Here is a 67,157-nt window from a genome sequence, read left to right on the forward strand (position 1 = left end):
CCTAAACACAGTTGGCCTTAAAGTTTTTGTAGGAGTAGAGAACCCACCCAAAGAATGTGGTCTAAAGGACATCTTGGCTGCTTCTGAGCCTTGCCACTTATGAATGTAGTTCCTATGAACATCAATTTGCTAGTATTTGTATGAATGCCAGTATTCAACCCAATACCACATAGATTTTTGGGAATGGTATGACAAACCATCTTCTAAAATGGCTATATCAAACTTCAGTCTCATTAGTAGTGAGAATTTCAGATGCTCTTCATGGATACCAACATGCCCAGACTCTGATTTCAATGCTCACAACCAAAAAAAAAAAAAAAAAAAAAGCATCGAATGGGCTTTCCTGCCTGGACTGGCTTTGAACTGCAATCCTCAGATCTCAGCCTCCTAAATAGCTATAATTATAGGATTACAGACATGAGCCAAGTGCCCAGCTTAGATATGAGTTCTTAGTTGTACATGTGCTTTGCAATATTTTTTCATAGTCTGCAGTTCCCTTTTTTTTCATTCTCAGTTTGGGGGAAGTGCTTGTAAGGACCATGTGCTTGCTAAGCAGACGTTCTATCCCCACTCTACCACCTAAACCACATTCCTAACCCAAAGTTCTCGCTATGCTTCCACGACTAGACTTGAACTCCTGGGCTCAAGTAACTATCCTGACTCAAGCAGCTTTGGGCTATGAGTGTATACCCATAGTCTATACTTAGCTACAGTATATTTTTCTGGGGGTTTAAGCTTAACCCCTTCCTCTTGCTAGACAACTAGCAACCTCCAACTTGCTTTACACTGACTGTATTTTTAGGATAGGTCTCACTTCCCACCTGGGATTATAAGCCTTATTCTGCCTACTTTAACACTTTCTATAATTGCTAGGATTGCAGGTGAGAACTACTGTGTCTAGCTTCCTTCCAGTGAGACAGTTTCATTGACTTTTCAGCCTCAGTTGGCATGGAATTGTGAACCTCTCATTCTCAGCCTCCCATACAGCTTAGGATGGTGGGCACAAGCTACTGTGTCCAGCTGTGGGTGAAGAAAGGGTCTCATAAATACTTTCTGCTTAGACTGACCAGGATCCATGACTTCTTGTTTGAAGCTTCACAGGGAGCTAGGATTTATAGACATGACCCACCAGTTCCTTGCTTACAATATAATTTGTAAACTATCAGTTCAGTTGAAACCAATCCATTGGTGCCTACTATTCTCTACCTGCTGAAATAAGACATTCCCTAAACTGCTTTGGATTTCACAGCTTATACTAACTAACATCCAAGTTCAAGTCCCATTTCCCTCATTAATTGCATTTAGAAACTCCTCACTGAGTTTCTCATCTGATTAGCCTGCAATTTGTGCTCAGAAATCTGAAATTCAGATGGCTTGATCTCATCTACTGGTACTCGTGATGTGCCAGTAGCATGAAACGTGGGTACCTGCTACATTGAAGGTGACTGGTAAAAGGTGATCTCTTACCAAGCCATACTCTTTCCTCTGGTGCAACCTGAAGAAGGAAAACAGAATAACTATGAGGCAAGGGTGACATTTAGGAAGCAATGAAAATATGGCTGTGGCTTGGCCTCTCTCTGACCCTCAAGTGGGGTTCAGGTTCAACACTTATGGCCATATTTCTATGGTATTATCACTACCAGTCAGACTCTGACAGGTCCATCAGATCCATCCTTGATGACTATGTTATGTGATCTTAACACTGAAGTTGTGAAATATGATTTTTGCCCTCTCATGGGACTACAAATCCATAACAGATTTCAACTAATCAGCATTGTTCCCACAGGAACATTGTTCCCTTTACCTCCTGAGCCTGGTCCCAGTTAATATAATTGGGATCTTTGTTTTTATTTATTTATTTTTGTTGGTTGTGGGGTTTGAACTCTGGGCCTGGGTAATGTCCCTCAGCTCTTCAGCTCAAGGTGACCACTCTACCATTTGAGCCACAGTGCCACTTCTGGTTTTCTGAGTGGTGATAAGAATCTCAGTGTTTCCTGCCTGTGCTGGCTTTCAACCGTGATCTTCAGATCTCAGCCTCCTAAGTAGCCAGGACTACCAGTGAGCCCCCGGCTATTTGAGATCTTATATCGTAGGATCTGGAGAAGATTTTCCCCTCCCCACCATCCTAACCTATTCTTACCTAATTGAATACTCAGCACAGTTTACTGGTCTGCTTTAAGAGTGAGAATTCTGGCTCATGTCAATGTGTGTAATTCAGGAGCAATTTGAGAAGACCACAGTGAAAGTGATGATATAAGGATTGTAGAACTAAAATGTACTGGAAAAAGGTGGGAAATGAGATTCTAAAAGGAAGGTAGCAGTTGGGATAATGAGATAAGTCCCTGACCTGTTTTCTTACTACACTGCATAAGAGGATACATTATGGCTTACAAAGGACTCTGGGAAGCAAGACAATTTCAGCTGCTATGATGAAACCTTGGTCTATACAGTGTTAGTGCTTCTGCATCTGGTTCTTGGGTCACTGATAATTTACAGGCTGACACCTGGGAGGGAAAAAATGAAATTGCAATGGAGAAGAATGTGGAGACTTTGAAACCTGTTTCCATCTCTGCTTTGTCTCTTGCTACATTTAACCACATTGTCCTATAGAGACTAATATCTCTTTTTCACTCTATCCTTGAACTTGACAAAGAAGTAGTAATGTCTTTGAATACCTAAATGGCATTTGTTTGGCCTTAGAAGAAAGCCATGTGCTCAAATGGTTAAGAATATGTAGGTAAGCTGGACACTGGTGGCCTCACGCCTAGCTATTCAGGAGTCTAGGATCTGAGGATTATGGTTCAAAGCCAGCCCAGGCAGGGAGTTCAGGAGACTCTTATTTCCAGTTAACCATCAAAAAGCTGGAAATGGTAGGGTGCCGGTGGCTCACGCCTATAATCCTAGCTACTCAGAAGACTAAGAACTGAGGATCATGGTTCAAAGCCAGCCTGGGAGACTCTTATCTCTAATAAACCACTCAGAAAACTGGAAGTGTCGCTGTGGCTCAAGTGGTAGAGTGCTCACCTTGAGCTGAAGAGCTAAGAGACAGCACCCAGAGTTCAAGCGCAACAACAGACCAAAAAAAAAAAAAAAAAAGCTGGAAGTGGAACTGTGGGTTAAGTGCTACCCTTGAGCATAAAAGCTCAGGGGCAATGTCTAGAGCTAGTGTTCAAGTCCCTGGATTGGGGGAGGAGGGAAGGAGAGAGAGAAAGAGAGGTCCCCAAAGGTGCATATATTAAAAGCTTAGTTCTTAGTCTATGGTGCTACTGAAGGTGGTGAAACTTTAAGAGGTGAGCGTTGTGAGAGGCCTTTAGGTCATTGGGGCATAACTTCAAAGGGGATTATGAGACCTTGTCTTTTCCTCACTGACTCAACATGAAGTTACCAGTGTTACTGCTCCACATGCTCCCACCATGATGTGCTGCTTTAATATGGACTTAGAAATCACATCATTAATCAATCACAGACGGAAACTTTTGAGACTATAAGCCAAAATAGACCTGTCTTATCAATACATTTATTATGCGTCATAGTAACAAAAAGCTGACAAACACATCTATTGTTCTTTTGGAAATTTTGGTATTTTTAGGTCGCTGCCACTTGTTATTTATTCTAAGACACATTTGAGACTTGAAATACATCATATGTTGGGTAAGGATAGTCAGACGAGATCAATCTAGTCAAGTCTTATAGAAGACAGATTTGAAAAGCTAGATAGACTTGAAAAATAGCACAGAGATATATGGCTCCCCTTGAAGTCACTGAAAGAGGATCAGACACATCCATCCCAGGGGACCACGCAGAGGCAGGCAGGCACAGGAGAAAGATTACTATAAAGTTTATTAGAAGAGCCATATTTCCCCCAAGAGGGAGCACATGGCCTCCATCACTATCCAGGTAGCAGGAGGGTCTGAGAGGAAAGGAAGTGAGGTAGATGGGAGTTCAGGTGGGTCTGGGCAGAGAGAGGGAGGGGTCAGCTGTGTGGCGAGAACTCCAGGAATGAGAGGGGGCCCAGGTGTGGGTGGAGCTGAGGACCAAAGGTGAGCATAACACTAACAGTCACTGTTATTGATTCTTTTCATAAAAGAGTGAAATGAAATGGAGAGATGTGTTTAAAAAATAGATAGATAGATAGACAGACAGATAGATGGGCAGATAGACAGATGATTCTACCCATCCCCTTAGAATAGACCTTTACCTGCTGTTCGCTTTATATGAGTCATTTGGGGATTCCAGAGTAGTACCAAATGGAGGTAGGCAACTAAGACAGTTAAGGAATAAAGTAAATCCTAGCCTAAGACGTGATTTTCCTGGAATGCCCTCTGTTTGTCTCTCTTTCTCCTTTCTTCTCTCTTGAAATTTGTATTATTCTTTTTAAAAAATTAAATACTGAACAGATTAGGCAAATAATTGCAAAGTACGTGAAGTTTTAAAGAAAACTAATATGACTGATACTTGGTTTAGAACTAGCATATTACCTTTGCCTCTAAAGTCCTCCGGCACTCCATTCTGACAACACCCAGGGGTGATCAACCCTTTTAATTTTGTGTTTATTTATTCCTTAGACTGCTGTTGTTATTGTTCCAGTACTGGGCCTTGAATTCCAGGCTTTAAGCTCTCGGCTCAGCTTTCTTCTTCATGTCTAGCATGGCTGTACTGTTTGAGCCTCCACTTCTGGCTTTTTGCTGGTTAACTGAAGATAAGAATCTCAAGGATTTTTCTTCTCAGGCTCACTTTGAACCTAAATCTTCAGATCTCAGCCTCCTGAGTAGCCTGTTTAGGCATGAACCACTGGCCCCTATCTTTAGACTTTTTTATTTATAGTTTTATCGTGTTTGTATCTATACACAATATTTTTGGTTTTTCAACTTGCATTTTGAATAAATGAAAACATTCCTTTGTTTTTCCGGTGGTGGGGCTTGAACTCTGGGCTTTGGCGCTGTCCCTCAGCGCTTCAGCTCCAGGCTCTACCGCTTGAGCCACAAAACGCCACTTCCGGTTTTCTTGTGGTTTATTGGAGATAAGAGTTTCATGGACTTTCCTGCCTGGGCTGGCTTTGAACCATAATCCTCAGATCTCAGGCTCCTCAGTAGCTAGGATTATAGGCGTGAGCCACTGGCACCCGGCTTTCCTTTTTTGTTTTTTACTTGATCAAAGTTTTTATTTAGCTGGTTTCAAACCTATAAGTGTATCTAATTTTTTAAAATAACATTTAGGGTTGGGTGTGGTGATACATGTGTATAAACCCAGCACTCAGGAGGCTGAGGCAGGAGGATCTTGAGTTTGAGTCCATCTGAGGCCATATAGCAAAGATCTAAAAGCATACATAAATACAATATACATTTTTTGTCTTTGGTGTTGTTGGTTATGGGGCTTGAACTCTGGGCCTGGGTGCTGTCCCTCAGCTCTTCAGCTCAAGGTGAGCACTCTACCTCTTGAGCCACAGTGCCACTTCCAGTTTTCTAGTGGTCAACTGGAGATGAGAGTCTCACAGGCTTTCCTGACTGGATTGTCTGGGCTGGCTTTGAACCACGATCCTCAGATCTCAGCCTCCCTGAGTAGCTTGGATTATAGGTGTGAGCCACCAGTGCCCGGCTCGATGTACATATTTTTAAATAATTCATACCACATAATTCACTTAAATGAATTCATTTCCATGTTTTTTAGCATATTCCCAAAGCTGTACATTATTATTTAATTCTGCTACATTTCCATCACCCCGGAAAATTGCTATGCTCATTAGCAGTCCACTTGCCGTTCCTCTCCAATTCTCTCTCTGTGTAGCCCTTGGCAATTATTCACTTGCTTAATTTTTTTTCATGTTTAACTTTTATTTTGATTAAAATATTTATTGGCATGATAAGTACACTGGGGGGGATCATTGTGACACTTGCACACGTGTTTATAAGGTTTTACAATCAATTTCAGCCCCCTTTTCTTCCCAGAGCATGTGTCTTGCTCCTTTGACTTGCCATGTTTCCAAGGGCAATCCATGTTACATGATAACATCTATGTATGAGTACTTTGTTCCCTCTTTATTGTCAAGTAATGTTCAACTTTTAACTATTCATTGGTGGCTGTCCACTTCTTGGCTACTATGAATAATGTTACTATGGATGTCTGCATATGAGTTTTTTTTGGTAGTCTTATGTTCTCATTTCTCCCAGACTCATACCTAGGACTGGAATATTTAGGTCATATGCCAAGGGTAAGTTTAACGTTTGAGGAGAAGGTCAGACTTCTCATCACTATTTTATAAGGGTTGTGATTTCACCTTTGAGCTGTAAGAGTTCTTTATTATGGTATCTTGAAGTTGTCTACACAGAAATTCTCTGAACTGCTTTGTCTCAGGGAAGATCGTAATACCCTGTTTGAGGAGGTATTTTGGAGAAAACAAGACTATATAGAGATGACTGAAAAAAATCTGAATAGACAGGCCTTCTGGGTTTTCAACCTCAGTTTACTAACGTTAAATTATAGTTGTCCATACTTCACCATATATACAATGAAAAAAACAACAGCATGTGGAAGTGTGGCTCAAATAATAGAGCTTTAACAAGAGTTCAGGCCCAGTATGGGTACCAGAAACAAAACAAGCAGCAGCAACAAGAAAAAAACCAAAGGGATAGGGTTTGGAGAGCTTCCACCTGACTGAACATGTAGAGGTTCCGGAAGGGTAGCCCTCTTGGAGAACTACGGAAGACTAGCGGCCCTACCCGTTCTCTCTTCATCTGTGTCTTTCATAATGAACCTGTGTTTTCTTGACTTGTATGGGCTACTCTAGAAAATTAATTGAACTCAAGAAGGGGGTTGTAGGAAACTCAGTTTATACTACATTATGCCAGGTAAAACCACTGGGGCTTGCAATTGGACCTAACTGGTGGGGAGAGGTAGGCCATCTTGGGATATGGGTCATTAGCCTGTGGGATCAGACACTGACTGTCAGAACTGAGGTGAATCATTGCTGAAGAACTAATTGTTTGCTTAGTATGTGGGAACCCCCTGCACATCCAGGTGTTGGAGTAATTTTGTGTGAGAGCATAGTAGAAGCTGAGTTTTCCTCTGTATTCTCTCTGTATAGAAGGAACATTCTAGGCTGGGAATATAGCTTGTTGGTAGAACACTTGCACTAGGTTCTATCCCAAGCATTACTAAACAAAACAAAACAAAATAAGAGAAAGGCATATCTTGCCAGGTATAGTGATGCATACCTGCAATACAACTCTGGGGAGGGAGGGGCTGGGAAGGTGGCTCAGTGGTAGAGTGCTTGCCTTGCATGCATGAGACCCTAGGTTCGATTCCTTAGCACCACATAAGCAGAAAAGGCTGGAAGTGGCGCTGTGGCTCAAGTGGTTGGGCACTCGCCTTGAGCTGAAGAGCTCAGGGACAGTGCCCAGGCCCAGAGTTCAGGCCCACAACCAACCAAAAAAAAAAAAAAAAAACACTGAGGAGGGAGACTAAGGCAAGAGGATCATGATTTTGAGGTCAGCCTGGGCTATGCAGCAAGACCCTGTCTTAAAAAAAAGTTGAGGTATTGGAGAGGGGAGACAGGAAGGATGTATTTATGGAATATAACTAGGTGCCAGAGGCTCGTGCCTTTAACACTAGCTAGTCAGGAGACTGAGATTTATAGTTTTATGGCTTGAATCCAGTTGGGGAAGAAAAGTCCACAAGAATTTATAACCAGGAAAATGCAGGGCTGGAGGTATGGCTTAAATGGGAGAGTGTCATCTAGGTAAGTGAAAAGCCCTGAGTTCAAACCCCAGTACCACCAATTAAACATAAAAATAAATGAATGAATGAATAAATAAATAAATAAAAATAAGGGAGGGGAAGACAGGAATACTGAGAAGAATCTGACTATGCCTTGCTATATTCCCTCTAGTTGATCACCTTTATTTACATCATACATCCTTTGTCCAAAGAGATTTCTCCACAATTATACACTTCCTCAACATGAGCTTAAAATAACTAGGTCTCCCTATTCCTTTGGGACTTCACTTCTGTAAACTTCTATGTCGTGCAAAACTTACATTAAATCAATTTCTATGATTTTTCTCCTGCTAAACTGTTTTTGTTATAAGGGCTTCATCTATGAATGCAGAGATGAGTGAGATATAAGAGGAAATCCTTTCTCCCCTATAGCTTTAATACTAGTCACCTACCCTGGCAGATTACTTGAGCCTTAAGATGCTATGAAGGGGCCGGGCACCGGTGGCTCACGCCTGTAATCCTAGCTACTGAGGAGAATGAGATGTGAGGATCACGGTTCAAAGCCAGCCAGGGCAAGAAAGCCCATGAGACTCTTATCTCCAACAAACCACTCAAAAACCCAGAGGTAGCGTTGTGGCTCAAGTGGTAGAGTGCTAGCCTTGAGCTGAAGAACTGAGGGACTGTGCCTAGGCCCAGAGTTCAAGTCCCATGACCTACAAAAAAAAAAAAAAGATGCTATGAAGGCCTTGGCTTGCGCTCATTCCTTTACTTGCATAGAAGGGTTGTGTGGCACAGCAGGTGCATGCTGGAAGCACTGTTTTCTTCCCTTGATGCTTGGTTCTTTCGTAGAAGGAAATGGTTTGGCAGTCACAGGTGCTATGGTGGCACAGGGCTTGTATCAGGTAAAAGATGATCTCCCCCCAGTACTTGATTATTTTATGAAAACAAGATTGCCATCAAATTGGGCTGGGAAGGTGGCTCAGTGGTAGAGCGCTTGCCTAACATGCATGAGGCTCTGGGTTTGATTCCTCAATACCACATAAGCAGAAAGAGGGTGGAAATGGCACTGTGGCTCAAATGGTAGAGCACTAGCCTTGAGCTGAAGAGCTGAGGGACAGCGCCCAGGCCCAGAGTTCAGGCCCCAACAACCAACAACAACAACAAAAAGACTGCCATCAAATGACATTTACAGAATAAAAAGCTTCTCTTTTATTGTTACATGCATGTACCTTTAAACATAACATCTGAAAAGATACAGATCAACGTTACCCACCAAAAGGCCAATAAACATTAGAGGACACAACAGCTTTGTGTGTATTGGTCCAAGTTTTAAATAAACATTCATTCGGGACATCATTTTTTGGATAGGCACTTTTTGTTTGTGATTGTATGAGACAAGGTCTCAAACAAACCATACAGGTCAAGTTGGCTTTGAACATATGATCCTTCTGTCTCAGCCTCACAAGTGGTAGGATTATGTGTACCACTACACTTGGTTAGGCACTTATGTTAAAGAGGAAAAAAAACACCTTAAAAGACTTGAAATAGCTTGGCATGGGTGGCTGTCCTCCTGGCTCCTCAAGAGGCTGAGATCTGGATCTGTGGCCCAAGTGGTAGAGTGCTAACTTTGAGCAAAAAATCCCAAAAGCTCAGGGACAGCACCCAGGCTGAGTTCAAGCCTCAGGACCAGCACAAAAATACCAAAACAAAACAATAAAAAAAATAAAATTTCAACTGGAGTAATTTTAACTGATGTTCTTAGAATATATTTTTATCTTTTTCCCTGTGTTCATTAGAGTGCCTCCTAACTTCAGCCCAAGTGTTTGTGGAAGAAAGTCTGGAGTTGCTTCCATGCATCCACTTGGGCCACTGCATGAGCCTTGGGTTCTCCTCCAAACAAGATATTAGCCCCAACCAAGAGGTGCATGGCTGCCCTGCACAAGGGGAAGTAAGGGGGCTCAATATAGTGCCCTGCCTCAGGGTAAAGGATGATCTGGGGCTTTGCCTTCCCATGGGCCTCTAGGCGCTTAGAGGCCTCATTTGCATAGAACTCACTCTTCCAGTTGTGGTCATCCTGACCCACAAGGAACAGGAAGGCAGTGTCAGACCTTTCCACAGGAATGAAGCTCTTCTCTTCTACCAAAGGGCTTTGCAGGCCTTCTATCACATCCATGATGCCATCTTTTGTGAACTTGACTCGATTCCTGAGCAAACTCACAGGGGGCACAGACTCATCCTTGTAGTGTATGGTTCCCCCAACAGCAGCCACAGAGCCATTGATTATGACAGCAGCCGTGACACCCTTCAGGAAAGAGGTGACAGCAAGGCCGAGTTCGCCTCCTTTGGAATTCCCAAGGAGCCCAATTCCTGGACCCTTTACCTGAGAAAGAGACACAAAACAGAGAGAGAATGAGTCCTCAAACAGGGCAGTGGAGTGAGAGGTGCCCAGCTGGCTCAGGTGGACCTGGGCCCCCCTCTGGGCTCTATCTGTTCTCTAGGTATACCAATTCTTCCCATTTTCCTTCCTCTCCACAATTTCTCCATCACCATTCTTGGTGACTTCAATGGCATCATGATCTATTAGATGGACTTCCTAGTCCTCCACACTTGTAATCTTTTATCTACCCCATTTGAACTCCCATTGCTACAACTTTAACTTGTTATGATCAATGAGTACATCACTGAAAAGCCACAGCTTAAACATTCCATTTTCAGGACACTATCTTTAATACCTCCAGCTCAGCCCTTCTGGTTTATTCCTTCCATGTCCAAATCCCTGAGACTCAGCTGCCACCTCTTTACTTCATTGCTATTATCTCTCATGTTCTAATTTCCCACCTCTTCTAGTTTAGATTTCATGCTTCATCAGTGTAATTGTAGCTTGCAAACACTCTCAACTCCCTTAACTCTTCGGCTTTGCTTATATTGGCCACAACAGGCCATGTCTACTGAAATCTCCCTGTTCACTACGTCAGGCCAGTGTTGGGATTGGGGAAAAATATACAAGGGTGCTGATCATCTTACTTTCATCCCAATGAACATTCAGAGTGTCACATATCACTGGTATTTTGCTTTCCACATTTCCAGAGTCATTCACAACTTCTACCTCCTCCAGCCACTTCAGCCCTTACATTCCCCTCAGCCTTCCATTATTCCCTGGAAACTGAAGCAAACTGATGGGGGATTCTCAATTTCCCACTGCCTAATCTACCTACTTTCACATGAACTCAAGTTCTTGAGTGTCCCCCCTGACCTTCTCAAAGGCCACCATTGCCTTGTGCTTGCTTGGGAAACCACAACTCCATTCTCTAGGACTGCCTCCTGGGATTCTTCCCGCCTCCTTTCCACCTTTATTGTGTTTTCTTTACTGGCTCTTTCCCTTCAAGTACTTTCTGCTCTATTAGTGACCATTTGTGACCTCAGCCAAAATAGCTACTGCCCTGACATTTTTTTGTTGATGTTGTTGGCTGTCAGGCTTGAACTCAGGACCTGGGCTGTCCCTTAGCTTTTTCACTCAAGGCTAGAGCTCTACCACTTTAAGCCACAGTGCCATTTAAAGTTTTCTTGTGGTTAACTGGAGATAAGAGTCTCAAGGCCTTGCCTCCCTTGCTTCAAAGAGCAGTCCTTAGATCTCAGCCTCCTGTGTAGCTAGGATTACAGGCGTGAGCCACCAGCGCCTGGCCACTGCCCTGATTTTCTGTTCCTGTTCATTACAAAATCGGTGGGAAAGTTTATCTAAGTTTGCTTCTTTTTCCTCAATACCCCACTCAATGCTATCAACAGTAGTTTGGTGGATTTTGAATGTCCTACAAGAATAACTCCTGTCCTTGTATCCCAGTGTTCTATGTCATAAATAAATGACCTTTTGATTCATATATCACAGCACTGGTAATTAAGGACATTTTAATACCCTAGGAGTTCCAACAAGAAAAGAGGTATTTGAAAAAAAAAAAAAAAGAGGTATAAAAGACATGAAAATAGAAACAAACTGACAGAGTCATCCAGGTGCTGCTGACTCACACTTACACATCTAGCTATTCAGGAGGCTGAGATTTGAGAATCACACTTTGAAGACAGACAATTCCTTAAAACTCTCATGTTTGGCCAGGTACTGGTTGCTCATACCTATAATCCTAGCTATCCAGGAGGCTGAGATCTGAGGATTGTGGTTCAAAGCCAGCTGGGGGCAAGAAAGTCCATGAGACTTTTATCTCCAATTAAACACCAGAAAGCAGGAAGTGGTGCTGTGGCTGAAAATGGTAGAGCACCAGCCTTGAGCAAAAGAGCTCAGGGTCAGCACCCAGGCCCTGAGTTCAAGCCCCACAAATGGCCCTGAGTTCAAGCCCCACAAATGGCCCTGAGTTCAAGCCCCACAAATGGCCCTGAGTTCAAGCCCCACAAATAACAAAAACAAAAAACAAAAACAAAACTCTCATGTTCAATTAAGCCAAAAGCCAAAAGTGGAGGTATGGGTCAAGTTGTAGAGGGCCAGCCATGAGGCATAGAGAGCACAAGGCTCTAATATTAGAAACGACAAAGCTCTAAATTCAAACCCCAATACCAACACACACACACACACACACACACACACACACACACACACTCACACTCACACACACACACACACACACACACTCACACACACACACACACACACACACACACACACACACACACACAGAGAGGCAGTAAAGACGATGCTAGCCAGAGACAGATCATGAATGAATGTTCTCTAGTCCAGGAAACTCAGAGATCTAACCTCAGGGTGATTGCGCAGGAAGTTCAGAGCTTCTTCAAAGTACTCAACACGCATGGTATCCATGCCCTTGGGGAGGTCGTCATAGTTGTAATAAGCCAGCGCCATCACAGCAAAACCCTTCCCAGCCAGCAGGCTTGCTCGATACTCCAGGAGGCCTCCTCCAACTCCAAACAAGTCCACAATCCCTGGATAGGGCCCAGGTTCTTGGGAAGAAACAAGACAAAGCAGAATAGTAAACAATTCCTGAAACTCTTGGCAGTGGTATCAAAAGCCATTTGCTGACTACATGAGGATGATCAGGTTTTCCACTGTTAAAAATGTTGAAAGAAGCCAGGTGTTAGTGGCTCATGCCTGTAATCCTAGCTACTCAGGAGGCTGAGATCTGAGGATTGCAGTTCAAAGCCAGCCTGGGCAGGAAATTCCAGGAGACTCTTATCTCCAATAAATCACTCAGAAAACCAGAAGTAGCACTGTGGCTCAAGTGGTAGAGCGTTAACCTTGAGCTGAAGAGCTGAGGGACAGCGCCCAGGCTGACTTCAAGCCCCAAGACCAACAAAATAAATACATAAATATATAAATAAATAATAAAAAAATAAAATGTTGAAAGACTAAAGTGGCTAAAACTAAATCCACATCCCCTGCACACTCAGAATCTCAAAACCCCACAGAGTTTTAAAAAGAGCATGGAGTGCCGGGCGCTGGTGGCTCACGCCTGTAATCCTAGCTACTCAGGAGGCTGAGATCTGAGGATCTCGGTTCAAAGCCAGCCCGGGCAGGAGAGACCGTGAGACTCCTGTCTCCAATAAACCACCAGAAAACCGGAAGTGGCGCTGTAGCTCAAGTGGTAGAGCGCTATCCTTGAGCTGAAGAGCTGAGGGACAGCACCCAGGCCCAGAGTTCAAGTCCCACGACCGACAAAAAAAAAAAAAAAAAGAGCATGGAGTGCTTTTTGATATTAACATTTCATAGGCCATTGATACAGCTCACTGAGAAGAGCATTTGCCTAGTATACGTGCCTGATACTAGAAAAAAAATCAATGAATTTCACATGCAGCCTGCTAAGTGAATGGACACAGACTCCAAAGGCTACATTCATCCTGCATAAGTCTGGGTATGGGATATTTTCACATTAGAGAAAGTGTGTCTTTAACATTCCCAAGAACTCAGCAAGCACCTGAGAGGCATCACTGCATCTGGGCCCCTTTCTCCCTTCTCATCATCCTGGATTCTGTGTACTTCTCTTGGTTTTCTTTACAATATCACCCTTCTCATTTGGCTTTTTGTGAACCTTATCTCAGTGAAGGAACTGTGCATGTGCTGTCTGGGGGGGGGGGGGGTTGACTGCTTGACACTCCTCTGTGTTGGTTCTTGCAGCTGTGGTCCAATCCCACTTTGACAGCTGCAAATCTGCCTCCATTCCCTCATCAGGTCTGTTGGTGGTGGACATTTGGGCTGTTTGTAAAGCATTTGCCTCCTGATATACCATAGGTTGTGAATAGGTAGAATGACATATCATCTATCTAACGGAAAACTAACTGAATACCATAGCTGAAAACTTCCACTCCTAGCTGTATGGAGGAGTTTCTTTTCCTCCAGGTACTTGTCAACAATTGTGAGGACAGACTGATAATGCATTGTCACCCTGGAGGCTGTGTAATGAATGTGCTCTGTAGTTTTATTTGTCCTTTCCTTGATTACTAAAGAGTCATTGGCAGTTAAGTGTTGATCCAAGAATCTCAGCACGTTGCCAGTTGATAGAAAAGGCACCCTCTTATTGTAACTGCTACTTCCCACCAACCTAAACCTAACAGTGGGCGTGGTAGAAAAGGTGTGACACTGAGAAGCAAGCAAGAATTTAGGAAAGGAAAGCTGCAACTACTTATGGAGGGTTTCATTCTCCTCTTCCCTCCTCATGGCCTTAAGTCCCATTCATTCAATTCCTTCTCCCCATTCCTGTCTTCTTACCACCCCTCGAGTGTCCAGTGTCGTTGCAAGTAACCTCTTTGCTTTGTAAATGCAGAGGACCCAGGGCACTAACACGTGAGCAGCAGGAGGGCACAGGCACTCACCTGGCGGCAGGAAGAGGGTGGCCCGCACCCGGCCCTCGCGCACCGGCACCCGCCGCACCCCGGCCGCCATGAAGTGCCGCTCGTGCACCGCCCGCGCCAGCACGCGCCCGCCCTCGGGCTCGCCGGGCCCGGCGGGCTCGCGGCCGTCCAGCACCTCCAGCTCCAGCAGCAAGGGCGTCTGCACGTCCCGCTTGAGCAAGCGCCAGAAGGGCCTGTCGGGCTGCAGGGCCCAGACGAGCCCCATGGGCTCGAGCCCCGCGAAGCTGCCGCCCAGCGCGGGCGCGCGCTGCAGGTCCAGCTGGCCGCGGGCGTCGGCGCGGTAGCGCGCGTGGGCCCGGAAGAGCGCGCCCTTCTCGTCGCGCAGGGACGCGCGCAGCGCCACGGGCTGCTCGGGGGCCAGGCCGTGCACGGCGATGCGCACCGGCTCGTCCCAGCACACGCGGCCCGCGGGCTCCACCACCACCGTGGCCGCAGTCCGGGCAGGGGTCCGAGTGATGTGGCCTCCCATCCGGAGCTTTGCGGGCCCTGACAGCCTCGCCCAGCGCCTCAGGCCCCCCTGGCAAAGCCCGCTCGCTCTCACGAAAGCCAGAGAGGAGGCAACCATTTTGCGTCTGGATGTTAGACCTCGGAACTGAAACTTGGTGCAGGAAGAAAGTCGCCGAGACCCTCTAGCGGCGGGCTCCCGCCGGCAGTCGCTGCCCGCCCGGCGCGTCAGCCAGGGTCAGCTCTTGTAAGCCGAGAAGGACAGAGTTCCACCAATCAGCGGACGCGAAGATAATTGCTGGAAATGACCTGGAGTCCGGGAGGCACTTTCTTGTGCTGATTCTCAGGGAGCTCCCCAGGCCCTCAGGGGCGGGCCGACCGTAAAAAGGGCTGGCTTTGAAGGATCTGGGCACTTACAAACTGTTCATTGGCCAAACAACTCAAGGCTAAAAGAACTGCAGGTCTGGAGTGTAGTTTTCAGTACTGTGTGGAGTAATTCACATTGCTTTCTAACTCTCAAGCCTTTTCTTTCAAAATATGAACAGTGTGCCGGGCACCGGTGGCTCCTAGCTACTCTGGAGGCTGAGATCCGAGGATCGTGGTTCAAAGCCAACCCGGGCAGGAAAGGCCAGGAGAATCTTATCTCCAATTAACCACCAGAAAACAGGAAGTGGCACTGTGGCTTCAGTGGTAGAGCGCTAGCTTTGAGCTGAATAGCTGAGGGACAGAGCCCAGGCCCAGAGTTCAAGACCCACGACCAACAAAATAAATAAATAAATAAATAAATATATATTTGTATATGTATATATATACGCATATATAATACCAAATACCACTGTTCATATATATACATATATACAATGTATGTTGTATATATATTTGGTATATAGATAGATATAGATATACCAAATAGAATGGTATTTCGTGACGTATAGTCCACATCGGTCCCACATGCAAAGATACTGGTATTTTACTAGCTTTATGACCCCAGCTGTATTCCATACAAGGGTAAAAATAGCCAAATGACATTGCAATTATTTATTTTCTTACATTGGGTTTTCATGTTGTTCTTCTAGGCAAACATGGTCTCTTACTCATTCTGAGCATCTCAAATTTTCCCATGTTTTCATAAGATATTGGTTCCAACCAGAGGATTTTTCATCAGAGGTATGCATTAGGCCCCATCCAACTCCTTGTACCTTAATAAGGATAACTTATATCTACACAGTTTTAGAAAAACCTGGAACTGTATAAATTGTGTTCACTTCTGATCCAAAAAAAGCTAACTCTTAATCCTTACATGATAAAATTAAGAACAGCCTAACTGACTAAAGATTACACAATCAAAAAATGGAGGTACTGAGACTGCAAACTGATTTTCTAACCTATGCTCTGAATCACTGTGATTTACTTGCCTCTCAAAAAATGCCTATGTCAACAAAAGGAAAAATATACTCAAATACTGGTGTCTGTATAAACTGATCTGTTCTTTTTAGAGCAATCTGTCTGAAATACTTGAAAGACCATCCTCTTCACACTAGAACCTAAAAGAAAATGGTGGGGGAGGAAGGAAAAGAAAGACAGGCGAAAGATGAGGTTGGAAGGAGCAAGAACACTGATGACCCAAATAGCCATGAATTTTGTCACACAGTATTATAGTCACAAAAGCAGAATATTGGCTTAACTTTCTGATGCATAAAAGTTAACAAGTAAAGATAAATTGTAGACAGTGGTTTTCCTAAATACATGTCACAACCTAGTTAAAGTTGTTGGTTCAAAGCACACCATCTAACACAGGGTATACAGAATGAGGAAGAGAGAAGGTGAGCAATACCCAGAGTTAGCCCCTGGCCAGCTGCAGAACCCTATCTGCAGTGTTAGCAGCTCCCAACACATTTCAGTCACAATTCCACATCTAGAAATACCTTATAAGGAAATATTCATGAATGTGTAAAAATTTGGGTACAAGAAGATTATTACCTTCTTTTTTTTTTTTCTTTTTTAGTGTTAAAGATTAAACCCAAGGCCTTGCACATGCTAGTCACTGAGCTAAATCTCCAGTCAGTCCAGGTTTGGGTTTAATTGATTGATTGAACTCAGGGCAAAGGCACTTTTTGTTTGTATATTGTTCTTCAGATAGGGTGTTGCTAACTTTGCCTGTGCTAGCCACCACCCAGGCGCTGGGATGAAAGACATGGCACCACTTGGCCCAGTTTAGTCATATGGTTTTAATAAAGAAAAGTTAAAAATGGGCTGGGAATGTGGCTCAGTGGTAGAGTGCTTGCCTTGCATGCATGAGGCCTTGGGTTCTATTCCTCAGCACCATAAATACAGAAAAGGCCAGAGGCTGGGACGGTAGGTCACAGGTAGAGTGCATGCACGAGGCCCAGGGTTCCATTCCTCTTCAGCACGTAAGCAGAAAAAGCCGGAAATGGCATTGTGGCTCAAGTAGTAGAGTGCTAGTTTTAAGCTGAAGAGTTGAGGGACAGCACCAAGGCCCAGAGTTCAGGCCCATGACCAGCAAAAAAGAAAAGAAAAGAAAAAAGTTAAAAATGAACTAGAGCTGGGTGCTGGTGGCTCACACCTATAATTCTAGCTACTCAGGAGGCTGAGATCTGAGGATTGAGGTTCAAAGCCAGCCCGGGCAGAAAAGTCCATGAGACTCTTATCTCCAATAAACCACTCAAAAACCGGAAGTGGCTCTGTGGCTCAAGTGGTAGAGTGTTAGCCTTGAGTTGAAGAGCTGGAGAGCGCAGGGACAGCGCCCAAGCCGAGTTCAAGCCCCACGACTGACCAAACAAAAAAAAAAGAACTAGAAATAAACTATTATTAGCACTTTGAAATGCTTTTTATTTTTGTCTTTTTTTTTTTTTTTTTTTTTTTGCCAGTCATGGCGCTTGAACTCTGGGCCAGGTTACTGTCCCTGAGCTCCTTTTGCTCACAGCTTGAACCACAGTACCACAGTACCATTTCCTGCTTTTTCTGTGATGAATTGGAAATTAGAGTCTCACAGACTTTCCTGCCTAAACTGGCTTTGAACCATGATCTTCAGATCTCAGCCTTCTGAATAGCTAGGATTATAGGCATGAGCCATCGGTACCTGGCTTTTTTTGTCCAAAATTTCTATCAGAAAATGTAAATGACCCATAATTAAACAGAGTTTGGATTTTATTTGTGCTAAAATATGTGAACTTAAGTTCTCTGAAGAAGTTACATCTGTATTGATTCTGCAGACTGCTTGACCTCGGCTGAATAGAACATTGTGACTGTGGAGATGGAATGCCATAGGTCATGCGCCAAAATTATCTTGGGCTATTTTAGGCCCTTTAATAGCCACTTAACTTTTGTATCACATCTAACATTCTCCAAGCTAATAAATTTTTGTTGTTGTTGTTTTGGTCTGTCATGGGGCTTGAACTCTGGGCCTAGGCACTGTCCCTCAGCTCTTCAGTGTAAGGTGAGCACTCTACCATTTGACCCACAGTGCCACTTCCAGTTTTCTGAGTGGTTTTTTGGAGATGAGTCTCACAGAGTTTCTTGCCCAGGCTGGCTTTGAACCGCAATCTTCAGATCTCAGTCTCCTGAGTAGCTAGGATTACAGGCGTGAGCCACTGGTGCCCTGCTAAACTTCTTAATATATTATTAAGCTTATATGACAACCTCTGTTGTGTCAGTGTGCTAATCTAACTGGTAAATGTGCTGAATAATGATTTTATTTTGTTCTGTACTACAAAACCTCATGCAATCTCCTCCACAGTGGAACATGTCATTCAGAGTAGTTTGAATCCATGTTCCTAGGTCAGGATTATTCATATTTGGCTCAGAATTCTTTATATCAGAATGTATTATATCCTTTAAAACAGGGGTATTAGTGTTTTATCATGTTTAAGTGTAAATTCAATGGCATTAAATTTATTCACATTGCTATGTAGGCCTCACCATCATTCATATCTACAAGTTTTGTGCTTTGTTTTTCTGTGCTAGTGCTGAGGTTTGAACTTAGGGCCTCATGCTCTCACTTGCCTTTTCACTTAAGGCTTACACTCTACCACCTGAGCCACTTCCAGCTTTTTGCTTGTTGACTTAATGGAGAAAAGAGGCTCAGGGACTTTTCTGCCCAGGCTGGCTTCAAACCTCAATTCTATCTCAGCCTCCTGAGTAGATAGGATTACAGGCATTAACCAACAATGCCTAGCTCAATAAAGTTGGTTTTTTTTTTTTTTTTTATCATTTCTGAAGTTACTCAACACCCCATTCCTCCTGTTCCCCAGCACATGGCCACCACTATTCCAGTTTCTGTTTGTATGAATTAATCTAAGGTCTTAATATAAGTAGAATCATATATATTTGCCCTTTTCTGTCTCTTGCTATCACTTAGAATGATCTTTTTATTAGGTTTCAGAGAACTATAGCCCACCTGTGTGCAGGTGGCTCACCCCTGTAATCCTAGCTACTCACTTAGGCTGAGATCTGAAGATACAGTTCAAAGCCAGCCTGGGCAAGAAAGTCTGTGAGATTCCTATCTCCAGTTAACTACCAGAAAACTGGAAGTGGTGCTGTGGCTCCCAGTGGTAGAATGTTAGCCTTGAGCAAAACAGCTCAGGGACAGAACCCAGGCCCTGAGTTCAAGTCCATGACTGACACACACAAAAAACTATATCCCAAAGTGATGTTTTATTATGAAGAACAACTTAAAGGAGACTGGAAGGCTTAGAAGCAAGGACTCTGTAATCTTTCCTGCTTTCCCCTTAGCATTCTGTCTAGATCCCAAATTCAATCCCCAGACCTGGGGACAGGTGGGGGGAACTGAGGAAGTTGGAGACAAGGGGTTGTTTGCATTTGTTGGCTTAAATCCTCTTCCTAGGGGTTCATCAAAAACCAGGAAAGATTAAACATCAAGGAAGAAACTAAAAGCAATTACGTTCAGAGTTTTTGTCTATTGTGTGGCTAGCTCCAAAGGATTACCATTCCTCACCTTCTTATAACTTTTAGGTACCTTCCTCAGAGTCGAGAGGCACTTGATCTCAGGCAATGGTCTCATTTTGAGGCACACATTTATTTAAAAAATTATTTATTGTACTACAGATATTGCCACACCTACTCCGGTGGAGTCTGCTTAGCATGGGAAACCTGCTTTCAGACCTGAGAATGGGGCTTCACAGAAGCCTATCTCTGAGAATGGGACTTCACCGAAGTCTACCTCAGAGAATGGGGCTTCAAAGAGGCCTACCTCCTGGAAAGGCTGGCAAGCCCCTGGGAAAGATGTGTTTCTGTTCCTGTTTTTGTTTTCTTCACTGTATAGGAGTACCTATTAATCTTTTACTGTTCCTGCTGCTTATTGTACTTACTCATGCTCAAAGTTCTCTTATTCAAGGCTCTTTCTTAAAAGTTTTGACGACTCCAACATCTGATGAGTGTCCTGAGAATATGACTAACTCACCAGAGTTAAGTGCTACCCTGAAAGCCCCTCTTGTGGAGGCTAGTAGACAAGTCATAAGTAAATATAAAAGTATTGGGGATTTCATGACGTCACTTCAGCAAAAGGAATTGTTTGAAAGAGATTTACAAGAAGCTGTAGGCATGGCTAGAACAAAAAGAGTGTATGGCTACTGGAGACTTTCCTTTAATTCTAAAGCATATACAATAGATTCATATAGATATCCTGTAGATAAGAAAGATGTAGAGGGATATTTAGACCAAAAGCTAAATAAGATTCCTAAAAAGTTGGTAGATGGAAGGTGGCAATGGCTTATCAGAGGAAAATGGTGGGATCCTCCATTATCTAGAGGACCCCAAAGCCTTCCCCCAGATCCATAGCCTTTAACAGGTGTGTATGATAAGGATGGCAACCGTTGGGAAAACTACTTAGGAGAAAGAACTTCCTGTTACTCTCTTTCATTTACTGAGAGACTTGCTAGATCTAGTTCTCCTTGGTGCTTACTATCAAAGAAGGAACAAGAAAGATCTTATGAGACAGTTAAGGCCTCTATGGAGAAGAGTAAACGACTATGTGAAAGGGTTACAGAAAAGACACTATGAGCTTAAATTTGATATATGGCCAGATTTAACTAAGTATACTAAATATCATGATTTTTGGCCACAAATTGGGGACCCTCTAAAGAATGGCAAAGAAGCACAATTGCTTAGAAAAGATTTGAAACGTATAAAGTACAAAACTAAACAAAAGTAACTATGAAGTACTAGAGTTCATGCCTTTCTGTTCAGCACCTTGCCCATATGCTCTGGTTAATGGTTAATAGGTGATAAGCATCGAAACTCATTGTATTTCTTAAAAATAGAGGTAAAGCCGAAAACAAGTGCCTGTCGTCATAGCTTGTCATCCAAAAAACAAGATCAGGCGACCAGCTAGTGACCACCCAAAAACTAAGCCTTGCAGCAAGATTGTGTAACCTTTTGCCCTTTCTCATGGAGACTTTTGCTATAAAAGCTTGTTATCCTCTGCATTAAATCGCACTCAGCATCCACTCCTCTTGTGTGTGAGTTGTCTGTTTGCCATCTCCCCACCTATTCCAGTTCTTCCACTAGGTGTCCTCCGTTGTCCCGACAGAGCCGGTCCGAGGCAAGATATGTCATATTTTCTATGCCCATCTTTGAGACTCTTATCTCCAATTAAACACCAAAAAGCCAGAAGTGGAGCTGTGGCTCAAGTGGTAGAGCCCTAGCCTTGAGCAAACAAACTCAGGGATAATGCCCATGCCCTGAGTTCAAGCCCCAGGATCATCACAAAAAAAAAAAGTCTATTCAAGTCCCTACTTTCAATTCTTTGGGTCTACATTTCAGGAATGCTACTGTTAGGCTGGGAAGGTGGCTCAGTGGTAGAGCGCTTGCCTTGCATGCATGAGGCCCTGGGTTCGATTCCCCAACACCACATAAGCAAAAAGAAAAAAAAAGCCAGAAGTGGTGCTGTGGCTCAAGTGGTAAAGTGCTAGTCCTTGAGCTGAAGAGCTGAGGGACAGAGCCCAGACCCAGAGTTCAGGCCCCATGACTGGACCAACCCCCCCCCCCCAAAAAAGGAATGCTACTGTTGGATCACACAGTAATTATATATTTAATGTTTTGAGGAATTTCCAGTAAGTTTGTCCAGATATAATGTCTCATTGTATAGCCCAAGGTGTCCTCAAATTCTTTATATATACTGGGCTGCCCTCCTGCCTCAATCTCCCGAGAGTGCCAGGCTCACAACAAGTATCCACCACCATGCCCAACTTCAGCAGGAACTTACTATTTAATCTTTCAGGTCATCTCCTTTTCATCCATCTTGGACATATCTTGTCATCGTTTTAAGGGAGTCATGGATCTAATTATAGCTTGAGCCCAGGCACTAAAGTCAGTACTTATGTTAGTCAAGAATACCATCCTATCCTGAAAACAAAAGTTGGTAACTACCTGAGCATGACTTTGGTCAATTAGACAGAACCTTGGGCCCAAAATATTTCTTGTTATCAGAAAAAAAATAAATAAAAAGTTCCTTTCACAAGCAGATTCCAGAAGACCAGTGTTTTTTTTTTTCTTTTCCTTTTTATGGTACTGGGGATGAACTTAGGACCTCATCTGAGCATGTCCCCAGTCCTTCTGTTCTTTATTTTTTAAAGTTTGCTTTTCAGATTGTAATAACCAGTGGGGCCCCCGTTAATCAGCGGGGCCCAATAGTCTGCCTGGCCTGCTGGAGGGGGCGGGGCATCAAGAGGCGAGGCTCACTGCTCTACAGACCAGGCCACAGGAAGAGCAGGGCTTTGAGAGGCTGACGTCACCGCCCCACAGGATGCCACCGCCGGAAGGGCTCGCCAAGCCACCGAAAGAGGGCGGGGCATGCCGCTGAAAGGGGAGTGGCATGCTACTGGAGGGGTGGAGTGTCGAGCTCCACATGGTGAGCTGCCGATTGGGATTGGAGAGGGGGCAGCTTGGGGGAGGAGCGTGAACGGCGGTTGGAAGCCGTTCGTGGGGGAGGGACGCAGCCTATCTGGGTCTGTATAGGCTGCTGCGTGCGCCGGGGCCAGTGAGGGGCGAGGAGCGGTTAGCGGGAGTTAGGCCGCGTAAGGGGGAAACCCAGGTCCTGAGAGGAGAGGTTAGGGGAAAACAGTCCTGAAGGAGGAGAGAGGAGGAGGCCGGGAGCGGTCCTGAGGAAACCAGTCTGAGGAGAGTAAGGGAAAAACCGTTACTGCGGGGGGACAGCAGTAGGCGCGGGGGGAGAGGGGCAGGAGGGGAGGCTCGCCGGGCAGGCAAGCCTCGGGGCCGGAGCTCACTGGGGCCTCCTCTGACGGTCATTCGGGGCCTCCTCTGAAGGTCATTGGGGCCTCCTCCACAGGTCATTCGGGGCCTCCTCCGGAGGTCATTGGGGCCTCCTCTGAAGGTCATTCGGGGCCTCCTCCGGGGGTCATTCGGGGCCTCCTCCGGGGGTCATTCGGGGCCTCCTCCGGAGGTCATTCGGGGCCTCCTCCGGGGGTCATTTGGGGCCTCCTCCGGGGGTCATTTGGGGCTCCTCCGGGGGTCATTCGGGGCCTCCTCCGAAGGTCATTCGGGGCCTCCTCCGGGGGTCATTTGGGGCCTCCTCCGGAGGTCATTGGGGCCTCCTCCGAAGGTCATTCGGGGCCTCCTCCGGGGGTCATTCGGGGCCTCCTCCGGGGGTCATTCGGGGCCTCCTCCGGAGGTCATTCGGGGCCTCCTCCGGGGGTCATTTGGGGCCTCCTCCGGGGGTCATTTGGGGCTCCTCCGGGGGTCATTCGGTCCTCCTGGGAGAGGCGCCTCCGAAGCAGGGCAGGGCAGGGCAGGCCTGGGGAGAGCGCAGAGGCCTGCAGAGGAGGAGGAAGGGAAGAAAGGGAAAACCTCCCCTTTGGAGCTTTGGAGGGCTGGGTTTGGAGGTTTGCAGACCGACTAATAAAGGTGGGGGAGTCAGGACTGCCAGTTGGAGGTTTGGTGGTTGAGGCTGCTCTTGGTTCTGGGTATCTAGTCCAGGACAAGGTAGTCTCAAGACCCTTTTCTGGTGTAAATAGTGTAAATAAACTAATTTGTCCACCTTTCACTGTCTGTCTCAATGGATTGTCTCGCCCTCCGGAGGTCATAAGTAGATAGGATCTGAACTTTGCCTAGACAGGCCTCAAATGGTGATCCTCCTATCTCTGCCTCCTGAGTAGATGGCATGCACCACTACAGTCAGTCAGACCAGTGTTGCTATAGTTTAAATGTATGTTCTTTGAAAGCTAGGATTTAAAGTGCCCCCATGTAAAAATAATGCTATTGGCTAATTGTCTAGATAGGACTTGGGAGTGGAATTGTCTATATGGAAAAAGATTAGGTAGCAATGAGGAGATAAAAGAATAGAAAGGCCTCAGCCAGGTTGCTATACTTTACCATTTATTCTATTTACTCAGAAATCTAAAAATATGCCAGACCTACTCATTCATTTATTCTCTGCTTCCCCCTCCCCGTTTTCAGCAGGAAAATATTAAACTGTGTAGAATTAGAGGTTAACTTTTCAAAGAATGACTAAAATATCTATTAGGCCAGCAATTCGTAAATATTATGCAATTTCCAAAAGCTCAGTTTATAAAGAAGGAATGTTAACAAATAGGTGAATAGGCCCTTAATTGAACCCCCAGTATCTGTGAGTAGACTTATGGAATTCTGAAGAGTTGGTTGCTTAGTGATCAATATTAACAGTTTTGGAACCTGAGAAACCAGGTCACATTTGACTTAACCTTCCTTAAGGATTGTGTTGTGAAAGGCAATTTTTAAAGGTAATTTCAAAACACTACACCATTACCAGGACATGAAAGGAGTTTGTTAGCATTAATAGAACCATTACAGGCAGACTGCCATGGTTGAAAACTTTGGATTAGGTATCAAAAGGGTCAGTATTCAGATAGCAATCAGGACTGTGACCATAACCAAGTCTCTTCTCTCTGGGTCCCAGTTTTGCATATCTCTTAAAATGAAAACAATGGAACAGATTTTTTTTTTAACTTATTATAGAGGTGACATACATAGGGGACCAGATCATCTTTATGGCAGCATTTTCATTGTAATTTCTGGAGTCAGCTGTACAGAGAAATGGAAATTAGAAAATAAGTGAATAAAGGGGGAGTGTTTGAGGCATGGCTCAGGTGGTAGAGTGACAGCCGATGATGAAAAGCAAACATCAGATACCAAGTTCAAGTCTGAGACAAAAAACAACAAAAGAAAGAAAAGGGGAAATGAGGGGAACTTTTGGAGGAGCAATTGAAGGGGGAAGGAAGCAGGAGGAGAGGGGTGGTGTTAAACCACTTTCAGGAGCTTCCATCACCGGTCTTCCTCATTAACCAAGCTTTGAGATCTTGATTGCTATCAACGTAAAGTAACTCCTTTAATTCATTTTCCTTCCTTCCTTCCTTCCACCCTTCCTTCCTTCTTCCCCCCGCCCCCCTCTGTCTCTGTCTGTTTCTGTCTCTCTTCTTTCTTTCTTGTTGTGGGGCTTGAACTCAGGGCCTAGGCGTCCCTGAGCTCTCTTTTGCTCAAGGCTCTATCACTTTGTTTGTTCTTGGCACTTGAACTCAGGACCTGGGCTCTGTCCCTGAACTTTTTCACTCAAAGCTAGCACCACTTTGAGCCACAGCTTCACTTCTGGTTTTCTGAGGGTTAATTGGAGATAAGACTCTCCCAGACTTTCCTACCCGGGCTTTGAACTTTGATTCTTAGATTTCAGCATCCTGAATATCTAGGATTACCACCAGAGCCCAGTTTAAAGGAAAAAAAATAAAAATATTTTACTCTGTACCACATGAGTGACCACAGCCTGGAAACATTGAAATTACCCTGAATGACACATATTCTATCAAACCCAGGGCCTCATGCATGCAAGGCAAGTGCTCTACCACTTTTTTTTTTGGGGGGGGGGGGGGTCTGGTTGTGGGCCTGAACTCTAGGCCTGGGCGGTCGTGGGCCTGAACTCTGGGCCTGGGCGCTGTCCCTCAGCTCTTCAGCTCAAGGCTAGCGCTCTACCACTTGAGCCACAGTGCCACTTGTGGCTTTTTTTCTGCTTATGTGGTGCTGAGGAATCGAATCCAGGTCCTCATGCATGCAAGGCAAGCGCTCTACCACTGAGCCACCTTCCCAGCCCCCCCACTATTCTATCATGAAGGATGATACATGAGGGTTTTACTTTTTTGTTCTTATTTTTGTTTTTACTTTGAGACAGGGTCTCCTTATATACTTCTGGTAAGCTTCAAACTTGTGATCATCCTTCTTCAGCATCAAGTGTTGGGATTACATATGTGTGCCATCATACCCAGTTTTTATAGTCCCAGAACAAGAGAAATCACAAATCAATACCCATTACATTGGTAGGAACATCAGGTAGACAGATTACAGCCAAGAGGGAAAATCTATAGCATTCAGAAGTTGTCTTATCATGTTCTCAGCTGGTGTTAAGAGAGGTGTCAAGGTTAATATTCCGAGATGTTTATCTTGGAACCAGAAGATTGTTAGGTTAGATACAGAGGTTGGTGGTAAATACAATGCTAAGAGAGCCCAAGATAAATTCAGCTCTTTACAACATTCCATCTCCCTATAATCATGTAGCCCAGCCAAAAGTAAGCAATCTGCAGGATCTTTAATACAGATACAGCTTCATCAGATCATATCACCTACTGATACCCTTTGGGCTGTGGATTCAATAAGTTTAACGTGCAAAAAGAAATGAATCCATTGCCTGACTTGTGAAATGGTAACCCCTCTATATACAACTTAGAATAAAAATAAGGGCTGGAAGGTGGCTCAGTGGTAGAGTGCTTATCTTGCATGCATGAGGCCCTGGGTTTGATTCCTCAGCACCATATAAGCAGAAAAAGAAGTGGCTCTATGGTTCAAGTGATAGAGAGCTAGCCTTGAGCTGAAGAGCTAGGAACAGCACCCTGACCCAGAGTTTAGGCCCCACAACTGACAATAATAACAATAATAATAATAAATTATATTAAATTTTTAATATGCATACTAATCCTTGAGAGCTATATTTTTTGGTTGGTCATGGGTCTTGAACTCAGGGCCTGGGTGCTGTTCCTGAGATCTTTTGATCCAGGCTAGCACTCACTCTACCACTTTGAGCCACAGTCCCACTTCTAGTTTCCTGGTGGTTAACTGGAGGTAAAAGTCTCATGGACTTCTTGCCTGGCTGGCTTTGAGCCACCATTCTCAGATTTCAGCCTCTTGAATATATGGGATTACAGACCTGAGCCACCAGTACCCAGCTTCCTTGAGAGTTTTTGTTTGTTTTAAAGGCAGATTTCTAGGCTCCTTTGTAGCCTTCTGAAGCAACATTTTGGGGATATCACATAGGAATTGCATTTTAACAAGATTTCCACCATGAAGGAGATCCCTTAGCAATAGCTAACAAATATGACTCCAGAGATTGACCACCCTCTCTTAAACACTGTCAACTTCAGATGAGAATGGGAGGACAACTGATGACAAGGCTTATGGCTTTTTAGTCTTTCCTTCCAAAACAACTCCTTCTGTCTTAATAGCTGAACAAATTATTCAAACAATCTCAACCATGTGTAAAATGAATGTAGCAAACCAGAATGAGATTAAAGGATGGGAAAGTAAATAGGAGATTAGAACTTAAATTAGTAAACTCTGGGCTATGTCTCATTTCTAATTGAGTTGTTATGGTCACATAATACCAGAGGCAGAAGGAGAGTTTGAATCATCTTTCAGATTTTACAGTATTACATTTAGGGGAATCTTCAAAATTCATCAGGTTTTTGTATTTTGTTTTTCCAGTAACCAGGGTCTGAACTCAGGGCCTGTGCTTGCTCAGCTCCGGGACTCTCTCACTTGAGCCACAGCTCTAGCCTGACAAGTGATTTCTTTTTTTGTTTTTGTTCTCTGTAGTGCTGGTGTTTGAGTTTGTGCTTGCTAGTCAGGTGCTCTACCACTGAGTCACGTCTCCAGCCTTCATCACGTTTTAACTGGTAGCATGCTCTACAACCTACTCCTGCACTTCTAGCCCAAGTTTACAAGTGCAGAGATAATATTTGTGGTTGCTACTTATTGGGATGGAAGGTCCCAGTCTGCAGTCGTACAGGAGACGTGCCATTCTTCTCTGTTTCTACAGGGGTTCTGGAGGGGCTGTCTGCTGGAAATGATAGCCCTGACATAATGCTGGTCCAGATAGCTTGTCAATTTGGACACTATGGAACCTCCAAACCTTGATGTAGCTCTAATAGCCTTCCTTCCTCTCTGAGCATCATCTTTGGAGGTGCTAGTGATCCAATACTGCTAAATTCTTCACCCAGTGCATCTAAGACCTGATTCCTAAGGACGTCTATTACAGTTTGTAAAGAGCTCTCTCTGGTTCCTCCCTACCACATTACAGGTATCCGGACACTGCAGACCTTACCTCTAGACTAGCAGTGTGGAAAACAGTATTTGCTGGGAAATATGCCCAGGACCAAAAAGAAAAAGACCCCTCTCTCCCCTCATGGCCCTCCAACATTCTCCTCTCGGTTGGGATGGGGCATAACTTTCTACTACCCCAGACTGAGAGACAAGGAGGCCTGTTCCCCGGTCTCCTGTGTGCCGCCTGTCTTCAACTTCAGCCCGAAGCACTGTGCGCACCTCAAGAACCAGTATCTGAAAAAGGCTGCCGCTAACCTGACCTTCTCTCTGGAGGTGGGGTTACAGCGGGGGTTGCCCAGCATGTCTTACAGCCAATACAACTTTAACCACGTCTACAACACCGATAACATCATCCAGCCTCGCCAGGTCAGGGTCAGGACAGTCCTACCTGAGAAGCCTGTCCAGTACAAGTTCCTGTATCCCGAGGGTGCCTTAGCAGAGGACATGTCCCAGTCTATAAAGACAGAAAGCCCCGCCAGTGCTAAAAAGAAACTCCAGCCATCGAAGCCAGTAAGTGTGCGCAGGGAAGCCTTGCACTCTCATGTCCGTCGTCCCCGCAGGATTTCAGATCCACTGGACCTGCCACGGTCTCCAGATGTGAATCTGCAAGAAAGGGAAGCCTGGCTTCTGCCTCGTGAGAGAGAGGTCAGAGCCTGGGAGGCCATTGTGCTGGGAAAGCTGAACAAGCGCACCGCGCGATGGATCCAGAGCAAGTTTCCTCCCAGACCCGCACCTGGCGCGGTGCCCAACAAGTGGCAAAGCTTCTTGCGCCAGCAGTATGACTGGAGCCACATCCGGGATGAACTCTCCTCTGCCAGCGACCTGGAGCTCCTGAAACAGCTGGAGGCCGAAGAGACTGCAGAATTGGAGGATGAAACTATCACCCTGCGCTCTGAGGAAACAAAGAAGCCCGATCTGCTGCTTCCTGTTTACTACAGGTAGGCTGGCCAGGGTCTCCCTGGCCTTATGTGAACCTTTGAGAACCCCCTGGCTCCCCTTCTTCAAAGTCTCCCACTCCTGATCTTACTTGTTGACTTACTGGGGATGGAACCCAGAAAGGGTTCACACAGATTAGCAAGCACACTACCACCTGAGCTGCATCCCAAACTCATATTGTATTCCCTTGTGCCCTTTCTCTTCAACCACGTTCTCCATTAGCAACCTGTTCTCCTGAGATCTCAAAATAAGGGTTGGGAATGCGCACCTATAAAACTAGCATTTGAGAGGCAGTGGCAGGAAGGTTATGAGCTTGACGAAATCTAGGGCTATATAATGAGTTGAAGGCTACCCTGGACCCTGTCACACACACACACACAAAAGGAATGAAGAGGAGGAGGAAGGGAAGGAGAGAGGCTTCACAGTCTATACCACTGGGTTAGATATTTTGTTATGAGGGGCTGTCCTGTGCCCTGTAGAATGGTAGCAGCACCCCTGGCTTCTCTATTCACTAGATGCCAGTAGCAATCCTCTCTGAGTAGTTACAACTAAAGATGCCTCAGTACTGCCAAATGCCCCTAAGGAGCAAAACTACCCCTAGTTGAAAGCCACTGCCTTAAAAAGTTTGGTTCTTGCAGGTCTCTGTAATCCTAGCTACTCAGGAGGTTGACATCTGAAGATCACAGTTCGAAACCAGCCAGGATAGGAAAGTCCATGACTCTTACCTCTAATAAACTACAAAAGAAAAATGGAAGTGGAGTTATGGCTCCAGTGTAGAGTGCTAGCCTTGACAAAAGGAGGTCAGGAACAGCACATAGGACCTTAGTTCAAGCCCCAAGACCAGCACCAAAACAAAACAAAAAAAAAAAAGATTTGGTTCTCAGCCTTTCCTAGAAGTCAGACTGTTGATCTAACTACCCTCAGAAATGCCTCCAGACTGAGAAATAAGACATATACCTCATGGCACTGAGGTTTATATCTTGCCATACTTTGAACAAGGAGGCAGCATGTTACTTCCCCAAATTCAGCCAACTGCAAGACTGGGAACTAAGCAACCTGAGAGAAGATGACTCCATATTTCTCAGATTTCTTGCTTCAATTCTTTCCTTTGTTTCCCCTCAGTCCTGGGGCTTGAACTCAGGGCATGAGCACTGTCCCTGAGCTGCTTCTTTTTTTTTTTTCCTGAGCGTCTTTTGCTCAAGGCCAACACTCTATTACTTAAGCCACAGCACCACTTCTGGCTTTTTCTATTTATATGATACTGAGGAATCAAATCCAGGGCTTCATGCATGCAAGCAGTCTACCACTAAGCCACATTCCCAGCCTCTTCCTTTAATTCTATTTCTTCCTTCTGGATCTATCATTTATACATACATACATATATATATGACTTCCCAAGGGAAATAAAGGGAATGGAATTCTATTTATTTGCTGATTTATTGAACAAATACAAGTTGTATTCTTGCTACTTTCAGGTAGTCTGTGAAGTGCTAGCAACAAATGAGTCCAGTCGTGGACAGACATTAAATAAGCACACACACATACTAGATAGTATAAGTAATGCAGGAGGTTGGATTCCTCTCTCCAAATCCATGCAACCTCTAAGGGAGCTAATGTTAAAAAAAAAAGAAAATAAAGAGAAAAAAAGATTGTGCTGGAAGCATGGCTCCCCTGTAAAATTGCCGAGTGGCTGTAAGGTGGCTCCATCAGTAAGGGCTGAGGTAGCAGAAGACAGGTCCCTCTGATGGCTCCACATTCAAATGCCACCATGGGAATAAGAATAATAATGAAACACAGGTGTTCTTCAGATGCTCATGTGCAGGAATTGAACTTAAGTGGGCTTTAGAGCTGTGGACCAAACAGAAAGAGGAACACTTTTCCCTTTTCTTTCCCTTCCCCTCTCTCTATCCCTGCCAAGATTACCAGGTTACTCTCCACAAGAAGAGACAACTGAAGCCATGCCTGACAATATGACAGCTAAGGTTCTCAAGGAAATTAAAAGACCCATAGAACCCGTAGAGGAGAGCTCCTTTCGACAAGTGAATCCTAAAGCTGGAGAGTTTGCTTACTCTACAGACAATGTCTTTGAGCAGGAGATTTACTTTGGTAATAGCACTGAGCGCTGTAGGGGGGCAGAGGTGAGCTTGGGACAGGGAGGTAAGGGCAGCTGGGGACAGGAACAGTCCCGGATGGGGATGACCCCAGGTGTTTGCCGTCTATTCCCTGGGGACTAACACAGGACTTTCCAGAGGGTGAAGGAAAGTGCTGGTGGAAAGCAAACCGTTCTCTCTTCTCCCTCCTGTGTGTACTTTACTAAGGAAGGAGTGGACGGACAATGGAGTTGCAATGTCACCAAGAGTTGTTTCTTTGTTCACAGATGAAGTCAAGATTGTTCACCAGATTGGTGGAGGGAAGGACCAGATTCTTCTGGAAAATGCCCATAAGTACAGCAAGCAGCTATCCAAGATCTTTCCTGAAACTCCAGAAAAATGGAGTTCCCAGCCTGTTCCTGAAGCACGTAAGCAGGAAGCTGGTAGTGGGGGGCTGGGTCATGATGGAAGTGTGGCGACTTCTTTAGTTTGTGGGCTGAGTCCCTAGTTTTTAGGCTGAGGCACCACCAGCAATGAAAAAATCACCTCATAAAGCTACACCGTATACTGTTTAGTAGGAAGAGCTTTGGTGGAACATATTTTCAGTTAGACAGATATAATTTTGGTGTAATCAAGTGCGTTAGTGTCAGTCATTGCAATAGTACAGATATCTTAACGCCTCAACATGAAGTACATCAAACTCCTCACCCCCCACTGTCCCCTATTCCCTTGGGCTGGCTCAATTTTCCTAATCCATTCCTAGGCCCACCCTTGCCTCAAATTTTAGTCTTCCCTTCTTATAAGTTTCAGTTTCATGAATATATCACCATAAGAAGATTGTGGTAAGAAGCAAGAACACACACATTAGGTATGTAACAAAATGCACCCATCCCTGAAGAAACCATCTCTCCATTTCCATTACTTTCTTCTTTGTAGCATCTCTGTTCAGAGGATTCCTATGGTGAATAGACACTAACTAGTAGTGACTGAGACATTCTTTTTTTGTTTGTTTGTTTGTTTTTGGTCCGGTCATGGGGCCTGAACTCTGGGCCTGGGCACTGTCCCTCAGCTCTTCAGCTCAAGGCTAGTGCTCTACCACTTGAGCCACAGCGCCACTTCCGGCTTTTTTCTTATGTGGTGCTGAGGAATCAAACCCAGGGCCTCAGGCATGCAAGGCAAGCGCTCTACCACTGAGCCAACTTCCCAGCCCGACTGAGACATTCTTTTTTCGGCAAGCTCAAACAATGGTCACTAGTGCTACGGGAACTGGCAATGGCCGCCGGGGTAGAGGAGGTGGTAGTAAGGGCAGCTATGGACAGCTTCCCCAACATACACATTCCTTTGTCAAGGGTCCACAGTGACAATGCATGGAGAAAGTACTCCCACAAATCTTCAGTTGCACCTTGGCAAGTTATTTGTGTTCCTGATGATTTATTCTACTTATAAAAAAGTTTATTTCTGCTGGGTGCTGGTGGCTCACCTGTAATCTTAGCTAATCAGGAGGCTGAGATCTGAGGATTGTGGTTCAAAGCCAGCCTGAGCAGGAAAGTCCGTGACACTCTTATCTCCAATAAACCACTAGAAAACCAGAAGTGGCACTGTGGCTCAAGTGGTAAAGTGCTAGCCTTGAGCTGAAGAGCTCAGGGACAGTGCCCAGGCTCAGAGTTCAAGCCCCACAACAGACCAAAAAAAAAAGTTTATTTCTTTATCAAAGCAAATTACTTGGTTGTTTTGCTTTGGTGTTATAAGAATAGGAATGAAGTGCGAGCTGGGACTACTATTGGCAGGGCCTAACACAATCAAGTGAGGCCTTATCCTGTCCCATTGTACAGCTTTTAGGCCTATGAGAGGAGCCCAGCGCTGGATTGCTTTGCCTACCCCAATCAAGGATCAGACAATGCAGTTAGGTGAGGAAGATACGTCCATCAAGACTAGGAGACTGAAGAAGCAAGTGACTCCACTGAAGGAAGAAGTGACTTGGGAACTGGTGGTCCTACGGAAGATGCTACAGGAGTGGAAGAAAGCCTGGGAGTTCAGTGAGTCAAAACAGGGCCAAGATAACCGGTGTGTATTTCTGAGGATAAACTGCAGGCAACTGGTATTAAGGACTTCAATGGTAAAACTGAGGTTATTATGTATCTGCTCTTCCTTCAAAGATAATTAAGGACCAAGTTGAGCCCTTGGCAAAGTAATGGCCTAGCTAACACTATTGGAAGCTACAATAGTTGACAACTCTAAGACTGTCAACTTTCAGAAAATAACAGACTAATTTAGTTAGTGCAGGATCCGACTAGGTAAACTGGGTCAGGAAACAAAAAGGTTGAAAACAGATGCTGAATACAAGCTAGAGTGGAAGCTGGGCACCAGTAGCTCATGCCTGTAATCCTAGCTACTCAGGTGGCTGAGCTCTGAGGATTGTGGTTCAAAGCCAGTCCGGGCAAGAATATCCATGAGACTCTTATTTCCAATTAACCACCAGAAAACCAGAAGTGGCACCGTGGCTCAAGTAGTAGAGCGTTAGCCTTGAGCTCAAGAGCTTAGGGACAGCAACCAGGCCTGGAGTTCAAGCCCGACGACCAACAACAACAAAAAAGCTAGAGTGGAGAGCACCTACACATAGTAAGAACACAGAATAAAAAGTATTCCTGCAAAGAAAGATGTTAGCCAAGAAGATGAACACATGTAAGAGCACTGAAATAAAATTATTCTTGCAAAGAGAGCTATTAGCAACTGAAATGAGGAAGATACTGAAAGCTGGATTGAATAACCCTTAAAGGCAAGAAAATCTAATAAATAAATGATTACTTTGTTGTACTAGGACTGGAGATCAGTGGTAGAGTGTTTGCCTAACAAGCACAAGGCTTTGGGTTCCATCCCTGTCAAAGGGTAATAACATTTGTTGACCTCTTTTCTTTTAGTTTTCAAAATAAGCTTATACAAACTTATTTGCTTATTTATTAAACCCAGGGCCTCAAACATTCTAGATAAGTTCTTTACTACTTGAGCCATACCCTCTGAACTTTCATTATCTTGCCTGCATTTTCCAGTCAACACATTTAACCTAAAAAGTAATCCAGTATAAATGAGATTATCAATTTTTTGCCCTAGCTGGTCTTCAACTCCTGGGTTCAAAGTCTATGAGACTCTTTATCTCCAAACAAGCCCCCAAAAGCTAGAAATGGAGCTGTGGCTCAAGTGATAGAGCACTAGCCTTGAGCAAATAAAGCTCAGGGAAAGTGCTCAGGCCCTGAGTTTAAGCCCCAGGATTGCCAAACAACAAAAATAAGCATACATTATTTAAGGGAAAAAAAACCAAAAACACAATATAGGATGAGTAGGGGCAATTATCTGAGAGGTAATTAAATAATCAAAGAATTAACTTTCCTAAAGAGATCCTCTGAATTCTTTATTCTTCTAATATTTTACTTGAGTTGTCTTTGAGAAAGGGGGCTTTTTGTCACCTTCTTTAGCACAGTTCTAACCCTAACTAGGTTCTCTTCTTGCCATCTTCATTGTGATATAGTTATTGAGTGGCACCATGAGACAGTGGAGAGCCTAAGGCAGAGCTTGGTAAACATGTATGATGACATTCGGATACAAGCCATCGTTACATGTGCCACAGCTGCTTTGGAAAGGCCACGAACTACTATCACACAAAGTGATTCAGGTGAGAGCAGCTTGAGAACATCTGCAGTTTCATAAAGCCACTGAACCTCTAAACTGATAGGGGCCTTGAAGCTTAGCTGAGATTAAACAAAGAGGTAACCCTTTCCTATTCTACTTCAGAATTTGGGCTTCAGGAAAATGCCTAGTTGCTCTTTTGGTAAGGGTATGTAAGGTAAATGCTGTAATTCTTCACAGGCATGTCCTTTGTGGATTAGAATTTTTTTTTGGGGGGGGGGGGGGTCGGTCATGGGGCTTGAACTCTGGGCCTGTGCACTGTCCCTGAGCTCTTCAGCTCAAGGCAGGTGCTCTACCACTTGAGCCACAGCACCACTTCTGGTCTCCTGGTGGTTAATTGGAGATTCTTCCCTGCTGGGGCTGGCTCTGAACCAAAACCCTCAGATTTCAGCCTCCTGAGTAGCTAGGATTACAGGTGTAAACCACCAGTGCCAAGCTTGTGGACTACAAATCTATCTATTGAGATGAGATACCAGACATTTTACTGCTTATGGAACACAAGTTTACACAGAGCAAACTTTATACTCCAGAACACTGTGAAATGCTACATAACCTCAAGAATTCTGACCAAAGAATGTGTGACACTGCTACCCTATTAATAGTGTTTCTGTCTTATGTGTGGACTATCATAGTTTTGTGAACCTCCCCAGTTAGTTCTGGAATGATATATACCTTGCCTAATTCAATCAGAGTTGAAAGGCAGAGTGCAACAATATAGAAGTGGCAAAGTATTGCTTAAGTGAGCTACAATTATTAACAATATAAAACCTCATAGGGCCACACGCTGGTGGATCATGCCTATAATCTTAGCTATTCAGGTTGATATCAGAGAGTCAGATTTCAAAGCCAGCTTAGGCAGAAAAGTCCTTAAGACTTTTTCCAATTAATCAGCAAAAACCCAGAGGTGGAGGTGTGACTCAACTGGTGCCAACCATGAGAGAAAAAAGCTCAGTGAGTGTGCAAGGTTCTGAGTTCAAGCCTTGGTACTAGCACAAAAAGTAAAACAAAACAAAACATCATGGGGTAAATAGGTGGGGTTAGGAGAGACCATTTTTTTTGGGGGGGGGGGGGGGTTCCGGTCATGGGGCCTGAACTCTGGGCTTGGGCGCTGTCCCTCAGCTCTTCAGCTCAAGGCTAGCACTCTGCCACTTGAGCCACAGCATCACTTCCGGATTTTTTCTTTTTGCTTATGTGGTGCTGAGGAATCGAACCCAGCGCCTCAGGCATGCAAGGCAAGCGCTCTACCACTGAGCCACCTTCCCAGCCCTGAGACCATTTGTTTTTTATCACTGAAAATAATGATGAAGGTCACCCTAACCTACCTAGAAACATTCATCTTTGACCTCAATACCAGAGGCCTGGTATTGAGCTGGAATACCAGCTTAGATACAAACTCTAATCCCCTGAGCAGAAGGAAGCAAAGCTGAACTGTGATTTTATTAATAAATATTATAAGCACCTGCAAGAAACAGAAGCCTTGGGAAGGAAGTGGTGTACATTAAAGAGAAAAGCAAAGAGCTGGTACTCTTACCTCACTCTCATTTAATCACAGGGTTTGAGAAAATCCCAGTTATTAAGGACTTGCCAGATGCTCTACAGCCTGCCCTGGAAGCTGCTCTTTATGACAAGAATTCCAATGTGAGGATGGCGGCAGCATTATGTCAGTATGCAATACAGACACATAATCCACGTGCCCAGGACATCATGCAGGATGTCCTTGTGCAGGGTGAGTAATGCCTTCTTACTCCAGATGTAGGGATGGGAAAACAAGAGGATATCTCACCATCACCCATTTTCCTAGTCTTTCTCTCTTCACAATCATGCTCTGTAAAGTTGGGTTTATGTTAGAATATTCAAAAGTTAGTTTTTCTTGGGTACTTTTACAAAGTTTCTCATATGTAGACTATGCTTTTTTTTTCTTTTTTTGTCGGTCCTGGGGCTTGAATTCTGGGCCTGGACACTGTCCCTCAGCTCTTCAGCTCAAGACAAGCGTTCTACCACTTGAGCCACAGTGCCACTTCCAGTTTTCTGGTGATTTACTGGAGATAAGAGTCTTCAGACTTGGGGCTGGGAAGGTGGCTCAGTGGTAGAGCACTTGTCTTGCATGCATGAGGCCCTGGGTTTGATTCCTCAGCACCACATAAGCAAAAAGAAAAAGCTGGAAGTGGCACTGTGGCTCAAGTGGTAGAGTGCTAGCCTTGAGCTGAAGAGCTGAGGGACAGCACCCAGGCCCAGAGTTCAGGCCCCATGACCGGACCCCCCCCCCCCCCAAAAAAAAAAAAAAAAAGAGTCTCCAGGACTTTCCTGCTCTGGCTGGCTTTGAACCTTATCCTCAGATCTCAGTCTCCTGAGTAGCTAGGATTACAAGTGTGAACCACTAGCACCCAGCTTAGACTAAGCTTTTCATAGATGCACTTGACTAGGTAGAAAGTATGCTCTAAAATGGATAAAACTAAGGAAACCACAGTAAGGGAAATAAGTCAGACCAGAAAGACAAGAACTTTATGTCCTGTCATATGTGGAAACTTAAAAAAAAAAAAAAAGAAGGTGGGTGCCACTGGCTCACACCTGTAATCCTAACTACTCAAGAGGCTGAGATCTGAGGATCAACGTTCAAAGCCAGTCCAGGTAGGAAAGTCCGTGAGACTTGTCTCCAATAAGTTAATCAGAAAAAGTGGAAGTGGCGCTGTGGCTCAAGTGGTAGAGCACTAACCTTCAGCACAAAGAGACTCAGGGACAAGTGCCCAGGCCCAGAGGTCAAGCCCCAGGTCTAGCAAAAAAAAAAAAAGGCTGGCCTGAATGTGAAATAGTGATTATGAGAAGTTGAGAAGCAGAGGATGAATAAAGGGAAGCTAGACTTCATCCGTGCATGGCATAAGCATGCATTAAAATATCACATGGAATCCCATTACAATTCATGTATTACATATAATTAATACATACTTCTCAAAAATTTTAGGGCTGAGCATATAGCTTAGTGGTAGAGAGATAATTTGGTATGTACAGGGCCCAGACTTTGATCTCTGATTTCCAGTGCAGCAAACTTAAAAAAAAAAAAAAAATTGGGTCCAGTTACTCAAGTCTGTAATGCTAGCTACATAGAAGCAGAAATGGGGAAGACAGGACACATACATAAATAGATCATGGTCTAAGCCAGCTAGGGTGTAAGCATGATCACAATTCTGTTTGAAAAACAAAAAAAGCAAAAAGCAAATGGTAACAAGTGGTAGAATGGTAGAATACCTGCCTAGCATATGCAAAGCCCCGAGTTCAAACCCCAGTACCACCATAAGAAGGAAGGAAGGAAGGAAGGAAGGAAGGAAGGAAAGAAAGAAGGAAAGGAAGAAGGAAAGGAAAGAAGGAAAGGAAGGAAGGAAGAAAGGGAGGGAGGGAGGGAAGAAAAGAGAGAAAGAAAGAAAGAAAGAAAGAAAGGGAAGAAAGAGAAAGAAAGAAAGAAGAAAGGAAGGAAGAAAGGAAGGAGGAAGGAAGGAAGGAAGAAAGGAAGGAAAGAAGGAAGGGAAAGGAAAGGAAAGGAAAAAAGAAACTAATCAACCAAGGGAGGCCTCTTATAGCTTATTTTATTGACAAGATGATATAACATTAAGTATATTATAAAATTAAAATATCACCACTTGAACACACTATGCTTCTAATTTCCACACATTGAATGTCTAAGGCATTTACTCACATGCACTGTTGGAGTTATTCAACCAAAAAAAGACTTTGTCAGGTGAAAAGCCCAAGGTGCCTAAGTGCTCCTAGCCCTCTCTGAGAGAACATTTCTTGCCAGTGGGTGGCAAGGCCTGGCTACCGGCGTTGACTTCCTGTCTAAAGATATTCATCTGTGGACAGCGCCCAGGCCCAGAGTTCAGGCCCCAGGACTGGACCAAAAATAAATAAATAAATAAAGATACTGAAATCTTAGAGTATACTAAAGATATTCATCTGCATATTGCTTATGTAAGGGAAGCCTCCCCCCCTAGCATTCCCAAGTCCAGTCCCAGGGGGAGGTAAACAATTCAGCTTAGCTAAGTGAGAAGTGCCTTTTAAGGTTGTTACTAAAGGACAGCTTTTAGGATTAATTTTTCAGATTCAGATTTTCAGTTTCTATTTAAAATCTTGATATGATCTACTTAAACATGGTGTAACGACTGGAAGTGTAGGTCAGCAATAGAACATTTACCTTGCAAGCATAAGGCTCTGAGTTCAAACTGCCAAAAAAAACTGTGTGTGTGTGTGTGTGTGTGTGTGTGTGTGTGTGTTTTGTGTGTGTGTGTGTGTGTGTGTGTGTGTGTGTGTGTGTGTGTGTTTTAAGTATATGGAATTGGATTTCCGGATTGAATGAGTCATAGGAAAGGGGGTTATCAAGTAGAGAACAATCCAAAGGCTGTTTTCTCTGGGGGAAAACTGATCACTATTCTAGGCTTTTTTTTTTCTTCGAATCCCACTGTGGCAGGTAATAGTGTGGATAGCTGGGCTGCAGCTCAGTGCTTGGCTCTGGAAGGTGTTGCAACTTGCCCAGTGATCAAGAGGATCCTCCAAGAGCTGTTTAACAAGCGGAATGAGGAAACCGAAAACCAGGCTTGTATTCTACTAAGCCATCTCAGTAGAAAAACGGTATGTGCCCATTTAAAGGGTGAGAGAAAAAAATTACCATTAGGAAATGAATGGGGGTTTTGCATTAAAGGAAACCAATAAAGCAGGTCGTTAGCTCAGACAATGTCAAGCACAAGTGAAAGTGCACCAAGAATGTGTAAACCTGGATATAGAATGTATACAGGGAGATGTGACAACAGATGGCTGGGAAAAGTAAGAAAAGAGTTGAAAGTAGTTTTTTTGGGTTTTGTTTTTTTGGTTTTTTGCTGGTCACGGGCCTGAACTCAGGGCCTGGGCACTGTCCCTCAGCTCTTCAGCTCAAGGCTAGCACTCTACCATTTGAGCCACAGCACCACTTACTGCTTTCTATTTATGTGGTGCTGAGGAATCGAACCCAGGGCCTCATGCATGCAAGGCAAGCACTCTATCACTGAGCTACTTTCCCAGCCCCAGTAGTTGGCTTTTTTTTTTTTTTGGCCAGTCCTGGCATTTGAGCCACAGCACCACTTCTGTTTATTGGTTTATTGGAGATAAGACTCTCATGGACTTTCCTGCCTGGGCTGAGCTTTGAACCGTGATCCTCAGATCTCAGCCTCTTGAATAACTAGGATTATAGGCGTGAGCCACCGGCTCCAGGCCTAATACATTTTCAATCAGCTTTTTACATTCACAGCTGGTGCTCTATCGCTTGACACGTGCCTCCACTTCTACCTTTTTGCTGGCTAACTGGAGATCAGAGTCTCTAGGTTTTGTCTTCCTGGGCTGATGTGATTGTTGGAACTGAGCCTCTTGAGTAGCTAGAATTGTAGGTATGATTCATTGGTGCTTGGTTCTTATGTAGTTTTCAATGGTTTCTCTCAAGAAACACATTCCAAATGTCACAACTCCTAAACTGTTAAAAAGTGTTTGTAGCTGAGCACTTGTGGCTCAAACCTGTAATCCTAGCTACTCAGGAGGCTGAGATCTAAGGATAGTGGTTCGAAGCCAGCCAGGGCAGGAAAGTCCATGAGACTCTCATTTCCAATCAACCACTCAAAAAACTGGAAATGGCACTGTGGCTCAAATGATAGAGTGCTATCCTTGAGCAGAAAGGAGCTGAGGTACAGCACCCAAGCCCAGAGTTCAAGCCCATGACCAACAAAAAGAAAAAAAAAAGAAAATGTATTAGGAAGAAAGGAAGGACGGAAGGAGGGAAGGAAGGAAAGATACCATATACCTACAATTATGCTACTTTTCAGTAGAAATGTCAAACTCACAAAGATTAAGGCATATACAACACATTTTATAGGCAAAAATAGTTAAAATCTTATTGATTGAAGCCCTCATTTCCTGTTCAGATTATTAAATCTCTGTTTTGGTCCCTAGAGTCAACTGGGTTAGCTGGAGGTATACCTCACCTCTTGTAAACCAGTTTTTCAATAGGGATGATTATCTTATGACCTTAGGACACTATGTTGGATACCATGTTAGGATATAACTTCTTCAAGATTGCAGTATCTCTAAAAGTGAGTAACTATCCATACAAATCTGTTTCCTCAGACCCTGATACACACCATGCTTGCGGTAGAGCTGAACAGCGGTCAATGGAAGGACCGAATCGTTGCCTGCAGAGCTTTTGCCAGGATCAGTGGCAACGTTTGCTTAGTGAGCCTCTTCCTTTGCTGCCAGGACAGAAAACTTCAGCAGAACTGGGCTAATTTGTCTTGCAACTTTTTGCTGCTACTTAATATCTCATTCTCAATAGACAGATCTCCAGTCTCACCTTGTTACCTCTTACTCATAATCCAAGATTATCTTCAAATATCACCATGTCCTGTGATTTAAGCCACTGCCATTTCAGTGTGATGGTAATCCATAAACTGTAAGGGAACCATAATAAAATAAGCACAAAAACTAAGACCAATATTAATAAATTTTTTTAGCAATTTGACAGTAATTTAATAGCAATGGCATTATAAAGCATCAGTCAGTGATATATTTCTACCCTATTTCATCCCTTAAACAAGTCCATCATCACTTTCTCAAGCACTGACATAAAAGAACCAACAACCCAACAAAATGGTTCTCTGAATGTTCAGTACACACATGTAAAATATAGTCCCTGCTTTTAAACAGCTGACATTGCAGTTTGAGCAACAATACTCACAAACACCTGTCTTTTTTTTTTTTTGGCCAGTCCTGGAGCTTGAACTCTGGGCGTGGATTCCTAAGCTTCTTTTGCTCACAGCTAGCACTCTACCACTTGAGTCACAACGCCACTTCCAGCTTTAAAAAGTATGTGGGACTAAGGAATCGACCCAGGGCTTCATGCATGCTAAGCAAGCACCCTACCACTAAGCTACATTCCCAGCCCAATACTCACAAACACAAAAGTTGTAAGAACAAGCATTAAATGAAAGGTGCTCTCTTAAAACTCTTCAGAGAGAAAGATTAGTGTGAACTAAACTTATCAATTAAAATTCTGTGGAGGGTGACTGGCTACAGTTGAAGAGGGAATACTAGGCAAGGAAAGCCCTAATCTCCTTTTTGCTATTACTTTCAAGCCCAAACGGAATCTTTCCCTTCTTTCTTTGTGTTACTTTATTTTTCCCCCCTTAAACAGATAATCTGGGTGTATCTGAAATGGCCCATAACATGACCATACCTACTAGAAGTACAACACCTTACCCTCTTTAACCCTCACATTCTACATATGGGGAAATACATAATCTGGCCATTCAATATCCCATGGAGAGGTGTGAGAGTTAATTCTGTCTCAAGTACTATATAGTATCCTGTAGCTAAAATCCTGGACCAGCAACAAAGCAACACCTGGGAACTTATTAGACTTGGAAAATAGGCCAACCTAATCATCATCTGCATTTTAACATCTGATTCACTTACATATTCACCTCTTTGGTACTTAATCACTCGGGATTTATTTCAAAGTAAATAGACATGAGTACTAGCCATGAATGGGGCAAAGATCCTGAGGACTTCATGACAGACGTTTGTATCTAGGCAGTATGTCTTGAGTTATTTTACTCATTCAATAAACAGTTTCTGGAGCCAGGCACCAGTGGTTCACACTTGTAATCCTAGCTACTCAGGAGATTGGTATCAGAGGATCAGGTTTCAAAGCCAGCACAGGCAGGAAAGTACATGAAGCTTCTATCTCCAAATAACCACCAAAAAGCCAGAAGTATAGCTGTGGCTCAAGTGAGAAAGCACTAGCCTTGAGCAGAAAAAGCTAAGGGACAGAACCTAGTCCCTAAGTTCAAGTCCTACTACTAGCATCAAAAAAAAATTATTTTTTGTCATTCATGGAGCCTGAACTCTGGACCTGGGTGCTGTCCCTCAGCTTTTCAGCTCAAGGTGAGCACTCTACTACTTGAGCCACAGTGCCACTTATGGCTTTTTCTGCTTATGTGGTGCTGAGGAATTGAACCCAGGGCCTCATGCATGCAAGGCAGGCACTTTACTACTGAGCCACCTTCCCAGTCCCCCCCAAAAATTTAATGAATAAAAAAAAGAAAGAAAAACAAAGCTTCTGACCATATCCTATACTGCTAAGCATTATGCTGGCACTAGTTGTGAAAAGATAATATATCTTACCTTGGTAAATGTTAAAAGCAGGTATAACAAAGCAGCTATAGAGCATTATGGTTTTCTATATTTATTGGAAGCAAAAGAGATTTCAATAAGGAGATGTATTATAGATAAATCTTAAAGAATAAATATCCGGTATCAGGTAATGGTAAAGGACGATATTTCAGGCAGGGAGAATAGCTTATTTACATTTTATATGATCATCAACTGTAATCTTAGTAAACTTCCTATAAGACAAGCACACTGATAATCAATTTTCCTGGTTTGTCTAGGGTATGAGACTTTAAGAACTAGAATCAGGAGAATCAAACTGGTCACCACCCCATTAAGTATCACTTTCAAATTTTAAGTTTCTTCCATGGATTATATTGGTCCTGATGCTAAAGAGCAGTTTAAATGATGAACTTGGAAAAAGCCAGGATTCAAGTCCTAGTTCTAACACTCACCAGGTTAACCTTAGGCAAGTTAATTATCTGTAAATAGTAGTAACATTTGCTATATTGGATGGTTTGATGGAGAAAGGGGTTACAGGACAGCATTTATAAAATTAACATTTGCAAATGATAACTAATTATTACATCTGTTTATAGGATATGAAACATAAATTGATCCAGCTGATGTGGAATGACTGGAGTAAGGAAGTGAGGCAAGCAGCTGCTCAAGCACTAGGACAAATGAGCCTTGGGAAAGAGGTGCATGACACAATCAGGTATGACCTAGGAGAAACTCTTCTAAGGAATGTTTAGTGGGAGCTGGGTGTGCTGAAGGCTCACATCTGTAATTCTAACTACCCAGTCAGTCCAGGCAGGAAAGTGCATGAGACTCTCATCTCTACTAAACTGCCAAAAAGTTGGTGCTGCGGCTCAGGTGGCAGAGTTCTAGCCTTGAGCAAAAAGAATCTCAGGGACAGTGCTCAGGGCCTGAGTTCAAGCCCCAGGAGTAGAAAGAAAAAAAAAAAGAAGTATGAGTCATTTCTGATGAACACAGGCAAGATGATACGCAAATGCCCAATTAAAAATATCAAATCAGCCAGGCTCACACCTATAATCCTACCTACTCAGGAGGCTCAGATCTATAGGACCAAGGTTTGAAGCCAGCTGGAGCAGGAAAGTCTACAAGAGTGTAGCTCCAAAATATATAACCAGGAAAAAGCCAGACTGAAAGAATGGATCAAGTGGTAGAGTAGTAGCTGAACAAAGGTGAGACCTAAAGTTCAAAGACCAGTACTACCTGCACCCCCTCAAAAAATTCAAATCAAGGGCTGGGATATAGCTCAATGTCAAAGCACTTGCCTAACAAGTACAATGTCCTGGATTTGATCCCCAGTACCAAAAAAGACAAAAAAGTTTAAAAATAAACAAAGAACCCTGGACCAGGTGCCCAGAGCTCATACTTGTAATCCTAGCTACTCAGGAGGCTGAGAACTGAAGATTGTAGTTTGAAGCCAGCCTGGGCAGTAAAGTCCATGAGACTTTTATCTCAAATTAATTACCAAAAAGCCAGAAGTGGAACTATGGCTCAATTGATAGAACACTAGTCTTGAGCAAAGCTCAGGGACAGCACCCAGGCCCTGAGTTCAAGCCCCCAGGACCAGAAAAAATAATTAAAGTAAAACTGTAACAAATACTCATATACTATAACTGCTATAGAAATACTGAGTAAAATGTGAGTTAGAGGAGTAAGACCAAGTCTCATAGAGACTGTAGTCACTCCAGGCTGTGTGAAAACTGCCAAAATAAGAATCACACAGTGGAGGCTGGGAAGGTGGCTCAGTGGTAGAGCACTTGCTTTGCATGTATGAGGCCCTGGGTTTGATTCCTCAGCACCACATAAGCAAAAAGAAAAAAGCCGGAAGTGGTGCTGTGGCTCAAGTGGTAGAGTGCTAGCCTTGAGCTGAAGAGTTGAGGGACAGCACTCAGGCCCAGAGTTCAGGCCCCAGGACCGGACCCCCCCCCCAAAAAAAAAAAAAAAAAAAAGAATCACACAGTGCTGGTGGCTGACACCTGTGATTCTAGTTACTAAGGAGGCTGAAATCTGAGAGTTGCAGTTCAAAGCAAGCCCAGGCAGGGAAGTTATCTTTAATTAGCCACCAGAAAACCAGAAGTGGTTCTGTGGCTCGAAGTGGTAGAGTGCTAGCCTTGAGCAAAAGAACTCAGGGACAGCACCCAGGCCCCTGAGTTCAAGCTCCACAACCAATATCCTTCCCTCCCCCCCACACCCCAAGAAAAAGAATCACACAAGTAAGAGCTTTGGAGAGGAAATGTCATTCTCACAAGGAATAAAAGTTGATCCTTTCCTTTACTCAGTCATTTAACACAGCTAAGCTAGGTAATAGATATTCAAGCAAATAGCGGAGATCTTTACCCAGTGAAATTTACTTTAATGGGCATAAGCTGAAGAAAGGGTAGGGCTAAATAACAGAAAACCTATAACACTGTCATTTTTATCTTGGGGGCAGAGAGAAGGTGTTATGCACTAAAAGTTTGAAGAGGAAAATTAAAAGCCATTTGTGCCTTATAGGGTTAAGCTGGGTCAAGGAAATTCCCAGGAGCGTGTAGAGGCCCTTTCCCTGATAGGCGGACTCAAGCTTATGACTGCAAAACTTCTCCCAAGCTTCCTACATTGCTTCTCTGATGACTTCATAGCAGTTCGGCAGGCAGCCTGTTTAGCAGCAGGTGCCCTGAAGATCCAGAATAAGTTGGTAAGTAAACAAGAAATGTTCCCTGCTTGACCTGAAGAGGGCATTGCTTTCCTTTTGTGCACAGTACATTTACTATCCTTTGGGGGACCCAGAATGAGACCAGAGCCTGGGAGGTAAGGTGGTGATATAGAGTACATCAATTGGTAAAAACCATTTAACTCCCAGCTAGTCTAAGCTTTAAGCTAGAGTTAACTAGCTTCTCATTAATGATCAGGAGCTGATAAGCTTTAGGATCAACCCTAGTTAACAGGGGAAAGCCTGAGTGTAGCTCAGCAGTAGGTTCAGGAGGCAGTATAAATTTAGCATGAGCAAGACTGGACATGATCCCAGCACACACGCACACACACACACACACACACTGGACATGATCCCAGCACACACACACACACACACACACACACACACACACACACACACTGGACATGATCCCAGCACACACACACACACACTGGACATGATCCCAGCACACACACACACACACACACACAAACACACACACACACACACACACACACACACACACACACACTGGACATGATCCCAGCACACACACACACACACACACACACACACACACACACTGGACATGATCCCAGCACACACACACACAAACACACACACACACACACACACACACACTGGAGTGGAGACATAGCTCTATAGTAGAATGATTACCTAGCAATCACCCTGAATTAACCCCCCAAAAAAGTTCTACGTATGACCATATACCTATAAATTGAAGAACATCCACAGAGAGCAGAAAATTCGGCTCATACCATGTACTGTCTCCTGCATTTGTCACTAGAATTAAGAAAATGTGCCGGGCGCCGGTGGCTCACGCCTGTAATCCTAGCTACTCAGGAGGCTGAGATCTGAGGATCACGGTTCAAAGCCAGCCTGGGCAGGAAAGACCTTGAGACTCCTATCTTCAGTAAACCACTAGAAAACCGGAAGTGGCACTGTAGCTCAAGAGGTAGAGCACTCACCTTGAGCTGAAGAGCTGAGGGACAGCACCCAGGCTCAGAGTTCAAACCCCATGACCAAATAAACAAACAAAAAAAGTTAGTTTCAGTTGCAGCACTTGACAAGTGGGAAGTCCCTGTTTCTGGTCTATTCTTCAACTTAATATTGCCTTTTGTCTATCCCAGGTGCTCGAATGCCTCCTGAAACTGATGCACAGAGATCCATACTGGAAAATCAAGGCTTTTGCCATTCGAGGTATTTCAGAAGTTATGGCTCAATTTAAGAAAAAAAAAAATTCCTTTTCCTATTTTAGTACAGATGATTCCCAGAAATATTCTAGTAAGGGAGTGGAAATCTCTCAGGTCCTTCCTTGAGGTCCGAAAGATTTTCTTCTTTTTAATATTTAGTTGAGGATCCCAAGTCTAAATCTATGCCAAACTTGTTACTCACCTGGGTAAGACAGGCCCAGCCAACAGAATTACGGATGAGTTCCAAGTAGTAACCCATCTTCCTTTCCCTAGAGGTTTTCAACTGTAGCAAAAAGTCAAGACTAGATTCAACATCACTAAGAATCCTAAAACCCTACTCTCAGATTTCCCTAGTTTCTTTCTAGGACCTTTGGCATTGCTCACTTTCTGATATGACCTTCAATAGATTCCTAGCAGGATCAGACATATGCAACTTGTGAAATAATCATGGCTTTTTGTCCCATCACCCTGACTTAACTATGGTAGGCTTCAAAGTTATCAGTCCAAATCTCTTCTGTAAATAGGCAAATTAGTTCTTACTCATAGCCTGGGCAAGGATGTTATGAAATATCCTCTTTTCAGAATCTTTTGGAAATAGTATCCCACTTAACCCACGCTTGAACCTTTTTTTCTTTTGTATTTTTGCTGGCACTGAGACTTGGACTCAGGACTTCATGCTTGCTGGCTTGCTTGTTCCGCTAGCTGTTTATCACCCGAGGCATCCCTCTAGCCCCACTTTTTGCTAATTATTTTAGCGACGGAGTCTAGTGGACTTTTCTGTCCAGGCTTTGGATCTGAGTCTCCTGAATAGATTATTACAGGAGTGGGCCATCAGCAACCCAGCTTGCTTTTTTTTTTTTTTTTTAATGATGGTGCTAAGAATCAAACCCAAGGCTAGGCAAGGGTTTTAACACCAAGCTATATAGCCTCAGTCCTCTAAAGTACTTTTAAAAATTTTGTAATTAACCCTAAAATGGTAAGCAATTGTCATCCAAAAGGAAAGAGACTGTACATAACACTCTTCTTTCTGGATACAGGATATAGCCAAGTCAGGTTTCAGTGAGGTTTCAGTCAGGTTGCCCTCTCACCTTTGCAGCCTTGGGACAGATTGGACAAGTGAGTCCCCAGCTGACAGATCTCCTGCTCTGGGCTATCCACTATGAAGACGCACCAGGAGTACGACTGGAAGCGTGTCGTAGCATTCAAGCCCTCAAACTTCAGGGGGACCAAGTCAGGGATACCTTCCTACATGTACTGCTCCTGGAGAACCATGAGGCTGTTCTCAAGTAAGTGCTAAAAGTCCACTGTAGTTCTTGTGCTGTTATACTGCCTGACTGGGTTTTCTTGGGGGTACTGGGATTTGAACTTATGCTTACTAAGTAGGTACTCTACTACTTGAGCAATGCCCCCTTAGTTATTTCTTTTTAATTACAGTCTTATGCTTTTTGCCCAGACCAGCCTTGGACCAAAACCCTACCAGTTATATACTATCTGAGGTTACAGATATACATCATCACACTGGCTTGTCTGAGATATCTCACTAACTTTGTTGCCTGGGCTAGCCTTGAACCTCTATCTTTCCAATTTCTGCCTCCCTAATAGTTGAGATTACAGAAATACACTACCATGCCAGGCTCTTAAGTTACTCATATATTCAACTTTTACTAAGAGTCTACTGTGCTGGTACCATATCTTTAACTTGGAGCCTCTCATTCTGATTCTGAAGTTAACAGCTGGCACTCTGCACTTGACCCTTGCCTCCACTACAGTTATTTTGCTGGCTAATCTGGAAATAAGAGACTCTCATACTTTTCTGTCTTGGCTGGCTTAAAACCATGATCTCAGATCTCAGTCTCTTAAGTAGCTAGGATTTTAGGTGTAAACCACTTGTGCTTGGCAACACAGGCTTTAGGTTAAAAAAAAAGTATTGGGGTTTGGATTTGGTGCCAGTGACTCCTAACTATAATCCTAGCTACTCAGGAGGCTGAGATCTGAGGATCATGGTTTGGAGGCAGCCTGGTCAGCAAAGCCCATGAGACTCTCCAGTAAACTACCAAAAAGCCAAAGTGGAGCTGTATCTCAAGTGGTAGAGCACTGGCCTTGAGCAAAAGAAGCGAAGGGTAATACCCAGGCCCAGCATTCAAGCTCCAAGACCAGTATACCTCCACCCCAAAAAGGAGTTGAATTCCACCCACATCATGCAATAGTTACATGAACCTGGTCAGCACTTAAAACTCTCTAAGCCTATTTAAGTATTAGATGCAAGTTACAGTCTAAGGGGCAGGGAACCTTTTTTCTGGACATGCTTGATCCTCAAAAATTACATTACTAGCTGAGTACCAGTGGCTCATGCCTGTAATCCTAGCTACTCAGGAGGCTGAGGCCTGAGGCTCACAGTTCGAAGCCAGCCTGAGCAGGAAAGTACCCATGACAATTATGTCTCCAATTAACCATTCAAAGTGGCACTGTAGCTCAAGTGGTAGAGCACTAGTCTTGAGTACAGAGGCTCCAGAACAACAACTCAGGCCCTGAGTTCAAGCCCTACAACTGACCAAAAAAAAAAGGAAAGAAAAGAAAAAGGAAAAATTATGTTGTTGCTGGGCTCACACCTGTAATACTAGCTATTTAGGAGGCTGATATCTGAGGATTTCAGTTTGAAACCAGCCCAGGCTGGTTTAACCAGCAAAAAGCCAGTAGAAATGTGGTTCAAGTGGTAGAGTACCATCCTTGAGTAGCTAAGGGACAGCACCCAGACCCTGATAAACTGCAATACTGGCACCAAAAAAAGAAAAAGTTATTTTTATGATTTACTTCATATAAATGTACACCGTTATTTAAAAAGGCTCCTTAATTTGTTGAATTGTGAGTGTCCTGCCTGCAGTTGCCTTGGCAGAACTAGACCAAATGATTTCAGCATGGAGACCAGCCATTCATCAACCTGTTATATTATAGTGCTGTGGTGACAATTAACTGAGAAGACATTTGTTACCCATTATAAAAGTATTCAATAGTTACCTACTAATAGCTTCAAGTAAGTTATTTCCAAACTATACAATAGTTGTACAAACTAATTGTGATAACCACTTTACCTTGAGGACTCAGCAAAACTGGATTGGAATTTAGTATTCTTCCCAAATGCCAAGTCCTATATTCCCTATCCCACCCCTACATCTTCTCCCATATGTTTTGTTTTTTGCCAGTCCTGGTGCTTGAACTTGGGGTCTGGGGACTGTCTCTGAGCTTTTTTTGCTCAAGGCTAGCACTCTACCACTTAAGCCACAGCACCACTTCCAGCTTTTTGTTTATGTGGTACTGAGGAATCGAACCCAGGGTTTCATGTATGCTAAGCGAGCACTCCACCACCTTGCCACATTCCCAGGCCTTCCATATGTTTTTTTTGAGGACAGGATAGAATAACCTAAGAAGTCTTTCTTATTTTTCAGGGAAGTTTATCAGGCAATGACAACACTCAACATAGATAAAGAAGGTCATCAAGAACTGCTTCAGGAAATCAAGAACAAGGTAAGTATAAACTTTTTTCTAGAGAATATTCAGGAGCATCAAAGACCCATTTTCTCCTAAGTATGTACATATACTTTCCCTCATCACAGAAATACTCCACAACTTTAAACATAGATATATCATATGAAGATGCAAAACACTTGTACAAAATTGAGTTATAAAATTCTAGTCACAGAAAGAAAAGGTAAAATTCTAATAGTCCCATGAAGGAGGAATCCTCAAAATCAGAGGTTGTTTTTAAAGTTTCCTTTCCATCCCATGTTTTTTTTCTTCACTATGCTTTACAAGGCCAGGCCTGTGGGAAGAATTCAAAATTCAATAAATATACAAGCTTTTTCATAGAAATATGAAGTGAGTCATAGTAACAGAGAGACAAGCAAGGAACAGCTAGAAGAAAGGTTCCTCATCTATGCCTGAAATCCAACTTGTTTTTTCTCTTTTGCATTAGATATTAGAAAGAATTTTCTAAATTTTCCTTCTCCTTCTTAAACTGAGCCCTATTTGCCAAAGGTATAATTTTAATAAGCATGATAACCAGTTACTTTATTAATGTTTTTATTGCCTAGTACAGTTGTTTTTAACCTCCTTCTTGTCTAATCTAGATTCAAGCGCTAAACCAAAAGGACTTGCTGAACCAGAAAATACTCAAAATGGAGATGGTCGTAGGAAAAGTGAAGGAAGAAGCAAAACGTATTTACTCACATCCCAAAGAAGGGAAAAAAACATTAGATTTCCCTACTTTTCTCCAAGATACTTTTCAAGGTAGGTTTCCTAGGTTGTTGACTCCTTTAAAACAACAACAACAACATCTTTTTCAGAATCTAGATGTTTGGGACTAAGTGGGGAGCCTTGAAGTTAACCCTTCCTTTTCTTGGTTATCTTTTTTCTTCTTCCTCAGCCTTTCTGGTTTTGTTGTTTTGTTTTCCTCTTGTCTACCAGGTTTTTAAATTCATTTGTGGTTTTGTCTAAGGTACCGCTATTGGATATGATTTAAAAGTTTGCTGAAGGGCTAGAAGTGTGGCTCAAGTAGAACAGATGCCTACTGAGTACAAAGCTCTGAGTTCAAACCTTAGTTCTGAAAACAAAACACAGATAAAAAACTTAGGTCAAAAAAAGACATATAGGAAGTGGCACTGTGGCTCAAGTGGTAGAGTGCTTGCCTTGAACTGAATCTCTGAGGGACAGTGCCCAAGCCCAGAGTTCAGTCTTTATAAAAACAAAACAGAAAAATCTACTGTGTATCTTAAGCAACCCCCAAAAGTATCAGCTTTGTTTTTACAATTAACTAGTGCCCTACCACTTGAGCCACAGCATCACTTCTGGCTTTTTTCTGCTTATGTGGTGCTGAGGAATCGAACGCAGGTCCTCATGCAAGCACTCTACCACTAAGCCAACTTCCCAGCCTCTACAATTAACTTTTTTTTTTTTTTTTTGTCGGTTGTGGGGCTTGAACGCTGGGTATGGACACTATCTCTCAGCAATTCAGCTCAAGGCTAGCGCTCTACCACTTGAGCCACAGCGCCACTTCCTACAATTAACTTTTAAGAGTGGTTATCTCTGGAAAGAGAGGTTGGAGGAAAAGTTACCAACATCTATGCTTTATGCTATAAAAATGTATAAAATCTCAGGACATCACCTAAACGATGAGGGTGCAGAAATCAAGCAAAATATACTTACAAAGTTTGCGTGCCCAAGCATAACATCAGTCACTCAGCCAGCTGCCTACCAGCCACCACCCCAAACCCAGGTCTTTGGGTTCCAAGTCCAGTATTCTTTCTGGTATGCCAGCTCTTTTCCACCAACCACTGATATTAGTCACTTGTCAGATTTGGGGGAATTTCTTCCAACTGCCAGAAAAAATAAAAAGTGGAAAGTAACTTGAACACCAGCCTTTCTTCATGGCCTCATTGCTAGTTATTTATTAAGGCTAATGACAGCATAACTGGGTAATATGCTGCCCTTTTGGGAGCAGCACCAGCCACTGATTGAGAATTGAGCAGAGCTGGTCGCCGGTGGCTCATGCCTATAATCCTAGCAACTCAGGTGGCTGAGATCTGAGGATCACGGTTCAAAGCCAATTCAGGCAAGAAAGTCCATGAAACTCTTATGTCCAATTAACCACCAGGAAACGGGAAGTAGCACAGTGGCTCAAGTGGCAGAGTGCTCATCTTGAGCTGACGAGCTCAGAGACAGCACTCAAGACCAGAGTTCAAGCCCCATGACCGACAGAAAAAAAAACAAAAAAACCAGAAACAATATATCCTCTAAAGCTGATCCTGTTAATGGGAAATAACTTTTCTGCAAGTATTGTCCTGTTTGGGATTCAAATAGCAAAACTAAAGTGAGTAAATTACCCCCGCACCAATGAGTTATTCTTCTTGGGGGGGAGGGGGGGTTTGGGGAGGGTTTACCAAGGAACATAAAGCCTCAAGTGTACTAAGAAATTGCTTTACCACTTGTGTCCCAGGCTTTCTTCTTTAGTAAGTTAACATGTTTTTGTGTTGTTTTGGTGCCAGTCCTGGGGCTTGAACTCAGGGCCTGGGCACTGTACCTGAGCCTTTTTGCTCAAGGTTAGCACTCACCACTAGAGCCACAGTTGCACTTCTGGCTGGTTTTTTTTTTTTGGGGGGGGGAGGTGGGGGGTTCCGGTCATGGGGCCTTAACTCTTGGCCTAGGCGCTGTCCCTCAGCTCTTCTGCTCAGGCTAGTGCTCTACCACTTGAGCCACAGCGCCACTTCTGGCTTTTTTCTTTTTTTGCTTATGTGGTGCTGAGGAATCAAACCCAGGGCCTCATGCATGCAAGGCAAGCGCTCTACCACTGAGTCACCTTCCCAGCACCTGGCTGTTTTTTATTTTTAGTAGCTAATTGGAGATAAGGAGGCAGGAATTTTCCTGCCTGGGCTGGTTTTTGTTTTGTTTTGTTTGCTAGTCCTGGGGCTTGGACTCACAGTGTGGACACTGTCCCTGAGCTTCTTTTTGCTCAAGGCTAACAATCTACCACTTGAGCCACAGCACCACTTCCAGCTTTTTCAGTGTATGTGGTACTGAGGAATCGAACCCACGGCTTCATGCATGCTAGGCGAGCTCTCTACCATTGAGCCACATCCCCAGCCCCCTGGGCTGGTTTTGAACTGCAATTCTCAGATCTCAGGCTCCTGAGTACCTAGGATTACAGGCATGAGCTACCAGCTAACATGCTTCTTTTATATGTTGCAACTTCTCCAAATTGCCTTTCAAGTCATTATAGATTTTCCTTATGTCCCTCTTCCTCCTGTATTTCTTCAAACCAACCAACATAACAACCTAGGCTTAGAAAAAGAAAACATTTCTTGTCACTTTAATAACTCTTCTAATAGTCATAGAAACATAATAACAAACAGCATACCAATCCCAAGCCCTCTCTCCCCCCAAAAAACCTGATGAAAAAACTCAAATGAAAAATGCACTTGCAAAAAACTTCGAATGTGTCAAGCAGTATGACCCAGTCAGTGTTACACAGTACCCTGAAGGCTGAGGAGGATGAAGTTGGTGTTCTGAAATGATCAGGGATCAAGGTTATTTGTCAAAAAAAAAAAAAAAAGTTTGTTTTTCCTCTAATTTCTGCTTTTAATTTTTTACCTAGATGAAATGGTTCTTTCTAGAAGACCATCTGAGATCTGTAACACTGAAGCAGTCATAAAGGTATGTATGACCACACTGGTGATTATCAAGGTAAGGAATTTTTCTTTTTAAAAAAGTGACAATGGCAGTAGAGAATCAGTTCTGCAATATTTCAACCATCAACAAGAAACTAGTTTAGAGTTAGAGGCATCTTGGTGATCAGCAGCCCCTTATCATACAACATGGTTGCTAAAGAAAGCTGGTCTTCCACATTGTCACACGGCAGATCTCCTACTCTTACAAATTCTGGGTAGGAGCGAAGCAAGAGTTCCATAGCATCAGCTTGCTGGGGGTATATTTCCAAGCACTTAGGTTCCTCCAGATGATAAACACGAGAGTTTTCCACCGTGTAATAGAGGAACAAATGGCCTCCCTCGCCCACCATCCGAGCTATGCCATCCTGCAGCATGTGGACTTCTGTTTCTGTTGTCAGCTGGGCCCCCACATTTACAGGTTCTCCAGCCTCCCAGCGAATTGGCAACCCATAAACACTTAGTGCTCTCTCCCTATCAGTCAACACCGGGGGCAGAGAATCGTGGATGAAGTCTTTGGCTCGCTGGTCAGCCACAGCATCAACAGGAGCAAAGTGTCCCAGGCGGGCAACCAAGACCCGCACCTTTTCCATGAAAGCAGTTCTTCGAGGATCTTTTGAATCTGAATGCTGGGCTCCCATGTAATCCATGAAGTCTCGGGGCAGACCCCTCCGAAATTCCACGTTTTCTTCCATTGCAGCCTGAATTGCCAGAGGCAGGACGGCTTCCACGAAGTCACCCCAGGTATTGCGCTGGTATGTAGACAAAGTGAGGTGCAGGGAGTGCACCCCATCCTGGCATTCTGCTTGATGAATGAAGCCCCGAGGAAAATAGAGCAAATCTCCAGATTCCAACACAGTCTGAAGCACCGGCTCGCCAAGATCTTCCTGGCTGAAGTTGGGGCTAGATATCAAGGCCAGTTCTTCAGTTGGAACGCGAGGTCTGTAGACACGCCAGAGTTTCCTACCTTCCAGCTGCAGCACAAAAGCCTCGATGTCATCGTAGTGAGGGGCAAAGCCCTGCGAGTTGGGGGGAGTGAGGTAAACATTGGAGCCTGCCATGCTTCCAAACTGTTCCTGGAGCACCGCCAAAAACTGCCAGACGGTGGCAGAGAAAGCCTGCGGACAAAGGAGGCGCAAAGAGCAGCCGGCCTGGTACAGGGACCACGCCGCGGCGGGCAGGGCGCGACCCGGTGGGTTTAGGGTCTCGCGGCGCCCGTTGACGTAGCGCGCGGCGTCCAGGTGCTGCCCAAACTGCACCTCCTCCTGGCGAAGTATGGCGTCCAGGTCGGCCGTAGAGAAAAGGCCCTGGTAGTAGGCGTGATCCTGCCGCCGCACCAGCACCGCCTCCCGCTCCCAAAGGCGCCGGTAGAAATGGTCTGGCGGCACGGGCGCGATAAGCCACTCGAAGAGGCGCGCCGCCCGCCGCCGGCTGCTGGAGATGCGGTTCAGCTCCGCCAGGATGCGCTGCAGCGGGGAGTCCCGGGGGAGCTCCCCTCCCGCCTCGTCCACCTGCGGGCCCGACAGCGTCCCGGGCGGAGCGCTGGCCGCGAAGTGCTGAGCAGCGCCGCGGAGGGCCGCGGGATCGGCCGGGGCCAGCCCCAGGCGCGCGGCAGGCGAGGCCTCCAGCAGCTCTGCCGACCCCCGCAGGCCACGCGGCTCCCGCCGGCCCGTGTCCCAGACGGCTGCAGCCGCAGGCCCGCTAGGCAGCGCCGCCCCCGCGCCGTCGGCCGTCGGCTCCACTCGCGAGTCCTCGGAATCCTCGCCCGGCGGCGCCGGAGCCCTCAGTGCAGCCACGCGGGACGCGCCATTTCTCCTCAGCTGCCTCCGGACCTTCCTGGGCCTCAAGGGCAGAGCCAAGACCGACCCGCTGTGGGGCTGGGGCTGGCGCCGGCGCCTGACCCGCCCGCGCCTCAACTGCCCCACGCTGGGCTGGAGCCCATCCATGCTGTGAGACCAAACTACGAGTCCCGTGGGGAGCTGACCGGAAAGAACCTCAGCCCGGTTCCCGCTGCGGTGCGTTCTGGGAAGGGGGCGTGGCTTCACCCTGTCGGGGGTTGGCCACGCCTACCATCCTCTTCCAGGCCCCTCCCCTCTCCTGCGTGGGTCATTCTCTGAGGGACAGGATCCCTGGCAACTTATGAAGACTTCACATTCAGGAAGCAATTGAAAAATTAAGTTTCTAGTCACTCTAGGAGGAAAACAATTGGCCACTTCTAGTCTGCATATTGCCACGTTCCTCTGCTGTCCTCATTTATGTGAACAGAATTATGTCCCAGCGGCCTCCCACTATTAAGTGCCCTAATTCTTTTTCATTGAATGTTACCAGGCAAAGTTCGAGATTCTACACAAATCCCAGGTCCAACTAGTCCACTTTACACATAACTTCACTGATCGAAGCTCTAAGAGTTTCTGCCCCTAACTTCCTTTCTTCGTTAGAAATCTTTTTTTTTTTTTTTTGGTCGGTCATGGGGCTTGAACTCTGGGCCTGGGCGCTGTCCCTGCGCTCTTCAGCTCAAGGCAAGTGCTCTACCGCTGGAGCCACAGCACCGCTTCTGATTTTCAAGTGGTTTATTGGAGATGAGAGTCTCACGGACTTTCCTGCCCAGACTGGCTTTGAACCTCAATCCTCAGATCTCAGCCTCCTGACTAGCTAGGATTACAGGCGTGAGCCACCGGCGCCTGGCCTTCGTTAGAAATCTTTGCAGTCGGTTACCCTCTCTCTGAAAAATAACTTAGAAACTTCTGTATGCCCATTCTTGGTGTTTGTCCTTCCTACCATCTGAGGTTTTCTTTCATTAGCTACAGCTTCTCAAGAGAATCTGCCATCTTTATTTTCCCTGATGATTAAATAAACCACTTAAATCTGGGCCTCTCATTTAACAGACAATGTGGTAAGCATAATGGTGTTACACTTGAGAATGTGGTTACTGTCTTTGTGCACCTATTGTTGCATTGTTTTGGATTATTAACATTGTTGTTTTGAGACAAGGACTCTCTACGTAGCCCAGGCTGGCCTTAAACTGATGATTTTCCTGTCTCAGCCTCCCCGGTGCTAGGATTATGGGCATACTCAGTCCTCTATTGTTGCTTTTTTTTTTTGTTTTTGGTCTGTTCGTGGGGCCTGAACTCTGGGCCTGGGTGCTGTCCCTCAGCTCTTCAGCTCAAGGCTAGCGCTCTACCACTTGAGCCACAGCGCCACTTCCAGCTTTTTTCTTTTTGCTTATGTGGTGCTGAGGAATCGAACCCAGGGCCCCATGCATGCAAGGCAAGCGCTCTACCACTGAGCCACCTTCCTAGCCCTCTATTGTTGCTTTATCTGTAAAGTTTACTAATATTCATATGAATCATGAATATTAGTAAGGAAACGTAATTTTTGTCATTGTGAATAAAGTTTGTTAAAATGTTTCCCAAATGCCTTAACCTCCTGAATGTTGGGATTTCAGGTGAAGCAAGTGAGCAGGATAGCAGTCAGGAATGGGGAGCTTACAATTCTGTTTGCATATGTCCCATGGAAGCTTAAGTAAATCAATGGTGACCCATATCAGACAAGGTTGAGCTGGTATAGCTGGCATAATACCTGAACAAGGTACTTGGCTGAGGACCAAAGCAGGGGCTTAAACAAACCTACATTCTCCAAAGTCCTGTGCTCTAGTACAAGGCTACAGGATCAAGAAGCATGGACAGCAGGAGAAGCACTCTCTTCCTAATTGACACAGAGACAGTGTTTGCTGCAGAACCCTGATATTGGATCTCTTGGGGGAGATATAGATAAAGAGGACATATCACATTTGTTACTGGGAATTGAATTGCCTTTTCAAAAAGAGTGGTTTTCAGTTGACCGAGGACACATCCTACATAGAGGAATATACTAGGTTTCCCTGTCTGTGTAGCTGGCTGTGCTCAGCTTCTAAGAGCTGCTTATCATTTCCATGTGCTCTACACATTATCTCCTTCTCCCAGTATTTCCTGTGACCTCATCCTCTTCTTTTTCCAGCATCTTGGGATTTCCTCAAATACAGAATCTTGTTGATAGCTCTGTCCTCTGGTTTCCTCTGGAACTAGGAGTTGCCTTTTGGAACCTGACTATCTTTAATTTCATCAGTTTTTCCCTGAGGCATTACTAGGTTCTTACTATAAAAGGAGCTATTAATAACTCTGTGTGTGTGTGTGTGTGTGTGTGTGTGTGTGTGTGTGTGTGTGCACGCATGCTGGTCCTAAGGCTTGAACTCAGGGCCTGGACATTTTCTCTGAGCTATTTTTGTTCAAGAGTAGAATTCTTCCACTTGAGCCACAGCTCCACTTCCAGCTTTTTTTAAATAACCATTTTCATATAGACATAATTTAATAATTTGGAGTAATGTTCTTAATATATTGTTGAATGGAGAAAAGGCAGATAAAAGTAAGAATTACATTTGAATCCTATTTATTGCTTACAGATGTGTGTCAGAGTGTATGTATATGTTTATCCATACATCCACATATACTACTTAAAACACTTTAGAAATCTTTGTTACAATAGATAGCGATTAATAGATCACTTAAACTTCATTAAACTTTTAGTATCCTTTGCTCATTAATTCTACTCCTAGAAATCTATCTTTCAAAAATATTGACCCTAGCCAGGTGCTAGGGGCTCATGCCTGTAATCCTAGCTACTCAGGAGGCTGAGATTTGAGGATTGAAATTCAAAGCCAGCCCAGGCAAGGAAAGTACATGAGACTCTTACCTCCAATTAACCACCAGAAAACTGGAAGCAGTGCTGTGGCTCAAGTGGTAGAATGCCCATCTTGAGCTAAAGAGCTCAGGGACAGTGCCCAGGCCCAGAGTTCAAGCCCTACAACCAACCAAAACCCAAACGACAACAACAACAACAACAAAAACATAGTTGTGATTTTTTTAAACAAAAACAAATGAACACCATGGTATTATATAATTTTAATTTTTAATTTATAATACAGTTTGGATATCTTTTCTTGGCACTTTTTAAAAGTAATTGTTTAATAGTACATATTTGAATAAGTTCCAGTTTTGAAATATTACAAAATTGTAATTCGTATATGATTATTACATATATATGTAATCATATATACCTCATATATATAATCTCATATACATATATATTTATATTTATGTCATGTCTAGGGTCAGGGCAAATTCTTACTAACTTAAGTAACTCACAAAGTTATTCTACCAAACCATGGTTAAAGAGATTTTCACTTTGGGTCTATCTTCTCATAACTTGCTCATATATTACTATTTCTTTCCAGCCTGTGTTGCCCCCAACACCAAATCCCTGGCTACGAAGTCCACTTGTAGCCCTTAACATGCGAAGAAGTCGGCCACCATTAGATCTCCGTACCATCCGGGAAAAAAGGATTGCTATGGGACCTTTTGGGACTCCCAGTGAGGAGTTGTAGCTGGATAATACTCAGACTTTTTTCCAGACTCAAGACTTCTCCCTTTGGAAGGAAAGATGCTCATGGATAGACTGAATGCTTCTCTTGCTCCAGGAAGCAAGCAGTGCTGGACCAGGTCACATTCAGTCTCTTTCATTGACTTGTTACAATCTTCTTGTTACTATATTTATAAAGAAAAATTAATTAACAATCTACTTGATTTCTTAATGTGTGTCATTTACATAGAGGTTTAAAAAAGTCTGACATCACATTAGGTGACACAGTATATTTTCCCATACCTTTCAAAGGTCATATTCTAAATACAGCCAGAGCCTTAGGCGAGAAATAAAATTTTTGTACAGGAGAAATGTCAAGACTCAGTATCTTTTTCAAGCTGTACAAATTCTCCTCTTGAACCCAAATTAGAATCATGTTTGTCTAGGAAAGAAAACCACAAGTCTAGTCTCATTAAAGAGGAAGTTCTTAAACTTCAGTCCACAAAGCTATGTGAAAATCAAGTCACAGGAACATTACAAAATAAACCAAATACCAACACAGTCATTTCCTCCTTTATACTGTGTAGGAGGATGTGAACACATTTAGATGCTGAAGAAAGAACTTATCTGTTTCTAGCCCCGATTTCCAATTCTCATAAGATTTGGACATTGTGAAACATCTTCACATTATCTGTATCATGAAACAAGATTCTGTAAGAGCACTTAATAGCCATAGAAAAGAAAAAGAAAAAAAAAATAGCCACGAAAAGGAGAGACCCAGTATTCAAAGAAGTGTGAATCCAGGTTCAACAATATATGTTTTCCTCTCTTTTCCCAAATGTATTCTCTTTTCTGCTGGCACTATTATTAGTAAAATGTAAAAAGCATTACTTTTCCTCCATGAACTGGCAGCCACAAAACATGACAAGGAGAATGTAATTTTACTGTATAACAGAAAACCTTCCCTTTTCCTGACTCATGTAATCCATGCTTTCATTTGTTACTGGATACATTTACTCTCAGTGAAATACTGATCTAAGAAGAACCATTGCATACAGTATATTAAAATTATTCCCACATCTAACCTGAGGATTCTGGGATCTGGCTCCCATGAGGCATTTGAGACAATGAGTAATTCTGTGCTTGTACTTTCTCAGCCCCTCTATCTTTGAATTTGTCATTTAATACTGAAAGGGCTTTATTGTGTACGCTTTGCATTACTGGCAAGAGCTAGAGAGTAGAACTGAACTCTCCAGTCAGTGAGCCAGCAAGGGGTACAGAGGGTCTCTTAGGCCACTGGCACTGTGAATGACATAACAGCAGCAGAAGAAATGGCCCTTGTCCTTGAGGAGTTTACAAGAGATTTTATAATGCACGCATACAAGAACCTTTCAAAACAATATGCTTAATCTAGTGGGAATTGTGTGGCACACAGAAGGTGTGCTGGAGGATTTCAAGGGTACAGAATGCTCGAGTCATCTTGCAAGACAAGGCAGCTTCACTGGATTTGAGACTGCACAAAATTTAGATAGAGGGGAGGAGGAAAGACCTTTTCAGGTAAAGACACAAGGGAGAAAAGGCTATTTCCCATTCACTTGTATCTTCACAACAGAGCTGGCACCCCATCTCACCATCATGATTTTGATCATCTATTCAAATTAACAAAATGTTATACTGACAAAATAGTAAATTCCTTGATCCTTTGTAATTCTAACCTATCCTTACTGGCTGATTCTCTTTTCTCATAGAATGTCTCCATTTGTCTTTTCATTCATCTCCCTTTCTCTGCATTCATTATTAACTCGCTGGTTGATTAAGTGAATAACTAATCCCATCCAACTGTAAGAGAAAACTTTTGCTAGGGACATCATTCAGTAATAGGGTACTTGCTGGTGTGCAGAAGGCCTTAAGATAGATCCTCAGTGTCACAGAAAGAAGGAAGAGGAGGAGAAAGAACAGGAGTAAGAGAAGAGAGGAGAGGAGAGGAGAGGAGGGGGAGGAAAAGGAGGAGGAGGAAGAGGAGGTAGCAACAGCAGCCACTTCTGTTTGGCTCAGGCTATGAGAGACTCCTCAGGCTGACCTAGAGAAACTGCCTATTTTTCATCCAAGATTCATATTTCTTATCATTCACACATTCCATCTAAGTTAGCATCCCTGAGTAAGCATGTCAACAGACAAGAACAAGAGCAAATTCTTCCCAAAGCATTTCAAATGTGTAATGTTCGCCGACACCAGTGGCTCACACCTGTAATCCTAGATACTCAGGAGGCTGAGATCTGAGGATCACAGTTCAAAGCCAGCCCAGGCAGGGAAGTCTGTGAGATTCTTATCTCCAATAAACCACCAGAAAACCAGAGGTGGCATTGTGGCTCAAATGGTAGAGCGCTCATCTTGAGCTGGGACAGCACCCAGGCCCAGAGTTCAAGCCCCACGACCAACAACAACAACAAAATTGCTATGTTCAAAATAGAAATCTCAGTTTCCCTCACATCCCTACACAAAGCAGTGACTCTATTCATACAATTATTCAAGCTTGAGAGTCATCAGTCAACCTCTCTTCTTCTCTCCTCACCTCCCTTTTCCTCTTTGTCTCTCCTCTCCTCTCTTCTCTCCCCTCTTTCCTCCTTTCTCCTTTCTCTACATCCAATGTTATCCTTGAGACCTTCAAAGCTGTCACACACACACACACACACACACACACACACACACACACACACACACACACACACACACCTTCTCCATCTTCACCACCACTGTCATGGTGTAGCAGCATCTTTTCTCACTTGTACCATAGGAATAACTTCCCAGTTGTCTGCCATTTATTCCCCATGGTATGGAAATAGCATGAAAGTTTATTTACATACCTGGCTGGAAAATGAACTTGACTACAAGGGTTATGGAATTATTGATCCTCTATCTGCTAGACCTGTTGCTGCGAATCTCCTTAATTGCAAAATTGTGAGGAAAAAAGTAATCTCTTCCTCCTATGGCCTCCTATTGGTACAACTTGATCCTCATCATTAATGCATATTTTCATAAACACTTATCAAATACATGCAGTATTTGTCATCATGGACATATCAGAAAGTAGAAGATGGTCTTTTTTTTTTTTTTTTTTTGTCAGTCATGGGGCTTGAACTCTGGGTTTGGGTGCTGTTCTTCAGCTCTTCAGCTCAAGGCGAGCACTCTACCTCTTGAGCCACAATGCCACTTCCAGTTTTCTAGTGGTTTATTGGAGATAAGAGTCTCACAGACTTCCCTGCCTGGGCTGGCTTTGAACTGTGGTCTTCAGATCTCAGCCTCCTGAGTAGCTAGGATTATAGGCATGAGCCACTGGCACCTGGCTGGTTTTAGGTTTTTATACATTCAAGGATGAGGTCTTCTTTGGGATTTCTTTGTCCTGTCCTCATGGGGATTGACTTATGGTACAAACTATCCTGTTTAGGGTTTTATGGTAGTGGCATCCTTTTGATGCCAACAGTCCTGCACTTTCAGATAAGACTGGGGTCAGGGATAAAGTTTTCCTGAGACCCAGGAGGAGGAGTCTCTGGGGGATGGTGGTCAGTGGGCCATGGGAGGAACATGGAATTATGAGAACAAAGCAGATTCCCAAAAGATACCTACTATAGAATACTATTCATTAATGAAAAGTAATACCCTAGTCAGGCACCAGTGGCTCTTGTCTGTAATCATTTGAACTGCAATCATAGTTCAAAGTCAGCCTGGGCAGGATAGTCTGTGAGATTCTGTGAGATTCTTATTTCCAGTTACCATCAAAAAGTTGGGCTGGGAATGTGGCTTAATGGTAGAGTGCTTCCCTATCATGCATGAAGCCCTGAGTTCCATTCCGCAGTACCACATACACAGAAAAAAAAACAAACCAGGACTGGTGCTATTGTTCAAGTAGTAGAGTGCTAGCCTTGAGCAAAAGAAGCTCAGGGACAGTGTCCAGGCCTTGAGTTCAAGCTCCGGGACTGGCCAAAAAAAAAAAAAAAAAAAAAAGGCTGGAAGTGAAGCTGTGGTTCAAGCACTAGTCTTTAGCAAAAAAAAAAAAAAACACAACCCTCAGGGATAGTGCCCACCCTCTGAGTTCAAGCTCCAGGACCTACACCAAAAACAAAAAGTGATAACTACCAGACACAAAGAAGCACACAGAAAATTCCATTTATATGAATGTCCAGAACAGGCAAATCTATATAGAGAGAAAGTAGATTAGTGGTTGCTTAGTCCTGAGAGAAATAGGTAGGGAAGGGAATTAGAATCGGTTGAATAGGAACTAAAATTAGATTGTGGTGAGGTCACAAAACTCTGTGGTTATACTGAAAAAAAGTAGGAAAACTATGTGGTAGGATAATTATATCTTAATTTCTATGTTGAGGGTAGAGCTATAGCTCAGTGATAGAGTATTTATTTAGTATATGTGAAGCCTTGGGTTCTATCCTCAACATAAAAAGGGAAAAAGATGTATGTGGAGAGTCTGTAAGTCTATATTGAAAGCTTTTAATGGACCTGAAAGGCCTATCAGAGTTAGACAGATGGACAATGGTTTAGAAATCAGAGACATCTGAGCCCAAAGATTCTACTACTGTAGAGGGTCTTGTCTGTGAGACAAATGACTTCTCTGAGATATCTTTTGGTCACTGTAAAAAAAAAAAAAAGATGATAATTCCTGGTTTACAAATTGCTTTTAAGGTATCAACTACAAACAAATGTGCACAAATGTGCCTCTTTGTAATCTCAATTACTTGGGAGGGGGGGAGCAGGATTCCATGTTTGAGTCCAGTCTAGGTAACATAATGAAACTGTTTCAAAAAAAATTCAATTGCTACTATGTTCATGTTCTCAGTACTATTCTAGACTCTGAGGGATACAGCAATGACCAAGACCATTGATGCTCTCTACAGTTTAACTCGTATCAAAAATGCAGCTTTTTTTTTATGTGAAATCTCCCCAGTGTTAAACATTTGGTGATTAATTGGAAAATAGTTAAAACACTGTAAACTAATGTTGTGCCAAAAAATCTCTGGACCAAGTTCAGCCCTCAGGCAGACACTTTGCTGTCCCTAACGTAGGCTTTTCAAATGATGAGTTCCTAGAATGTTGCTCACTTGGCCAAACCTTAGCATCCTCAACCTGCTCTTATATCGATTAAAAAAAAAACAATAACATAAAAACATTCCTCATAAAATTCTAGCAAATCATCCTAGCAACTAATTGAGCCAGGCATTGGCAGGCATTGGCCTGACTCCGATTCATCTTTAGAAAATTCTGCAGTATTCTTCTTAACCCTTTTCCTTTTTCTCTTTCTCTTTCTCTTTCTCTTATTATTTTTTTCAAAGGAGTAGCCCAGTCTGGTTTCAAACTTGTGATCTCCTTGCCTTAGCCTCATTATTGATTACTGGCTGTGTACCACCACAGCCAAACCATTCATTTTCTATGTCTGAACTGACTGGCAGTTTCTACAGGGCAATTTTGGAATGAATGCACTTGTACATTTACCTGTCCCTTGAGGACCTTTGGGAGAGGCCGACTTTGAACAAAGTCTTAGATGTTAAGATTTGGACCTTTGCATTTCCCTTTGCAATTGAGATCAATTGCTTTTGGCCAAACAGTTACACATATAGTAGCAGTATGTATAGTTAGCTCTTTAGACCTCAATAACGGTTGTTCTCAGAGCTTCCGATCAAAGGGCCAGGAATTTCTCTAGTGCCCATGAATTGAGACTCCTGCACGCACAAGCTAGTGGAATACATTGACTCTCTAAAACTCTTGGCAAAGGCAACAGGATATAGTAAGAAGATGATAGATAAATTCAAATTCCCTCTTTCTACTATGCAACTTCGTAGTTTTACTTTCATCATTTAGAGGAGGAGGAGGAGGAAGACGAGGAGGAGGAGGAGAGGAGGAGGAGGAGGAGGAAGAGGAGGAAGAAGAGGAAGAAGAAGAAGAAGAAGAAGAAGAAGAAGAAGAAGAAGAAGAAGAAGAAGAAGAAGAAGAAGAAGAAGAAGAAGAAGAAGAAAGAGAAGGAGAAGGAGAAGGAGAAGAAGAAGAATCCTCTTGTGGGTCTGTTGTAGTGATTCTCAACAACCTATATATATATATATATATACTTTAAAAAATTTTTTTTTGAGCCAGGCACTGATGGCTCATGCCTATAATCTCAAGAGGCTGAGATTTGAGGATGGCAATTTGAAGCCAGCCTGGGCTGGAATGGCCATGAGACTCTTATGTTCAATAAATTACCTGACACTCAGAGGTAGAGCTATGGCTCAAAGTGATAGAGCACTAGCCTTGAACAAAAGGATCAGGAACAGCATCCAGGCCCTATGTTCCAGGCCCGCCACAACCACCCCCCCTCAAAAAAAAAAAAAAGAAAAGAAAAAATAATGTCAAAGCTTGAGCACACATTTCTTGTAAACTAAATCAGAATATCAGGCATTGCTAGGTTTAAAAAGCTTCACATGTCATTCTAATATAAATCCAGGATTGAAGATTAGTAGTGAGGATTAATACTATTACTTACATAAAACAGATGCACTGTTAATTATTAGTGATTCCCCAATTTAATTTTCAAACCATAATTGACAATACTCTTGGTATATGTTCTAAAAGTGCACCACTAGGTGTCAGTTTGGCCATACACGTTGATTTCTGGGAGCTTTTGGTTTTCTTCTCTGAGTAACTCTTAACCTTATCAACCAAATGCTGATGTGCTTGCCATATGTTTGGCACAGTGCCAATGTGATTTGTGCTAGGAGCATGCAGCAAGCATAAGGTCCCTAGTTCAAACCCCTGGACCACCAAAAACAAAAATAACAACAAAAGCACCATGAAGAAAATAAAACATGGTATTCATATTGTAAGTGGCTATAGTCTCAGTGACAAGGTAAATGACGGCCTAAATTCTGTGATGACATACACCTGAAACCCCAAGCAGAGGAGGCTGAGGTAAGAGGCGCCTGGACCATACAATGAGACCCTATATCTAAAAGAGAAAGATTTTTATTTATTTATTTTGTCAGTCGTGGAGCTTGAACTCTGGGCCTGGGTGCTATCCTTGAGCTCTTTAGCTCAAGGCGAGTGCTCTACCACTGGAGCCACAGCACCACTTCCAGTTTCCTGGTGGTTAATTGGAGATAGGAGGAGTCTCATAGACTTTTCTACCCAGGCTGGAGCCATAATCCTCAGATCTCAGCCTCCTGAGTACCCAGGATTACTTGCATGAGCCACTGGCACCTGGCTGAGAGAAAGATTTTGTACAAGGATCCACAGGAAGTGGCAGAACTGGAACTAAGGTTTCATTTACTTACTCAGAAGTATGGAATACTTA

At 43.7% G+C, this 67,157-nt stretch overlaps 3 protein-coding genes across 3 annotated transcripts; 1 reads left to right on the forward strand and 2 right to left on the reverse strand.

Moving 5' to 3' along the window:
* Positions 1–9,372: 9,372 nt before the first annotated feature.
* LOC122118801 (acyl-coenzyme A thioesterase 1-like) lies at positions 9,373–15,236 on the reverse strand. The gene is made up of 3 exons (XM_042692758.1): positions 14,542–15,236; positions 12,473–12,675; positions 9,373–10,093 (listed from the first exon to the last, which is right to left on the reverse strand). Exons 1-3 carry the CDS (start codon positions 15,143–15,145, stop codon positions 9,524–9,526), a joined length of 1,377 nt encoding a protein of 458 aa, XP_042548692.1. The 5' UTR covers positions 15,146–15,236; the 3' UTR covers positions 9,373–9,523.
* Positions 15,237–28,255: 13,019 nt separating this feature from the next.
* Positions 28,256–59,956, forward strand: Heatr4 (HEAT repeat containing 4). Its single transcript, XM_042692779.1, has 16 exons — positions 28,256–29,354; positions 31,271–31,458; positions 31,730–31,870; positions 33,275–33,478; positions 34,966–35,115; positions 36,694–36,849; positions 39,580–39,740; positions 41,259–41,363; positions 43,898–44,016; positions 45,828–46,008; positions 47,157–47,226; positions 48,316–48,505; positions 50,663–50,741; positions 51,344–51,503; positions 54,364–54,422; positions 59,703–59,956. Exons 1-16 carry the CDS (start codon positions 28,459–28,461, stop codon positions 59,850–59,852), a joined length of 3,009 nt encoding a protein of 1,002 aa, XP_042548713.1. The 5' UTR covers positions 28,256–28,458; the 3' UTR covers positions 59,853–59,956.
* On the reverse strand, positions 54,050–56,430 carry Riox1 (ribosomal oxygenase 1). The gene has a single exon (XM_042692780.1). The coding sequence runs from the start codon at positions 56,377–56,379 to the stop codon at positions 54,532–54,534; it is 1,848 nt and encodes a 615-aa protein (XP_042548714.1). The 5' UTR covers positions 56,380–56,430; the 3' UTR covers positions 54,050–54,531.
* Positions 59,957–67,157: the final 7,201 nt, after the last annotated feature.

This window comes from Dipodomys spectabilis, unplaced genomic scaffold, assembly GCF_019054845.1.
Source record: "Dipodomys spectabilis isolate Male_0828 unplaced genomic scaffold, ASM1905484v1 ptg000157l, whole genome shotgun sequence".
NCBI classification, from domain to species: Eukaryota; Metazoa; Chordata; class Mammalia; order Rodentia; family Heteromyidae; genus Dipodomys; species Dipodomys spectabilis.

Bases quoted from the DNA above. Each gene is read 5' to 3' on its own strand.
- LOC122118801 (XM_042692758.1), bottom strand. From the start codon at position 15,145: ATGGTTGCCTCCTCTCTGGCTTTCGTGAGAGCGAGCGGGCTTTGCCAG. The intron at 12,676-14,541 runs GTGAGTGCCTGT...TTTCTTCCCAAG, and splicing joins CACCCTCTTCCTGCCGCCAG to AACCTGGGCCCTATCCAGGG. The intron at 10,094-12,472 runs GTTAGATCTCTG...TCTCTTTCTCAG, and splicing joins TCCTGCGCAATCACCCTGAG to GTAAAGGGTCCAGGAATTGG.
- Heatr4 (XM_042692779.1), top strand. From the start codon at position 28,459: ATGCCCAGGACCAAAAAGAAAAAGACCCCTCTCTCCCCTCATGGCCCT. The intron at 46,009-47,156 runs GTAAGTAAACAA...TGTCTATCCCAG, and splicing joins TGAAGATCCAGAATAAGTTG to GTGCTCGAATGCCTCCTGAA. The intron at 48,506-50,662 runs GTAAGTGCTAAA...CTTATTTTTCAG, and splicing joins AACCATGAGGCTGTTCTCAA to GGAAGTTTATCAGGCAATGA.
- Riox1 (XM_042692780.1), bottom strand. From the start codon at position 56,379: ATGGATGGGCTCCAGCCCAGCGTGGGGCAGTTGAGGCGCGGGCGGGTC.